The 72,089-nt window shown below is 42.9% G+C and overlaps 2 protein-coding genes and 1 long non-coding RNA gene across 3 annotated transcripts; 2 read left to right on the top strand and 1 right to left on the bottom strand.

Moving 5' to 3' along the window:
• The first annotated feature begins 51,976 nt into the window (after positions 1–51,976).
• On the top strand, positions 51,977–54,390 carry LOC145423018 (uncharacterized). Its single transcript, XM_080295100.1, has 2 exons — positions 51,977–52,076; positions 52,319–54,390. The coding sequence occupies exon 2, from the start codon at positions 52,753–52,755 to the stop codon at positions 54,388–54,390; it is 1,638 nt and encodes a 545-aa protein (XP_080151226.1). The 5' UTR covers positions 51,977–52,076; positions 52,319–52,752.
• Positions 54,391–54,452: 62 nt separating this feature from the next.
• Positions 54,453–58,279, top strand: LOC145423016 (uncharacterized). Its single transcript, XM_080295090.1, has 2 exons — positions 54,453–57,811; positions 57,878–58,279. Exons 1-2 carry the CDS (start codon positions 54,638–54,640, stop codon positions 58,277–58,279), a joined length of 3,576 nt encoding a protein of 1,191 aa, XP_080151216.1. The 5' UTR covers positions 54,453–54,637.
• Positions 58,280–62,137: 3,858 nt separating this feature from the next.
• LOC145426211 (uncharacterized) lies at positions 62,138–69,081 on the bottom strand. Its single transcript, XR_013906934.1, has 2 exons — positions 65,469–69,081; positions 62,138–63,692 (listed from the first exon to the last, which is right to left on the bottom strand). It is a non-coding gene; the product is annotated as an uncharacterized LOC145426211 (long non-coding RNA).
• Positions 69,082–72,089: the final 3,008 nt, after the last annotated feature.

Here is a 72,089-nt window from a genome sequence, read left to right as displayed (position 1 = left end):
AACCAGCCTGTGCCAGCGATCTGTTTCAGCTGATCCCTGCGACCGTGCACTGAAGTCTTAGATCAAATAAACTAAGCTGAAACCATTAAATAACTAACCAGCCTGTGCCAGCGATCTGTGTCAGCTGATCCCTGCAACCGTGCACTGAAGTTTTAGATAAATTAAACTAAGCTGAAACCATTAAATAACTAACCAGCGATCTGTGTCAGCGGATCCCTGCGACCGTGCACTGAAGTTTTAGATAAACCAAGTTGAAACCATTAAATAACTAACCAGCCTGTGCCAGCGATCTGTGTCAGCTGATCCCTGCAACCGTGCACTGAAGTTTTAGATCAAATAAACTAAGCTGAAACCATTAAATAACTAACCAGCCTGTGCCAGGGATCTGTGTCAGCTGATCCCTGCAACCGTGCACTGAAGTTTTAGAGAAAATTAACTAAGTTGAAACCATTAAATAACTAACCAGCCTGTACCAGCGATCTGTGTCAGCTGATCCCTGCGACCGTGCACTGAAGTTTTAGTTAAACTAAGCTGAAACCATTAAATAACTAACCAGCCTGTGCCAGCGATCTGTGTCAGCTGATCCCTGCAACCGTGCACTGAAGTTTTAGATAAAATTAACTAAGTTGAAACCATTAAATAACTAACCAGCGTGTGTCAGGAATCTGTGTTAGCTGATCCCTGCAACCGTGCACTGAAGTTTTAGAGAAAATAAACTAACTTAAAACCATTAAATAACTAACCAGCCTGTACCAGCGATCTGTGTCAGCTGATCCCTGCGACCGTGCACTGAAGTTTTAGAGAAAATAAACTAAGCTGAAACCATTAAATAACTAACCAGCCTGTGCCAGCGATCTGTGTCAGCTGATCCCTGCAACCGTGCACTGAAGTTTTAGATCAAATAAACTAAGCTGAAACCATTAAATAACTAACCAGCCTGTGCAAGGGATCTGTGTCAGCTGATCCCTGCAACCGTGCACTGAAGTTTTAGATAAATTAAACTAAGCTGAAACCATTAAATAACTAACCAACGATCTGTGTCAGCGGATCCCTGCGACCGTGCACTGAAGTTTTAGATAAACTAAGTTGAAACCATTAAATAACTAACCAGCCTGTGCCAGCGATCTGTGTCAGCTGATCCCTGCAACCGTGCACTGAAGTTTTAGAGAAAATAAACTAAGTTAAAACCATTAAATAACTAACCAGCCTGTGCCAGGGATCTGTGTCAGCTGATCCCTGCAACCGTGCACTGAAGTTTTAGAGAAAATAAACTAAGTTAAAACCATTAAATAACTAACCAGCCTGTGCCAGGGATCTGTGTCAGCTGATCCCTGCAACCGTGCACTGAAGTTTTAGAGAAAATTAACTAAGTTGAAACCATTAAATAACTAACCAGCCTGTACCAGCGATCTGTGTCAGCTGATCCCTGCGACCGTGCACTGAAGTTTTAGATCAAATAAACTAAGCTGAAACCATTAAATAACTAACCAGCCTGTACCAGCGATCTGTGTCAGCGGATCCCTGCGACCGTGCACTGAAGTTTTAGATCAAATAAACTAAGCTGAAACCATTAAATAACTAACCAGCCTGTACCAGCGATCTGTGTCAGCTGATCCCTGCGACCGTGCACTGAAGTTTTAGATCAAATAAACTAAGTTGAAACCATTAAATAACTAACCAGCCTGTACCAGCGATCTGTGTCAGCGGATCCCTGCGACCGTGCACTGAAGTTTTAGATAAACTAAGTTGAAACCATTAAATAACTAACCAGCCTGTGCCAGCGATCTGTGTCAGCTGATCCCTGCAACCGTGCACTGAAGTTTTAGAGAAAATAAACTAAGTTAAAACCATTAAATAACTAACCAGCCTATGCCAGGGATCTGTGTCAGCTGATCCCTGCAACCGTGCACTGAAGTTTTAGATAAACTAAGCTGAAACCATTAAATAACTAACCAGCCTGTGCCAGCGATCTGTGTCAGCTGATCCCTGCAACCGTGCACTGAAGTTTTAGAGAAAATAAACTAAGTTAAAACCATTAAATAACTAACCAGCCTGTACCAGCGATCTGTGTCAGCTGATCCCTGCGACCGTGCACTGAAGTTTTAGAGAAAATAAACTAAGCTGAAACCATTAAATAACTAACCAGCCTGTGCCAGCGATCTGTTTCAGCTGATCCCTGCGACCGTGCACTGAAGTCTTAGATCAAATAAACTAAGCTGAAACCATTAAATAACTAACCAGCCTGTGCCAGCGATCTGTGTCAGCTGATCCCTGCAACCGTGCACTGAAGTTTTAGATCAAATAAACTAAGCTGAAACCATTAAATAACTAACCAGCGATCTGTGTCAGCGGATCCCTGCGACCGTGCACTGAAGTTTTAGATAAACCAAGTTGAAACCATTAAATAACTAACCAGCCTGTGCCAGCGATCTGTGTCAGCTGATCCCTGCAACCGTGCACTGAAGTTTTAGATCAAATAAACTAAGCTGAAACCATTAAATAACTAACCAGCCTGTGCCAGGGATCTGTGTCAGCTGATCCCTGCAACCGTGCACTGAAGTTTTAGAGAAAATTAACTAAGTTGAAACCATTAAATAACTAACCAGCCTGTACCAGCGATCTGTGTCAGCTGATCCCTGCGACCGTGCACTGAAGTTTTAGTTAAACTAAGCTGAAACCATTAAATAACTAACCAGCCTGTGCCAGCGATCTGTGTCAGCTGATCCCTGCAACCGTGCACTGAAGTTTTAGATAAAATTAACTAAGTTGAAACCATTAAATAACTAACCAGCGTGTGTCAGGAATCTGTGTTAGCTGATCCCTGCAACCGTGCACTGAAGTTTTAGAGAAAATAAACTAACTTAAAACCATTAAATAACTAACCAGCCTGTACCAGCGATCTGTGTCAGCTGATCCCTGCGACCGTGCACTGAAGTTTTAGAGAAAATAAACTAAGCTGAAACCATTAAATAACTAACCAGCCTGTGCCAGCGATCTGTGTCAGCTGATCCCTGCAACCGTGCACTGAAGTTTTAGATCAAATAAACTAAGCTGAAACCATTAAATAACTAACCAGCCTGTGCAAGGGATCTGTGTCAGCTGATCCCTGCGAACGTGGACTGAAGTTTTAGATCAAATAAACTAAGCTGAAACCATTAAATAACTAACCAGCCTGTGCCAGCGATCTGTTTCAGCTGATCTTTGCGAACGTGCACTGAAGTTTTAGAGAAAATAAACTAAGCTGAAACCATTAAATAACTAACCAGCCTGTGCCAGCGATCTGTTTCAGCTGATCCCTGCAACTGTGCACTGAAGTTTCAGATAAACTAAGCTGAAACAATTAAATAACTAACCAGCCTGTGCCAGCGATCTGTTTCAGCTGATCCCTGCGACCGTGCGCTGAAGTCTTAGATCAAATAAACTAAGCTGAAACCATTAAATAACTAACCAGCCTGTGCCAGCGATCTGTTTCAGCTGATCCCTGCAACTGTGCACTGAAGTTTCAGATAAACTAAGCTGAAACCATTAAATAACTAACCAGCCTGTGCCAGCGATCTGTGTCAGCTGATCCCTGCAACCGTGCACTGAAGTTTTAGATAAATTAAACTAAGCTGAAACCATTAAATAACTAACCAGCGATCTGTGTCAGCGGATCCCTGCGACCGTGCACTGAAGTTTTAGATAAACTAAGTTGAAACCATTAAATAACTAACCAGCCTGTGCCAGCGATCTGTGTCAGCTGATCCCTGCAACCGTGCACTGAAGATTTAGATAAATTAAACTAAGCTGAAACCATTAAATAACTAACCAGCGATCTGTGTCAGCGGATCCCTGCGACCGTGCACTGAAGTTTTAGATAAACTAAGTTGAAACCATTAAATAACTAACCAGCCTGTGCCAGCGATCTGTGTCAGCTGATCCCTGCAACCGTGCACTGAAGGTTTAGATAAATTAAACTAAGCTGAAACCATTAAATAACTAACCAGCCTGTGCTAGCGATCTGTGTCAGCTGATCCCTGCAACCGTGCACTGAAGTTTTAGAGAAAATAAACTAAGTTAAAACCATTAAATAACTAACCAGCCTATGCCAGGGATCTGTGTCAGCTGATCCCTGCAACCGTGCACTGAAGTTTTAGATAAACTAAGCTGAAACCATTAAATAACTAACCAGCCTGTGCCAGCGATCTGTGTCAGCTGATCCCTGCAACCGTGCACTGAAGTTTTAGAGAAAATAAACTAAGTTAAAACCATTAAATAACTAACCAGCCTGTACCAGCGATCTGTGTCAGCTGATCCCTGCGACCGTGCACTGAAGTTTTAGAGAAAATAAACTAAGCTGAAACCATTAAATAACTAACCAGCCTGTGCCAGCGATCTGTGTCAGCTGATCCCTGCAACTGTGCACTGAAGTTTCAGATAAACTAAGCTGAAACAATTAAATAACTAACCAGCCTGTGCCAGCGATCTGTTTCAGCTGATCCCTGCGACCGTGCACTGAAGTCTTAGATCAAATAAACTAAGCTGAAACCATTAAATAACTAACCAGCCTGTGCCAGCGATCTGTGTCAGCTGATCCCTGCAACCGTGCACTGAAGTTTTGGATAAATTAAACTAAGCTGAAACCATTAAATAACTAACCAGCGATCTGTGTCAGCGGATCCCTGCGACCGTGCACTGAAGTTTTAGATAAACTAAGTTGAAACCATTAAATAACTAACCAGCCTGTGCCAGCGATCTGTGTCAGCTGATCCCTGCAACCGTGCACTGAAGTTTTAGAGAAAATAAACTAAGTTAAAACCATTAAATAACTAACCAGCCTGTGCCAGGGATCTGTGTCAGCTGATCCCTGCAACCGTGCACTGAAGTTTTAGTTAAACTAAGCTGAAACCATTAAATAACTAACCAGCCTGTGCCAGGGATCTGTGTCAGCTGATCCCTGCAACCGTGCACTGAAGTTTTAGAGAAAATTAACTAAGTTGAAACCATTAAATAACTAACCAGCCTGTACCAGCGATCTGTGTCAGCTGATCCCTGCGACCGTGCACTGAAGTTTTAGTTAAACTAAGCTGAAACCATTAAATAACTAACCAGCCTGTGCCAGCGATCTGTGTCAGCTGATCCCTGCAACCGTGCACTGAAGTTTTAGATAAAATAAACTAAGCTGAAACCATTAAATAACTAACCAGCCTGTGCCAGAGATCTGTGTCAGCTGATCCCTGCGAACGTGGACTGAAGTTTTAGATCAAATAAACTAAGCTGAAACCACTAAATAACTAACCAGCCTGTGCCAGCGATCTGTGTCAGCTAATCCCTGCAACCGTGCACTGAAGTTTTAGATAAACTAAGTTGAAACCATTAAATAACTAACCAGCCTGTACCAGCGATCTGTGTCAGCTGATCCCTGCGACCGTGCACTGAAGTTTTAGTTAAACTAAGCTGAAACCATTAAATAACTAACCAGCCTGTGCCAGCGATCTGTGTCAGCTGATCCCTGCGAACGTGGACTGAAGTTTGAGATCAAATAAACTAAGCTGAAACCATTAAATAACTAACCAGCCTGTGCCAGGGATCTGTGTCAGCGGATCCCTGCGACCGTGCACTGAAGTTTTAGATAAACTGAGCTGAAACCATTAAATAACTAACCAGCCTGTGCCAGGGTTCTGTTTCAGCTGATCTTTGCGAACGTGCACTGAAGTCTTAGATCAAAATAAACTAAGCTGAAACCACGAAATAACTAACCAGCCTGTGCCAGCGATCTGTGTCAGCTGATCCCTGCAACCGTGCACTGAAGTTTTAAATAAAATAAACTAAGCTGAAACCATTAAATAACTAACCAGCCTGTGCCAGCGATCTGTGTCAGCTGATCCCTGCGAACGTGGACTGAAGTTTTAGATCAAATAAACTAAGCTGAAACCACTAAATAACTAACCAGCCTTTGCCAGCGATCTGTGTCAGCTAATCCCTGCAACCGTGCACTGAAGTTTTACAGAAAATAAACTAAGTTAAAACCATTAAATAACTAACCAGCCTGTACCAGGGATCTGTGTCAGCTGATCCCTGCAACCGTGCACTGAAGTTTTAGATAAAATTAACTAAGTTGAAACCATTAAATAACTAACCAGCGTGTGTCAGGAATCTGTGTTAGCTGATCCCTGCAACCGTGCACTGAAGTTTTAGAGAAAATAAACTAACTTAAAACCATTAAATAACTAACCAGCCTGTACCAGCGATCTGTGTCAGCTGATCCCTGCGACCGTGCACTGAAGTTTTAGAGAAAATAAACTAAGCTGAAACCATTAAATAACTAACCAGCCTGTGCCAGCGATCTGTGTCAGCTGATCCCTGCAACCGTGCACTGAAGTTTTAGATCAAATAAACTAAGCTGAAACCATTAAATAACTAACCAGCCTGTGCAAGGGATCTGTGTCAGCTGATCTTTGCGAACGTGGACTGAAGTTTTAGATCAAATAAACTAAGCTGAAACCATTAAATAACTAACCAGCCTGTGCCAGCGATCTGTTTCAGCTGATCTTTGCGAACGTGCACTGAAGTTTTAGAGAAAATAAACTAAGCTGAAACCATTAAATAACTAACCAGCCTGTGCCAGCGATCTGTTTCAGCTGATCCCTGCAACTGTGCACTGAAGTTTCAGATAAACTAAGCTGAAACAATTAAATAACTAACCAGCCTGTGCCAGCGATCTGTTTCAGCTGATCCCTGCGACCGTGCGCTGAAGTCTTAGATCAAATAAACTAAGCTGAAACCATTAAATAACTAACCAGCCTGTGCCAGCGATCTGTTTCAGCTGATCCCTGCAACTGTGCACTGAAGTTTCAGATAAACTAAGCTGAAACCATTAAATAACTAACCAGCCTGTGCCAGCGATCTGTGTCAGCTGATCCCTGCAACCGTGCACTGAAGTTTTAGATAAATTAAACTAAGCTGAAACCATTAAATAACTAACCAGCGATCTGTGTCAGCGGATCCCTGCGACCGTGCACTGAAGTTTTAGATAAACTAAGTTGAAACCATTAAATAACTAACCAGCCTGTGCCAGCGATCTGTGTCAGCTGATCCCTGCAACCGTGCACTGAAGATTTAGATAAATTAAACTAAGCTGAAACCATTAAATAACTAACCAGCGATCTGTTTCAGCGGATCCCTGCGACCGTGCACTGAAGTTTTAGATAAACTAAGTTGAAACCATTAAATAACTAACCAGCCTGTGCCAGCGATCTGTGTCAGCTGATCCCTGCAACCGTGCACTGAAGGTTTAGATAAATTAAACTAAGCTGAAACCATTAAATAACTAACCAGCCTGTGCTAGCGATCTGTGTCAGCTGATCCCTGCAACCGTGCACTGAAGTTTTAGAGAAAATAAACTAAGTTAAAACCATTAAATAACTAACCAGCCTATGCCAGGGATCTGTGTCAGCTGATCCCTGCAACCGTGCACTGAAGTTTTAGATAAACTAAGCTGAAACCATTAAATAACTAACCAGCCTGTGCCAGCGATCTGTGTCAGCTGATCCCTGCAACCGTGCACTGAAGTTTTAGAGAAAATAAACTAAGTTAAAACCATTAAATAACTAACCAGCCTGTACCAGCGATCTGTGTCAGCTGATCCCTGCGACCGTGCACTGAAGTTTTAGAGAAAATAAACTAAGCTGAAACCATTAAATAACTAACCAGCCTGTGCCAGCGATCTGTGTCAGCTGATCCCTGCAACTGTGCACTGAAGTTTCAGATAAACTAAGCTGAAACAATTAAATAACTAACCAGCCTGTGCCAGCGATCTGTTTCAGCTGATCCCTGCGACCGTGCACTGAAGTCTTAGATCAAATAAACTAAGCTGAAACCATTAAATAACTAACCAGCCTGTGCCAGCGATCTGTGTCAGCTGATCCCTGCAACCGTGCACTGAAGTTTTAGATAAATTAAACTAAGCTGAAACCATTAAATAACTAACCAGCGATCTGTGTCAGCGGATCCCTGCGACCGTGCACTGAAGTTTTAGATAAACTAAGTTGAAACCATTAAATAACTAACCAGCCTGTGCCAGCGATCTGTGTCAGCTGATCCCTGCAACCGTGCACTGAAGTTTTAGAGAAAATAAACTAAGTTAAAACCATTAAATAACTAACCAGCCTGTGCCAGGGATCTGTGTCAGCTGATCCCTGCAACCGTGCACTGAAGTTTTAGTTAAACTAAGCTGAAACCATTAAATAACTAACCAGCCTGTGCCAGGGATCTGTGTCAGCTGATCCCTGCAACCGTGCACTGAAGTTTTAGAGAAAATTAACTAAGTTGAAACCATTAAATAACTAACCAGCCTGTACCAGCGATCTGTGTCAGCTGATCCCTGCGACCGTGCACTGAAGTTTTAGTTAAACTAAGCTGAAACCATTAAATAACTAACCAGCCTGTGCCAGCGATCTGTGTCAGCTGATCCCTGCAACCGTGCACTGAAGTTTTAGATAAACTAAGATGAAACCATTAAATAACTAACCAGCCTGTGCCAGCGATCTGTGTCAGCTGATCCCTGCGAACGTGGACTGAAGTTTGAGATCAAATAAACTAAGCTGAAACCATTAAATAACTAACCAGCCTGTGCCAGGGATCTGTGTCAGCGGATCCCTGCGACCGTGCACTGAAGTTTTAGATAAACTAAGCTGAAACCATTAAATAACTAACCAGCCTGTGCCAGCGATCTGTGTCAGCTGATCCCTGCAACCGTGCACTGAAGTCTTAGATCAAATAAACTAAGCTGAAACCATTAAATAACTAACCAGCCTGTGCCAGCGATCTGTGTCAGCTGATCCCTGCGAAGGTGGACTGAAGTTTTAGATCAAATAAACAAAGTTGAAACCATTAAATAACTAACCAGCCTGTGCAAGGGATCTGTGCCAGCGATCTGTGTCAGCGGATCCCTGCGACCGTGCACTGAAGTTTTAGATAAACTAAGCTGAAACCATTAAATAACTAACCAGCCTGTGCCAGGGTTCTGTTTCAGCTGATCTTTGCGAACGTGCACTGAAGTCTTAGATCAAAATAAACTAAGCTGAAACCACGAAATAACTAACCAGCCTGTGTCAGCGATCTGTGTCAGCTGATCCCTGCAACCGTGCACTGAAGTCTTAGATCAAATAAACTAAGCTGAAACCATTAAATAACTAACCAGCCTGTGCCAGCGATCTGTGTCAGCTGATCCCTGCAACCGTGCACTGAAGTTTTAGATAAAATAAACTAAGCTGAAACCATTAAATAACTAACCAGCCTGTGCCAGCGATCTGTGTCAGCTAATCCCTGCAACCGTGCACTGAAGTTTTACAGAAAATAAACTAAGTTAAAACCATTAAATAACTAACCAGCCTGTGCCAGGGTTCTGTTTCAGCTGATCTTTGCGAACGTGCACTGAAGTCTTAGATCAAAATAAACTAAGCTGAAACCACGAAATAACTAACCAGCCTGTGTCAGCGATCTGTGTCAGCTGATCCCTGCAACCGTGCACTGAAGTCTTAGATCAAATAAACTAAGCTGAAACCATTAAATAACTAACCAGCCTGTGCCAGCGATCTGTGTCAGCTGATCCCTGCAACCGTGCACTGAAGTTTTAGATAAAATAAACTAAGCTGAAACCATTAAATAACTAACCAGCCTGTGCCAGCGATCTGTGTCAGCTGATCCCTGCAACCGTGCACTGAAGTTTTAGATAAAATAAACTAAGTTAAAACCATTAAATAACTAACCAGCCTGTACCAGGGATCTGTGTCAGCTGATCCCTGCAACCGTGCACTGAAGTTTTAGATAAAATTAACTAAGTTGAAACCATTAAATAACTAACCAGCGTGTGTCAGGAATCTGTGTTAGCTGATCCCTGCAACCGTGCACTGAAGTTTTAGAGAAAATAAACTAACTTAAAACCATTAAATAACTAACCAGCCTGTACCAGCGATCTGTGTCAGCTGATCCCTGCAACCGTGCACTGAAGTTTTAGATCAAATAAACTAAGCTGAAACCATTAAATAACTAACCAGCCTGTGCAAGGGATCTGTGTCAGCTGATCCCTGCGAACGTGGACTGAAGTTTTAGATCAAATAAACTAAGCTGAAACCATTAAATAACTAACCAGCCTGTGCCAGCGATCTGTTTCAGCTGATCTTTGCGAACGTGCACTGAAGTTTTAGAGAAAATAAACTAAGCTGAAACCATTAAATAACTAACCAGCCTGTGCCAGCGATCTGTTTCAGCTGATCCCTGCAACTGTGCACTGAAGTTTCAGATAAACTAAGCTGAAACCATTAAATAACTAACCAGCCTGTGCCAGCGATCTGTTTCAGCTGATCCCTGCGACCGTGCACTGAAGTCTTAGATCAAATAAACTAAGCTGAAACCATTAAATAACTAACCAGCCTGTGCCAGCGATCTGTGTCAGCTGATCCCTGCAACCGTGCACTGAAGTTTTAGATAAATTAAACTAAGCTGAAACCATTAAATAACTAACCAGCGATCTGTGTCAGCGGATCCCTGCGACCGTGCACTGAAGTTTTAGATAAACTAAGTTGAAACCATTAAATAACTAACCAGCCTGTGCCAGCGATCTGTGTCAGCTGATCCCTGCAACCGTGCACTGAAGATTTAGATAAATTAAACTAAGCTGAAACCATTAAATAACTAACCAGCCTGTGCCAGCGATCTGTGTCAGCTGATCCCTGCAACCGTGCACTGAAGTTTTAGATAAATTAAAATAAGCTGAAACCATTAAATAACTAACCAGCGATCTGTGTCAGCGGATCCCTGCGACCGTGCACTGAAGTTTTAGATAAACTAAGTTGAAACCATTAAATAACTAACCAGCCTGTGCCAGCGATCTGTGTCAGCTGATCCCTGCGACCGTGCACTGAAGTTTTAGATAAACTAAGTTGAAACCATTAAATAACTAACCAGCCTGTGCCAGCGATCTGTGTCAGCTGATCCCTGCGACCGTGCACTGAAGTTTTAGATCAAATAAACTAAGTTGAAACCATTAAATAACTAACCAGCCTGTACCAGCGATCTGTGTCAGCTGATCCCTGCGACCGTGCACTGAAGTTTTAGATAAACTAAGTTGAAACCATTAAATAACTAACCAGCCTGTGCCAGCGATCTGTGTCAGCTGATCCCTGCAACCGTGCACTGAAGTTTTAGAGAAAATAAACTAAGTTAAAACCATTAAATAACTAACCAGCCTATGCCAGGGATCTGTGTCAGCTGATCCCTGCAACCGTGCACTGAAGTTTTAGATAAACTAAGCTGAAACCATTAAATAACTAACCAGCCTGTGCCAGCGATCTGTGTCAGCTGATCCCTGCAACCGTGCACTGAAGTTTTAGAGAAAATAAACTAAGTTAAAACCATTAAATAACTAACCAGCCTGTACCAGCGATCTGTGTCAGCTGATCCCTGCGACCGTGCACTGAAGTTTTAGAGAAAGTAAACTAAGCTGAAACCATTAAATAACTAACCAGCCTGTGCCAGCGATCTGTGTCAGCTGATCCCTGCAACTGTGCACTGAAGTTTCAGATAAACTAAGCTGAAACAATTAAATAACTAACCAGCCTGTGCCAGCGATCTGTTTCAGCTGATCCCTGCGACCGTGCACTGAAGTCTTAGATCAAATAAACTAAGCTGAAACCATTAAATAACTAACCAGCCTGTGCCAGCGATCTGTGTCAGCTGATCCCTGCAACCGTGCACTGAAGTTTTAGATAAATTAAACTAAGCTGAAACCATTAAATAACTAACCAGCGATCTGTGTCAGCGGATCCCTGCGACCGTGCACTGAAGTTTTAGATAAACCAAGTTGAAACCATTAAATAACTAACCAGCCTGTGCCAGCGATCTGTGTCAGCTGATCTCTGCAACCGTGCACTGAAGTTTTAGTTAAACTAAGCTGAAACCATTAAATAACTAACCAGCCTGTGCCAGGGATCTGTGTCAGCTGATCCCTGCAACCGTGCACTGAAGTTTTAGAGAAAATTAACTAAGTTGAAACCATTAAATAACTAACCAGCCTGTGCCAGTGATCTGTGTCAGCTGATCCCTGCAAACGTGCACTGAATATTTAGATAAATTAAACTAAGCTGAAACCATTAAATAACTAACCAGCCTGTGCCAGCGATCTGTGTCAGCTGATCCCTGCAACCGTGCACTGAAGTTTTAGATAAATTAAACTAAGCTGAAACCATTAAATAACTAACCAGCGATCTGTGTCAGCGGATCCCTACGACCGTGCACTGAAGTTTTAGATAAACTAAGTTGAAACCATTAAATAACTAACCAGCCTGTGCCAGGGATCTGTGTCAGCTGATCCCTGCAACTGTGCACTGAAGTTTTAGAGAAAATAAACTAAGTTAAAACCATTAAATAACTAACCAGCCTGTGCCAGGGATCTGTGTCAGCTGATCCCTGCAACCGTGCACTGAAGTTTTAGAGAAAATTAACTAAGTTGAAACCATTAAATAACTAACCAGCCTGTACCAGCGATCTGTGTCAGCTGATCCCTGCGACCGTGCACTGAAGTTTTAGTTAAACTAAGCTGAAACCATTAAATAACTAACCAGCCTGTGCCAGCGATCTGTGTCAGCTGATCCCTGCAACCGTGCACTGAAGTTTTAGATAAAATAAACCAAACCGAAACCATTAAATAACTAACCAGCCTGTGCCAGCGATCTGTGTCAGCTGATTCCTGCAACCGTGCACTGAAGTTTTAGATAAACTAAGCTGAAACCATTAAATAACTAGCCAGCTTGTGCCAGCGATCTGTTTCATCTGATCCCTGCAACCGTGCACTGAAGTTTTAGATAAAATGAACCAAACCGAAACCATTAAATAACTAACCAGCCTGTGCCAGCGATCTGTGTCAGCTGATCCCTGCGAACGTGGACTGAAGTTTGAGATCAAATAAACTAAGCTGAAACCATTAAATAACTAACCAGCCTGTGCCAGGGATCTGTGTCAGCGGATCCCTGCGACCGTGCACTGAAGTTTTAGATAAACTAAGCTGAAACCATTAAATAACTAACCAGCCTGTGCCAGCGATCTGTGTCAGCTGATCCCTGCAACCGTGCACTGAAGTCTTAGATCAAATAAACTAAGCTGAAACCATTAAATAACTAACCAGCCTGTGCCAGCGATCTGTGTCAGCTGATCCCTGCGAAGGTGGACTGAAGTTTTAGATCAAATAAACAAAGTTGAAACCATTAAATAACTAACCAGCCTGTGCAAGGGATCTGTGCCAGCGATCTGTGTCAGCGGATCCCTGCGACCGTGCACTGAAGTTTTAGATAAACTAAGCTGAAACCATTAAATAACTAACCAGCCTGTGCCAGGGTTCTGTTTCAGCTGATCTTTGCGAACGTGCACTGAAGTCTTAGATCAAAATAAACTAAGCTGAAACCACGAAATAACTAACCAGCCTGTGTCAGCGATCTGTGTCAGCTGATCCCTGCAACCGTGCACTGAAGTCTTAGATCAAATAAACTAAGCTGAAACCATTAAATAACTAACCAGCCTGTGCCAGCGATCTGTGTCAGCTGATCCCTGCAACCGTGCACTGAAGTTTTAGATAAAATAAACTAAGCTGAAACCATTAAATAACTAACCAGCCTGTGCCAGCGATCTGTGTCAGCTAATCCCTGCAACCGTGCACTGGAGTTTTACAGAAAATAAACTAAGTTAAAACCATTAAATAACTAACCAGCCTGTGCCAGGGTTCTGTTTCAGCTGATCTTTGCGAACGTGCACTGAAGTCTTAGATCAAAATAAACTAAGCTGAAACCACGAAATAACTAACCAGCCTGTGTCAGCGATCTGTGTCAGCTGATCCCTGCAACCGTGCACTGAAGTCTTAGATCAAATAAACTAAGCTGAAACCATTAAATAACTAACCAGCCTGTGCCAGCGATCTGTGTCAGCTGATCCCTGCAACCGTGCACTGAAGTTTTAGATAAAATAAACTAAGCTGAAACCATTAAATAACTAACCAGCCTGTGCCAGCGATCTGTGTCAGCTAATCCCTGCAACCGTGCACTGAAGTTTTACAGAAAATAAACTAAGTTAAAACCATTAAATAACTAACCAGCCTGTACCAGGGATCTGTGTCAGCTGATCCCTGCAACCGTGCACTGAAGTTTTAGATAAAATTAACTAAGTTGAAACCATTAAATAACTAACCAGCGTGTGTCAGGAATCTGTGTTAGCTGATCCCTGCAACCGTGCACTGAAGTTTTAGAGAAAATAAACTAACTTAAAACCATTAAATAACTAACCAGCCTGTACCAGCGATCTGTGTCAGCTGATCCCTGCAACCGTGCACTGAAGTTTTAGATCAAATAAACTAAGCTGAAACCATTAAATAACTAACCAGCCTGTGCAAGGGATCTGTGTCAGCTGATCCCTGCGAACGTGGACTGAAGTTTTAGATCAAATAAACTAAGCTGAAACCATTAAATAACTAACCAGCCTGTGCCAGCGATCTGTTTCAGCTGATCCCTGCAACTGTGCACTGAAGTTTCAGATAAACTAAGCTGAAACCATTAAATAACTAACCAGCCTGTGCCAGCGATCTGTTTCAGCTGATCTTTGCGAACGTGCACTGAAGTTTTAGAGAAAATAAACTAAGCTGAAACCATTAAATAACTAACCAGCCTGTGCCAGCGATCTGTTTCAGCTGATCCCTGCAACTGTGCACTGAAGTTTCAGATAAACTAAGCTGAAACCATTAAATAACTAACCAGCCTGTGCCAGCGATCTGTTTCAGCTGATCCCTGCGACCGTGCACTGAAGTCTTAGATCAAATAAACTAAGCTGAAACCATTAAATAACTAACCAGCCTGTGCCAGCGATCTGTGTCAGCTGATCCCTGCAACCGTGCACTGAAGTTTTAGATAAATTAAACTAAGCTGAAACCATTAAATAACTAACCAGCGATCTGTGTCAGCGGATCCCTGCGACCGTGCACTGAAGTTTTAGATAAACTAAGTTGAAACCATTAAATAACTAACCAGCCTGTGCCAGCGATCTGTGTCAGCTGATCCCTGCAACCGTGCACTGAAGATTTAGATAAATTAAACTAAGCTGAAACCATTAAATAACTAACCAGCCTGTGCCAGCGATCTGTGTCAGCTGATCCCTGCAACCGTGCACTGAAGTTTTAGATAAATTAAAATAAGCTGAAACCATTAAATAACTAACCAGCGATCTGTGTCAGCGGATCCCTGCGACCGTGCACTGAAGTTTTAGATAAACTAAGTTGAAACCATTAAATAACTAACCAGCCTGTGCCAGCGATCTGTGTCAGCTGATCCCTGCGACCGTGCACTGAAGTTTTAGATAAACTAAGTTGAAACCATTAAATAACTAACCAGCCTGTGCCAGCGATCTGTGTCAGCTGATCCCTGCAACCGTGCACTGAAGTTTTAGAGAAAATAAACTAAGTTAAAACCATTAAATAACTAACCAGCCTATGCCAGGGATCTGTGTCAGCTGATCCCTGCAACCGTGCACTGAAGTTTTAGATAAACTAAGCTGAAACCATTAAATAACTAACCAGCCTGTGCCAGCGATCTGTGTCAGCTGATCCCTGCAACCGTGCACTGAAGTTTTAGAGAAAATAAACTAAGTTAAAACCATTAAATAACTAACCAGCCTGTACCAGCGATCTGTGTCAGCTGATCCCTGCGACCGTGCACTGAAGTTTTAGAGAAAGTAAACTAAGCTGAAACCATTAAATAACTAACCAGCCTGTGCCAGCGATCTGTGTCAGCTGATCCCTGCAACTGTGCACTGAAGTTTCAGATAAACTAAGCTGAAACAATTAAATAACTAACCAGCCTGTGCCAGCGATCTGTTTCAGCTGATCCCTGCGACCGTGCACTGAAGTCTTAGATCAAATAAACTAAGCTGAAACCATTAAATAACTAACCAGCCTGTGCCAGCGATCTGTGTCAGCTGATCCCTGCAACCGTGCACTGAAGTTTTAGATAAATTAAACTAAGCTGAAACCATTAAATAACTAACCAGCGATCTGTGTCAGCGGATCCCTGCGACCGTGCACTGAAGTTTTAGATAAACCAAGTTGAAACCATTAAATAACTAACCAGCCTGTGCCAGCGATCTGTGTCAGCTGATCTCTGCAACCGTGCACTGAAGTTTTAGTTAAACTAAGCTGAAACCATTAAATAACTAACCAGCCTGTGCCAGGGATCTGTGTCAGCTGATCCCTGCAACCGTGCACTGAAGTTTTAGAGAAAATTAACTAAGTTGAAACCATTAAATAACTAACCAGCCTGTGCCAGTGATCTGTGTCAGCTGATCCCTGCAAACGTGCACTGAATATTTAGATAAATTAAACTAAGCTGAAACCATTAAATAACTAACCAGCCTGTGCCAGCGATCTGTGTCAGCTGATCCCTGCAACCGTGCACTGAAGTTTTAGATAAATTAAACTAAGCTGAAACCATTAAATAACTAACCAGCGATCTGTGTCAGCGGATCCCTACGACCGTGCACTGAAGTTTTAGATAAACTAAGTTGAAACCATTAAATAACTAACCAGCCTGTGCCAGGGATCTGTGTCAGCTGATCCCTGCAACCGTGCACTGAAGTTTTAGAGAAAATAAACTAAGTTAAAACCATTAAATAACTAACCAGCCTGTGCCAGGGATCTGTGTCAGCTGATCCCTGCAACCGTGCACTGAAGTTTTAGAGAAAATTAACTAAGTTGAAACCATTAAATAACTAACCAGCCTGTACCAGCGATCTGTGTCAGCTGATCCCTGCGACCGTGCACTGAAGTTTTAGTTAAACTAAGCTGAAACCATTAAATAACTAACCAGCCTGTGCCAGCGATCTGTGTCAGCTGATCCCTGCAACCGTGCACTGAAGTTTTAGATAAAATAAACCAAACCGAAACCATTAAATAACTAACCAGCCTGTGCCAGCGATCTGTGTCAGCTGATTCCTGCGACCGTGCACTGAAGTTTTAGATAAACTAAGCTGAAACCATTAAATAACTAGCCAGCTTGTGCCAGCGATCTGTTTCATCTGATCCCTGCAACCGTGCACTGAAGTTTTAGATAAAATGAACCAAACCGAAACCATTAAATAACTAACCAGCCTGTGCCAGCGATCTGTGTCAGCTGATTCCTGCAACCGTGCACTGAAGTTTTAGATAAACTAAGCTGAAACCATTAAATAACTAACCAGCCTGTGCCAGGGATCTGTGTCAGCTGATCCCTGCAACCGTGCACTGAAGTTTTAGATCAAATAAACTAAGCTGAAACCATTAAATAACCAACCAGCCTGTGCCAGCGATCTGTGTCAGCTGATCCCTGCAACCGTGCACTGAAGTTTTAGATCAAATAAACTAACCTGAAACCATTAAATAACTAACCAGCCTGTGCGAGCGATCTGTGTCAGCTGATCCCTGCAACCGTGCACTAAAGTTTTAGATCAAATAAACTAAGCTGAAACCATTAAATAACCAACCAGGCTGTGCCAGAGATCTGTGTCAGCTGATCCCTGCGAAGGTGGACTGAAGTTGTAGATCAAATAAACTAAGCTGAAACCATTAAATAACTAACCAGCGATCTGTGTCAGCTGATCCCTGCGACCGTGCACTGAAGTTTTAGAGAAAATAAACTAAGTTGAAACCATTAAATAACTAACCAGCGTGTGTCAGGGATCTGTGTTAGCTGATCCCTGCAACTGTGCACTGAAGTTTTACAGAAAATAAAGTAAGCTGAAACCATTAAATAACTAACCAGCCTGTGCCAGGGATCTGTGTCAGCGGATCTTTGCGACCATGCACTGAAGTCTTAGATCAAATAAACTAACCTGAAACCATTTAAATAACTAACCAGCCTGTGCCAGCGATCTGTGTCAGCGGATCCCTGCGACCGTGCACTGACGTTTTAGATAAAATAAACTAAGTTGAAACCATTAAATAACTAACCAGCCTGTGCAAGGGATCTGTGTCAGCTGATCCCTGCAACCGCGCACTGAAGTTTTAGATAAACTTGGCTGAAACCATTAAATAACTAACCAGCCTGTACCAGCGATCTGTGTCAGCTGATCCCTGCGACCGTGCACTGAAGTTTTAGTTAAACTAAGCTGAAACCATTAAATAACTAACCAGCCTGTGCCAGCGATCTGTGTCAGCTGATCCCTGCAACCGTGCACTGAAGTTTTAGATAAAATAAACCAAACCGAAACCATTAAATAACTAACCAGCCTGTGCCAGCGATCTGTGTCAGCTGATTCCTGCAACCGTGCACTGAAGTTTTAGATAAACTAAGCTGAAACCATTAAATAACTAGCCAGCTTGTGCCAGCGATCTGTTTCATCTGATCCCTGCAACCGTGCACTGAAGTTTTAGATAAAATGAACCAGACCGAAACCATTAAATAACTAACCAGCCTGTGCCAGCGATCTGTGTCAGCTGATTCCTGCAACCGTGCACTGAAGTTTTAGATAAACTAAGCTGAAACCATTAAATAACTAACCAGCCTGTGCCAGGGATCTGTGTCAGCTGATCCCTGCAACCGTGCACTGAAGTTTTAGATCAAATAAACTAACCTGAAACCATTAAATAACTAACCAGCCTGTGCGAGCGATCTGTGTCAGCTGATCCCTGCAACCGTGCACTGAAGTTTTAGATCAAATAAACTAAGCTGAAACCATTAAATAACCAACCAGGCTGTGCCAGAGATCTGTGTCAGCTGATCCCTGCGAAGGTGGACTGAAGTTGTAGATCAAATAAACTAAGCTGAAACCATTAAATAACTAACCAGCGATCTGTGTCAGCTGATCCCTGCGACCGTGCACTGAAGTTTTAGAGAAAATAAACTAAGTTGAAACCATTAAATAACTAACCAGCGTGTGTCAGGGATCTGTGTTAGCTGATCCCTGCAACTGTGCACTGAAGTTTTACAGAAAATAAAGTAAGCTGAAACCATTAAATAACTAACCAGCCTGTGCCAGGGATCTGTGTCAGCTGATCTTTGCGACCATGCACTGAAGTCTTAGATCAAATAAACTAACCTGAAACCATTTAAATAACTAACCAGCCTGTGACAGCGATCTGTGTCAGCTGATCCCTGCAACCGTGCACTGAAGTTTTAGATCAAATTAACTAAGTTGAAACCATTAAATAACTAACCAGCCTGTGCAAGGGATCTGTGTCAGCTGATCCCTGCAACCGCGCACTGAAGTTTTAGATAAACTTGGCTGAAACCATTAAATAACTAACCAGCCTGTGCCAGGGATCTGTGTCAGCTGATCCCTGCAACCGTGCACTGAAGTTTTAGATAAATTAAACTAAGCTGAAACCATTAAATAACTAACCAGCGATCTGTGTCAGCGGATCCCTACGACCGTGCACTGAAGTTTTAGATAAACTAAGTTGAAACCATTAAATAACTAACCAGCCTGTGCCAGGGATCTGTGTCAGCTGATCCCTGCAACCGTGCACTGAAGTTTTAGAGAAAATAAACTAAGTTAAAACCATTAAATAACTAACCAGCCTGTGCCAGGGATCTGTGTCAGCTGATCCCTGCAACCGTGCACTGAAGTTTTAGAGAAAATTAACTAAGTTGAAACCATTAAATAACTAACCAGCCTGTACCAGCGATCTGTGTCAGCTGATCCCTGCGACCGTGCACTGAAGTTTTAGTTAAACTAAGCTGAAACCATTAAATAACTAACCAGCCTGTGCCAGCGATCTGTGTCAGCTGATCCCTGCAACCGTGCACTGAAGTTTTAGATAAAATAAACCAAACCGAAACCATTAAATAACTAACCAGCCTGTGCCAGCGATCTGTGTCAGCTGATTCCTGCAACCGTGCACTGAAGTTTTAGATAAACTAAGCTGAAACCATTAAATAACTAGCCAGCTTGTGCCAGCGATCTGTTTCATCTGATCCCTGCAACCGTGCACTGACGTTTTAGATAAAATGAACCAAACCGAAACCATTAAATAACTAACCAGCCTGTGCCAGCGATCTGTGTCAGCTGATTCCTGCAACCGTGCACTGAAGTTTTAGATAAACTAAGCTGAAACCATTAAATAACTAACCAGCCTGTGCCAGGGATCTGTGTCAGCTGATCCCTGCAACCGTGCACTGAAGTTTTAGATCAAATAAACTAAGCTGAAACCATTAAATAACCAACCAGCCTGTGCCAGCGATCTGTGTCAGCTGATCCCTGCAACCGTGCACTGAAGTTTTAGATCAAATAAACTAACCTGAAACCATTAAATAACTAACCAGCCTGTGCGAGCGATCTGTGTCAGCTGATCCCTGCAACCGTGCACTAAAGTTTTAGATCAAATAAACTAAGCTGAAACCATTAAATAACCAACCAGGCTGTGCCAGAGATCTGTGTCAGCTGATCCCTGCGAAGGTGGACTGAAGTTGTAGATCAAATAAACTAAGCTGAAACCATTAAATAACTAACCAGCGATCTGTGTCAGCTGATCCCTGCGACCGTGCACTGAAGTTTTAGAGAAAATAAACTAAGTTGAAACCATTAAATAACTAACCAGCGTGTGTCAGGGATCTGTGTTAGCTGATCCCTGCAACTGTGCACTGAAGTTTTACAGAAAATAAAGTAAGCTGAAACCATTAAATAACTAACCAGCCTGTGCCAGGGATCTGTGTCAGCGGATCTTTGCGACCATGCACTGAAGTCTTAGATCAAATAAACTAACCTGAAACCATTTAAATAACTAACCAGCCTGTGCCAGCGATCTGTGTCAGCGGATCCCTGCGACCGTGCACTGACGTTTTAGATAAAATAAACTAAGTTGAAACCATTAAATAACTAACCAGCCTGTGCAAGGGATCTGTGTCAGCTGATCCCTGCAACCGCGCACTGAAGTTTTAGATAAACTTGGCTGAAACCATTAAATAACTAACCAGCCTGTACCAGCGATCTGTGTCAGCTGATCCCTGCGACCGTGCACTGAAGTTTTAGTTAAACTAAGCTGAAACCATTAAATAACTAACCAGCCTGTGCCAGCGATCTGTGTCAGCTGATCCCTGCAACCGTGCACTGAAGTTTTAGATAAAATAAACCAAACCGAAACCATTAAATAACTAACCAGCCTGTGCCAGCGATCTGTGTCAGCTGATTCCTGCAACCGTGCACTGAAGTTTTAGATAAACTAAGCTGAAACCATTAAATAACTAGCCAGCTTGTGCCAGCGATCTGTTTCATCTGATCCCTGCAACCGTGCACTGAAGTTTTAGATAAAATGAACCAAACCGAAACCATTAAATAACTAACCAGCCTGTGCCAGCGATCTGTGTCAGCTGATTCCTGCAACCGTGCACTGAAGTTTTAGATAAACTAAGCTGAAACCATTAAATAACTAACCAGCCTGTGCCAGGGATCTGTGTCAGCTGATCCCTGCAACCGTGCACTGAAGTTTTAGATCAAATAAACTAAGCTGAAACCATTAAATAACTAACCAGCCTGTGCCAGCGATCTGTGTCAGCTGATCCCTGCAACCGTGCACTGAAGTTTTAGATCAAATAAACTAACCTGAAACCATTAAATAACTAACCAGCCTGTGCGAGCGATCTGTGTCAGCTGATCCCTGCAACCGTGCACTGAAGTTTTAGATCAAATAAACTAAGCTGAAACCATTAAATAACCAACCAGGCTGTGCCAGAGATCTGTGTCAGCTGATCCCTGCGAAGGTGGACTGAAGTTGTAGATCAAATAAACTAAGCTGAAACCATTAAATAACTAACCAGCGATCTGTGTCAGCTGATCCCTGCGACCGTGCACTGAAGTTTTAGAGAAAATAAACTAAGTTGAAACCATTAAATAACTAACCAGCGTGTGTCAGGGATCTGTGTTAGCTGATCCCTGCAACTGTGCACTGAAGTTTTACAGAAAATAAAGTAAGCTGAAACCATTAAATAACTAACCAGCCTGTGCCAGGGATCTGTGTCAGCTGATCTTTGCGACCATGCACTGAAGTCTTAGATCAAATAAACTAACCTGAAACCATTTAAATAACTAACCAGCCTGTGACAGCGATCTGTGTCAGCTGATCCCTGCAACCGTGCACTGAAGTTTTAGATCAAATTAAGTAAGTTGAAACCATTAAATAACTAACCAGCCTGTGCAAGGGATCTGTGTCAGCTGATCCCTGCAACCGCGCACTGAAGTTTTAGATAAACTTGGCTGAAACCATTAAATAACTAACCAGCCTGTACCAGCGATCTGTTTCATCTGATCCCTGCAACCGTGCACTGAAGTTTTAGATAAACTAAGCTGAAACCATTAAATAACTAACCAGCCGGTGCCAGCGATCTGTGTCAGCTGATTCCTGCAACCGTGCACTGAAGTTTTAGATAAACTAAGCTGAAACCATTAAATAACTAGCCAGCCTGTGCCAGGGATCTGTGTCAGCTGATCCCTGCAACCGTGCACTGAAGTTTTAGATAAACTTGGCAGAAACCATTAAATAACTAACCAGCCTGTACCAGCGATCTGTTTCAGCTGATCCCTGCAACCGTGCACTTAAGTTTTAGATAAACTAAGCTGAAACCATTACATAACTAACCAGCCTGTGCCAGCGATCTGTGTCAGCTGATCCCTGCAACCGTGCACTGAAGTTTTAGATAAAATAAACCAAACCGAAACCATTAAATAACTAACCAGCCTGTGCCAGCGATCTGTGTCAGCTGATTCCTGCAACCGTGCACTGAAGTTTTAGATAGACTAAGCTGAAACCATTAAATAACTAACCAGCTTGTGCCAGCGATCTGTTTCATTTGATCCCTGCAACCGTGCACTGAAGTTTTAGATAAAATAAACCAAACCGAAACCATTAAATAACTAACCAGCCTGTGCCAGCGATCTGTGTCAGCTGATTCCTGCAACCGTGCACTGAAGTTTTAGATCAAATAAACTAACCTGAAACCATTAAATAACTAACCAGCCTGTGCGAGCGATCTGTGTCAGCTGATCCCTGCAACCGTGCACTGAAGTTTTAGATCAAATAAACTAAGATGAAACCATTAAATAACCAACCAGGCTGTGCCAGAGATCTGTGTCAGCTGATCCCTGCGAAGGTGGACTGAAGTTGTAGATCAAATAAACAAAGCTGAAACCATTAAATAACTAAACAGCGATCTGTGTCAGCTGATCACTGCGACCGTGCACTGAAGTTTTAGATCAAATAAACTAAGCTGAAACCACTAAATAACTAACCAGCCTGTGCCAGCGATCTGTGTCAGCTGATCCCTGCAACCGTGCACTGAAGTTTTAGAGAAAATAAACTAAGTTGAAACCATTAAATAACTAACCAGCGTGTGTCAGGGATCTGTGTTAGCTGATCCCTGCAACCGTGCACTGAAGTTTTAGAGAAAATAAACTAAGTTGAAACCATTAAATAACTAACCAGCCTGTGCCAGGGATCTGTGTCAGCTGATCTTTGCGACCATGCACTGAAGTCTTAGATCAAATAAACTAACCTGAAACCATTTAAATAACTAACCAGCCTGTGACAGCGATCTGTGTCAGCTGATCCCTGCAAGCGTGCACTGAAGTTTTAGATCAAATAAACTAAGCTGAAACCATTAAATAACTAACCAGCCTGTGCAAGGGATCTGTGTCAGTTGATCCCTGCAACCGCGCACTGAAGTCTTAGATCAAATAAACTAAGCTGAAACCATTAAATAACTAACCAGCCTGTGCCAGCGATCTGTTTCATCTGATCCCTGCAACCGTGCATTGAAGTCTTAGATCAAATAAACTAAGCTGAAACCATTAAATAACTAACCAGCCTGTGCCAGCGATCTATGTCAGCTGATCCCTGCAACCGTGCACTGAAGTTTTAGATCAAATAAACTAAGCTTAAACCATTAAATAACTAACCAGCCTGTGCCAGCGATCTGTGTCAGCTGATCCCTGCGAACGTGGACTGAAGTTTTAGATCAAATAAACAAAGCTGAAACCATTAAATAACTAACCAGCGATCTGTGTCAGCTGATCACTGCGACCGTACACTGAAGTTTTAGATAAAATAAACTAAGTTGAAACCATTAAATAACTAACCAGCCTGTGCCAGCGATCTGTGTCAGCTGATCCCTGCGAACGTGGACTGAAGTTTTAGATCAAATAAACAAAGCTGAAACCATTAAATAACTAACCAGCGATCTGTGTCAGCTGATCCCTGCAACCGTGCACTGAAGTTTTAGATAAAATAAACTAAGCTGAAACCATTAAATAACTAACCAGCGATCTGTGTCAGCGGATCCCTGCGACCGTGCACTGAAGTTTAAGATAAAATAAACTAAGTTAAAACCATTAAATAACTAACCAGCCTGTGCCAGGGATCTGTCAGCTGATCTCTGCAACCGTGCACTGAAGTTTTAGATAAACTAAGCTGAAACCATTAAATAACTAGCCAGCCTGTGCCAGCGATCTGTTTCATCTGATCCCTGCAACCGTGCACTGAAGTCTTAGATCAAATAAACTAAACTGAAACCATTAAATAACTAACCAGCCTGTGCCAGCGATCTATGTCAGCTGATCCCTGCAACCGTGCACTGAAGTTTTAGATCAAATAAACTAAGCTTAAACCATTAAATAACTAACCAGCCTGTGCCAGCGATCTGTGTCAGCTGATCCCTGCGAACGTGGACTGAAGTTTTAGATCAAATAAACAAAGCTGAAACCATTAAATAACTAACCAGCGATCTGTGTCAGCTGATCCCTGCGACCGTGCACTGAAGTTTTAGATAAAATAAACTAAGCTGAAACCATTAAATAACTAACCAGCGATCTGTGTCAGCGGATCCCTGCGACCGTGCACTGAAGTTTAAGATAAAATAAACTAAGTTGAAACCATTAAATAACTAACCAGCCTGTGCAAGGGATCTGTGCCAGCGATCTGTTTCAGCTGATCTTTGCGAACGTGCACTGAAGTCTTAGATCAAATAAACTAACCTGAAACCATTAAATAACTAACCAGCCTGTACCAGCGATCTGTTTCAGCTGATCCCTGCAACCGTGGACTGAAGTTTTAGATAAACTTGGCTGAAACCATTAAATAACTAACCAGCCTGTACCAGCGATCTTTTTCAGCTGATCCCTGCAATCGTGCACTGAAGTTTTAGATCAAATAAACTAAGCTGAAACCATTAAATAACCAACCAGCCTGTGCCAGAGATCTGTGTCAGCTGATCCCTGCGAACGTGGACTGAAGTTTTAGAGAAAATAAACTAAGTTGAAACCATTAAATAACCAACCAGCCTGTGCCAGAGATCTGTGTCAGCTGATCCCTGCAACCGTGCACTGAAGTTTTAGATAAACTTGGCAGAAACCATTAAATAACTAACCAGCCTGTACCAGCGATCTGTTTCAGCTGATCCCTGCAACCGTGCACTTAAGTTTTAGATAAACTAAGCTGAAACCATTAAATAACTAACCAGCCTGTGCCAGCGATCTGTGTCAGCTGATTCCTGCAACCGTGCACTGAAGTTTTAGATAAACTAAGCTGAAACCATTAAATAACTAGCCAGCTTGTGCCAGGGATCTGTTTCATCTGATCCCTGCAACCGTGCACTGAAGTTTTAGATAAAATAAACCAAACCGAAACCATTAAATAACTAACCAGCCTGTGCCAGCGATCTGTGTCAGCTGATTCCTGCAACCGTGCACTGAAGTTTTAGATAAACTAAGCTGAAACCATTAAATAACTAACCAGCCTGTGCCAGCGATCTGTGTCAGCTGATCCCTGCAACCGTGCACTGAAGTTTTAGATCAAATAAACTAACCTGAAACCATTAAATAACTAACCAGCCTGTGCGAGCGATCTGTGTCAGCTGATCCCTGCAACCGTGCACTGAAGTTTTAGATCAAATTAACTAAGCTGAAACCATTAAATAACCAACCAGGCTGTGCCAGAGATCTGTGTCAGCTGATCCCTGCGAAGGTGGACTGAAGTTGTAGATCAAATAAACTAAGCTGAAACCACTAAATAACTAACCAGCCTGTGCCAGCGATCTGTGTCAGCTGATCCCTGCAACCGTGCACTGAAGTTTTAGATAAACTAAGCTGAAACCATTAAATAACTAACCAGCCTGTGCCAGGGATCTGTGTCAGCTGATCTTTGCGACCATGCACTGAAGTCTTAGATCAAATAAACTAAGCTGAAACCATTTAAATAACTAACCAGCCTGTGACAGCGATCTGTGTCAGCTGATCCCTGCAAGCGTGCACTGAAGTTTTAGATCAAATAAACTAAGCTGAAACCATTAAATAACTAACCAGCCTGTGCCAGCGATCTGTTTCAGCTGATCCCTGCAACCGCGCACTTAAGTTTTAGATAAACTTGGCTGAAACCATTAAATAACTAACCAGCCTGTACCAGCGATCTGTTTCAGCTGATCCCTGCAATCGTGCACTGAAGTTTTAGATCAAATAAACTAAGTTAAAACCATTAAATAACTAACCAGCCTGTGCCAGGGATCTGTCAGCTGATCTCTGCAACCGTGCACTGAAGTTTTATATAAACTAAGCTGAAACCATTAAATAACTAGCCAGCCTGTGCCAGCGATCTGTTTCATCTGATCCCTCTAACGTGCACTGAAGTCTTAGATCAAATAAACTAAGCTGAAACCATTAAATAACTAACCAGCCTGTGCCAGCGATCTATGTCAGCTGATCCCTGCAACCGTGCACTGAAGTTTTAGATCAAATAAACTAAGCTTAAACCATTAAATAACTAACCAGCCTGTGCCAGCGATCTGCGTCAGCTGATCCCTGCGAACGTGGACTGTAGTTTTAGATCAAATAAACAAAGCTGAAACCATTAAATAACTAACCAGCGATCTGTGTCAGCTGATCACTGCGACCGTGCACTGAAGTTTTAGATAAAATAAACTAAGTTGAAACCATTAAATAACTAACCAGCCTGTGCCAGCGATCTGTGTCAGCTGATCCCTGCGAACGTGGACTGAAGTTTTAGATCAAATAAACAAAGCTGAAACCATTAAATAACTAACCAGCGATCTGTGTCAGCTGATCCCTGCGACCGTGCACTGAAGTTTTAGATAAAATAAACTAAGCTGAAACCATTAAATAACTAACCAGCGATCTGTGTCAGCGGATCCCTGCGACCGTGCACTGAAGTTTAAGATAAAATAAACTAAGTTAAAACCATTAAATAACTAACCAGCCTGTGCAAGGGATCTGTCAGCTGATCTCTGCAACCGTGCACTGAAGTTTTAGATAAACTAAGCTGAAACCATTAAATAACTAACCAGTCTGTGCCAGCGATCTGTTTCAGCTGATCTTTGCGAACGTGCACTGAAGTCTTAGATCAAATAAACTAACCTGAAACCATTAAATAACTAATCAGCCTGTACCAGCGATCTGTTTCAGCTGATCCCTGCAACCGTGCACTGAAGTTTTGGATAAACTTGGCTGAAACCATTAAATAACTAACCAGCCTGTACCAGCGATCTGTTTCAGCTGATCCCTGCAATCGTGCACTGAAGTTTTAGATCAAATAAACTAAGCTGAAACCATTAAATAACTAACCAGCCTGTGCCAGCGATCTGTGTCAGCTGATCCCTGCAACCGTGCACTGAAGTTTTAGATAAACTAAGCTGAAACCATTAAATAACTAACCAGCCTGTGCCAGCGATCTGTGTCAGCTGATCTTTGCGACCATAAACTGAAGTTGTAGATCAAATAAACTAAGCTGAAACCATTAAATAACCAACCAGCCTGTGCCAGAGATCTGTGTCAGCTGATCCCTGCGAACGTGGACTGAAGTTGTAGATCAAATAAACTAAGCTGAAACCATTAAATAACTAACCAGCGTGTGTCAGGGATCTGTGTTAGCTGATCCCTGCAACTGTGCACTGAAGTTTTACAGAAAATAAAGTAAGCTGAAACCATTAAATAACTAACCAGCCTGTGCCAGGGATCTGTGTCAGCTGATCTTTGCGACCATGCACTGAAGTCTTAGATCAAATAAACTAACCTGAAACCATTTAAATAACTAACCAGCCTGTGACAGCGATCTGTGTCAGCTGATCCCTGCAACCGTGCACTGAAGTTTTACATCAAATAAACTAAGCTGAAACCATTAAATAACTAACCAGCGATCTGTGTCAGCTGATCACTGCGACCGTGCACTGAAGTTTTAGATAAAATAAACTAAGTTGAAACCATTAAATAACTAACCAGCCTGTGCCAGCGATCTGTGTCAGCTGATCCCTGCGAACGTGGACTGAAGTTTTAGATAAAATAAACAAAGCTGAAACCATTAAATAACTAACCAGCGATCTGTGTCAGCTGATCCCTGCGACCGTGCACTGAAGTTTTAGATAAAATAAACTAAGCTGAAACCATTAAATAACTAACCAGCGATCTGTGTCAGCGGATCCCTGCGACCGTGCACTGAAGTTTAAGATAAAATAAACTAAGTTAAAACCATTAAATAACTAACCAGCCTGTGCAAGGGATCTGTCAGCTGATCTCTGCAACCGTGCACTGAAGTTTTAGATAAACTAAGCTGAAACCATTAAATAACTAACCAGTCTGTGCCAGCGATCTGTTTCAGCTGATCTTTGCGAACGTGCACTGAAGTCTTAGATCAAATAAACTAACCTGAAACCATTAAATAACTAATCAGCCTGTACCAGCGATCTGTTTCAGCTGATCCCTGCAACCGTGCACTGAAGTTTTAGATAAACTTGGCTGAAACCATTAAATAACTAACCAGCCTGTACCAGCGATCTGTTTCAGCTGATCCCTGCAATCGTGCACTGAAGTTTTAGATCAAATAAACTAAGCTGAAACCATTAAATAACTAACCAGCCTGTGCCAGCGATCTGTGTCAGCTGATCCCTGCAACCGTGCACTGAAGTTTTAGATAAACTAAGCTGAAACCATTAAATAACTAACCAGCCTGTGCCAGCGATCTGTGTCAGCTGATCTTTGCGACCATAAACTGAAGTTGTAGATCAAATAAACTAAGCTGAAACCATTAAATAACCAACCAGCCTGTGCCAGCGATCTGTGTCAGCTGATCCCTGCGAACGTGGACTGAAGTTGTAGATCAAATAAACTAAGCTGAAACCATTAAATAACTAACCAGCGTGTGTCAGGGATCTGTGTTAGCTGATCCCTGCAACTGTGCACTGAAGTTTTACAGAAAATAAAGTAAGCTGAAACCATTAAATAACTAACCAGCCTGTGCCAGGGATCTGTGTCAGCTGATCTTTGCGACCGTGCACTGAAGTCTTAGATCAAATAAACTAACCTGAAACCATTTAAATAACTAACCAGCCTGTGACAGCGATCTGTGTCAGCTGATCCCTGCAACCGTGCACTGAAGTTTTACATCAAATAAACTAAGCTGAAACCATTAAATAACTAACCAGCCTGTGCCAGCGATCTGTGTCAGCAGATCCCTGCGACCGTGCACTGAAGTTTTAGATCAAATAAACTAAGCTGAAACCATTAAATAACTAACCAGCCTGTGCCAGCGATCTGTGTCAGCTGATCCCTGCGAACGTGGACTGAAGTTTTAGATCAAATAAACAAAGCTGAAACCATTAAATAATCAGAATCAGAATCAGAATACTTTATTGATCCCTGGGGGAAATTATTTTTTGTTACAGTGCTCCATTTTAAACCAACATTAAGACAAGACAGACAATACGCTAACTAAGAATAGTACAATATATACATATATATACATACATACATACATAAGTCACTTATAAATAAATATTTGGAAAAGAAACATGTGTAGTTGTAGCAGCAAACAGTGTGTTAAGTGGATGCATTGTACAGGGAGATGGTCACAGGCAGGAATGATTTCCTGTGTCGTTCAGTGGTGCTTTTCGGTAATCTCAGTCTCTCACTGAACGAGCTCCTGTGACTGACCAACATGTCGTGGAGTGGGTGGGAGGTGTTATCCAACATTGTCTTTATCTTGGACAGCATCCGCCTCTCCGACACCACCTTGAGGGAGTCCAGCTCCATCCCCACAACATTGCTGGCCTTACGGATCAGTTTATTAAGTCTGTTGGCATCTGCGACCCTCAGCCTGCTCCCCCAGCATGCAACAGCATAGAGGATCGCACTGGCCACAACAGACTCATAGAAAATCCTCAGCATTTTCTGACAGATGTTGAAGGACCTCAGTCGCCTCAAAAAATAGAGACGACTCTGGCCCTTCCTGTAAAGTGCTGTGGCGTTTTTAGCCCAGTCCAGTTTATTGTCAATGTGTACTCCAAGGTATTTATAGTCCTCCACAATGTCAACACTGACCCCCTGGATTGAAACAGGGGTCAAGTGTTTCCTGGTCTTCCTGAAGTCCACGATCAGTTCCTTGGTCTTTGCCACGTTGAGCTGCAGATGATTCTGCTCACACCACGTGACAAAGGAGTCGACCACAGCCCGGTACTCTGTCTCATCATCCCTGCTGATGCATCCAACCACCGCAGAGTCATCAGAAAACTTCTGAAGATGGCAGGTCTCTGTGCAGTGGCTGAAGTCTGTGGTGTAGAGGGTGAAGAGGAAGGGGGAGAGGACAGTCCCCTGTGGTGCCCCTGTGTTGCTAATCACCTTGTCAGACACACACTGTGGGAGACGTACATATTGTGGTCTTCCTGTCAGGTAATCAACAATCCAGGACACCAGAGAAGCATCCACCTGCATCGCTGCTAACTTATCACCCAGGAGGGTCGGCCTGATGGTGTTGAAAGCACTGGAAAAGTCAAAAAACATGACCCTCACAGTGCTCGCCGGCTGGTCCAGATGGGTGTAGACACGATTGAGCAGGTAGATGATGGCGTCCTCTGTTCCGAGACGAGGCTGATAAGCGAACTGAAGGGGATCCAGATGTGGTCTTACTATGGGTCGCAGCTGGTCCAGGATGAGCCTTTCCAGGGTCTTCATGATGTGGGAGGTCAGTGCCACGGGCCTGTAATCCTGGGGGCTACTGGGACGAGGCGTCTTTGGTACAGGGACGAGGCATGATGTCTTCCACATCACCGGGACCCTCTGCAGACTCAGACTCAGCATAAACAGTTTATGAAAGACTCCACACAGCTGGGGGGCACAGGCCTTGAGGACAAGGGGACTCACTCCGTCTGGTCCAGCAGACTTGCCTGAGTGAAGTCTCCTCATTTGCATCTCAACCTGGTATTGAGTGAAGGTGATGGGTGGGGGAGGGGTGTCAGGAATCTCACAGGAGGCAACATGTGAAGAGAGAGGCTGGCACAGTGGTGTGGCTCTGGATTCCAGGCTGACTGCAGGTGAGGTTGTGGGGGTAGGAGCAGACACTGTGGTGTCAAATCTATTGAAAAACAGATTCAACTCGTCGGCTCTATTCTCACCTCCCTCAGCTCCCCTGCTGTTGGTTGGCCTGAATCCAGTGATGGTCTTCATGCCCCTCCACACCTCTCTCATGCTGTTCTGCTGGAGTTTCCACTCCAGCTTCCTCCTGTAATTGTCCTTAGCCTCTCTGATCTTGTCCTTTAGTAACACCTGGACCTTCCTCACCTCCTCTTTGTTGCCCCCTCTGAAAGCCCTCTTCTTGTTGTTGAGGAGGGCTTTGATGTCCTTAGTCACCCACGGCTTGTTATTTGGGTAACAATGAACAGTCTGAGCTGGAACAATGGAGTCGGTGCAGAAAGTTATGTAGTCTGTGATACACTCAGTAAGCCCATTGATGTCCTCGGCGTGAGGCTCACAGAGTGTTTCCCAGTCGGTCACCTCGAAACAGCCCTGTAGTTCCGCTATTGCCTCCTCTGACCACCTCCTAACAGTCCTGGTGGTCACAGGTTCCCTCCTCACAATTGGCACATAGCGGGGGGTGAGGTGAATCAGGTTATGATCTGACCTACCAAGTGGGGGGAGGGAGGAGGAGCTGTATGCATCCTTGACGTTAGCATACAGTAAGTCTAAAGTTTTCTCTCCCCTGGTGGGACAGTCCACATATTGTTTGAATGTTGGTAGTGTATTGTCCAGTGATACATGGTTGAAGTCACCCGAGATCACAATAAAGGCACTCGGGTGCTGGGTCTGTAGCCGAGCTATGGCAGAGTGGATAGTGTCACATGCAGCTGTGGGGTTAGCAGAGGGGGGAACATAAACAGCCACCAAGATGACGTGAGAGAATTCCCTGGGTAAATAATACGGCCTGAGTCCAACAGCACACAGTTCAGTGTCCGGGCAACAAATCCTTTCTTTGATTGTTATGTTGGCAGGGTTACACCACCGGTTGTTAACTAAAACAGCAAGCCCACCTCCTTTACGCTTACCGCTAGCGATGCTGTCCCTGTCCGCCCGAACAGTGTGGAAGCCTTCCACGGAAGCATTCTCATCGGGAATGACCTGGTGCAGCCATGATTCGGTGAAACACATCAGGCTACACTCTCGGTATTCCCTCTGACTCCGTACCAGTGCTGAGAGCTCGTCGATTTTACTTGCCAACGATCGCACATTTCCCATCACGATAGACGGCAGACACGGTTTAAACCTCCTCCTCGCTTCGAGCCTCCGCTGTCTCACCGTCACCTTTTTTCTTCTCTTCTGTCCTTGACCTCTGCATCCCCGATGTGTTTTCCTCCAAATTTCAGCTGGTACTTCTGCGGGCCTGGCCAGCGAGCCGGCCGGCATCAGGGCGATCAGCTGATCTCTGGAGTAAACAGTCCGTGCGTGTAGGAGATGTGCCGCGGTCCCGTTCCATGATAAAAGTAACAGTTCCACGGCCACCAGAAGAACAAAAACTCTCTCAATCCACATGATTGAGTAAGAGATAGAAAACGGAGGAAAATACAAGTCAGAAAAAAAAAGAATACGTAAGAAAAAAGAGCTAAACTAAGAGAAAAGCAGGAGCGACTGTAACAGGCTGCACGCTGGTTGGCGCATGCGCACTAATTTTAAAATAACTAACCAGCCTGTGCCAGGAATCTTTGTCAACTGATCCCTGCAACCGTGCACTGAAGTTTTAGAGAAAATAAACTAAGTTGAAACCATTAAATAACTAACCAGCGTGTGTCAGGGATCTGTGTTAGCTGATCCCTGCAACCGTGCACTGAAGTTTTAGATAAACTTGGCTGAAACCATTAAATAACTAACCAGCCTGTGCCAGCGATCTGTGTCAGCTGATCCCTGCGAACGTGGACTGAAGTTTTAGATCAAATAAATTAACCTGAAACCATTAAATAACTAACCAGCCTGTGCCAGGGATCTGTGTCAGCGGATCCCTGCGACCGTGCACTGAAGTTTTAGAGAAAATAAACTAAGTTGAAACCATTAAATAACTAACCAGCCTGTGCCAGGGATCTGTGTCAGCTGATCCCTGCAACTGTGCACTGAAGTTTTAGATAAACTAAGCTGAAACAATTAAATAACTAACCAGCCTGTGCCAGCAATCTGTTTCAGCTGATCTTTGCGAACGTGCACTGAAGTCTTAGATCAAAATAAACTAAGCTGAAACCACGAAATACCTAACCAGCCTGTGCCAGCGATCTGTGTCAGCTGATCCCTGCAACCGTGCACTGAAGTTTTAGATAAACTAAGCTGAAACCATTAAATAACTAACCAGCCTGTGCCAGCGATCTGTGTCAGCGGACCCCTGCGACCGTGCACTGAAGTTTTAGAGAAAATAAACTAAGTTGAAACCATTAAATAACTAACCAGCCTGTGCCAGCGATCTGTGTCAGCTGATCCCTGCAACCGTGCACTGAAGTTTTAGATCAAATAAACTAAGCTGAAACCATTAAATAACTAACCAGCGATCTGTGTCAGCGGATCCCTGCGACCGTGCACTGAAGTTTTAGATAAAATAAACTAAGCTGAAACCATTAAATAACTAACCAGCGATCTGTGTCAGCGGATCCCTGCGACCGTGCACTGAAGTTTAAGATAAAATAAACTAAGTTGAAACCATTAAATAACCAACCAGCCTGTGCAAGGGATCTGTGCCAGCGATCTGTTTCAGCTGATCTTTGCGAACGTGCACTGAAGTCTTAGATCAAATAAACTAACCTGAAACCATTAAATAACCAACCAGTCTGTGCGAGCGATCTGTGTCAGCTGATCCCTGCAACCGTGCACTGAAGTTTTAGATCAAATAAACTAAGCTGAAACCATTAAATAACCAACCAGGCTGTGCCAGAGATCTGTGTCAGCTGATCCCTGCGAACGTGGACTGAAGCTTTAGATCAAATAAACTAAGCTGAAACCACTAAATAACTAACCAGCCTGTGCCAGGAATCTTTGTCAACTGATCCCTGCAACCGTGCACTGAATTTTTAGAGAAAATAAACTAAGTTGAAACCATTAAATAACTAACCAGCGTGTGTCAGGGATCTGTGTTAGCTGATCCCTGCAACTGTGCACTGAAGTTTTACAGAAAATAAAGTAAGCTGAAACCATTAAATAACTAACCAGCCTGTGCGAGCGATCTGTGTCAGCTGATCCCTGCAACCGTGCACTGAAGTTTTAGATAAACTAAGCTGAAACCATTAAATAACCAACCAGTGTGTGTCAGGGATCTGTGTTAGCTGATCCCTGCAACTGTGCACTGAAGTTTTAGATAAACTAAGCTGAAACCATTAAATAACCAACCAGTGTGTGTCAGGGATCTGTGTCAGCTGATCACTGCGACCGTGCACTGAAGTTTTAGATCAAATAAACTAAGCTGAAACCATTAAATAACTAACCAGCCTGTGCCAGCGATCTGTGTCAGCTGATCCCTGCAACCGTGCACTGAAGTTTTAGATAAAATAAACTAAGCTGAAACCATTAAATAACTAACCAGCGATCTGTGTCAGCGGATCCCTGCGACCGTGCAATGAAGTTTAAGATAAAATAAACTAAGTTGAAACCATTAAATAACTAACCAGCCTGTGCAAGGGATCTGTGCCAGCGATCTGTTTCAGCTGATCTTTGCGAACGTGCACTGAAGTCTTAGATCAAATAAACTAACCTGAAACCATTAAATAACCAACCAGCCTGTGCGAGCGATCTGTGTCAGCTGATCCCTGCAACCGTGCACTGAAGTTTTAGATCAAATAAACTAAGCTGAAACCATTAAATAACCAACCAGGCTGTGCCAGAGATCTGTGTCAGCTGATCCCTGCGAACGTGGACTGAAGTTTTAGATCAAATAAACTAAGCTGAAACCACTAAATAACTAACCAGCCTGTGCCAGGAATCTTTGTCAACTGATCCCTGCAACCGTGCACTGAATTTTTAGAGAAAATAAACTAAGCTGAAACAATTAAATAACTAACCAGCCTGTGCCAGGGATCTGTGTCAGCTGATCTTTGCGACCATGCACTGAAGTCTTAGATCAAATAAACTAAGCTGAAACCATTAAATAACTAACCAGCGATCTGTGTCAGCTGATCCCTGCGACCGTGCACTGAAGTTTTAGAGAAAATAAACTAAGCTGAAACCATTAAATAACTAACCAGCCTGTGCCAGCGATCTGTGTCAGCGGATCCCTGCGAACGTGGACTGAAGTTTTAGATCAAATAAACTAAGCTGAAACCATTAAATAACTAACCAGCCTGTGCCAGCGATCTGTGTCAGCTGATCCCTGCAACCGTGCACTGAAGTTTTAGATCAAATAAACTAAGCTGAAACCATTAAATAACTAACCAGCCTGTGCCAGCGATCTGTGTCAGCTAATCCCTGCAACCGTGCACTGAAGTTTTAGATAAAATTAACTAAGTTGGAACCATTAAATAACTAACCAGCGTGTGTCAGGAATCTGTGTTAGCTGATCTCTGCGACCGTGCACTGAAGTCTTAGATCAAATAAACTAAGCTGAAACCATTAAATAACTAACCAGCGATCTGTGTCAGCTGATCCCTGCGAACGTGGACTGAAGTTTTAGATCAAATAAACAAAGTTAAAACCATTAAATAACTAACCAGCCTGTGCCAGCGATCTGTGTCAGCGGATCCCTGCGACCGTGCACTGAAGTTTTAGATAAACTAAGCTGAAACCATTAAATAACTAACCAGCCTGTGTCAGCGATCTGTGTCAGCTGATCCCTGCAACCGTGCACTGAAGTCTTAGATCAAATAAACTAAGCTGAAACTATTAAATAACTAACCAGCCTGTGCCAGCGATCTGTGTCAGCTGATCCATGCGAACGTGGACTGAAGTTTTAGATCAAATAAACTAAGCTGAAACCATTAAATAACTAACCAGCGATCTGTGTCAGCGGATCCCTGCGAACGTGGACTGAAGTCTTAGATCAAATAAACTAAGCTGAAACCATTAAATAACTAACCAGCGATCTGTGTCAGCGGATCCCTGCGAACGTGGACTGGAGTCTTAGATCAAATAAACTAAGCTGAAACCACTAAATAACTAACCAGCCTGTGCCAGGGTTCTGTTTCAGCTGATCTTTGCGAACGTGCACTGAAGTCTTAGATCAAAATAAACTAAGCTGAAACCACGAAATAACTAACCAGCCTGTGTCAGCGATCTGTGTCAGCTGATCCCTGCAACCGTGCACTGAAGTTTTAGAGAAAATTAACTAAGTTGAAACCATTAAATAACTAACCAGCGTGTGTCAGGAATCTGTGTTAGCTGATCTCTGCGACCGTGCACTGAAGTTTTAGATTAAATAAACCGAACCTAAACCATTAAATAACTAACCAGCCTGTGCCATCGATCTGTGTCAGCTGATCCCTGCAACCGTGCACTGAAGTTTTAGATCAAATAAACTAAGCTGAAACCATTAAATAACTAACCAGCGTGTGTCAGGAATCTGTGTTAGCTGATCCCTGCGACCGTGCACTGAAGTTTTAGATAAACTAAGCTGAAACCATTAAATAACTAACCAGCCTGTGCCAGCGATCTTTGTCAGCTGATCCCTGCGAACGTGGACTGAAGTTTTAGATCAAATAAACAAAGCTGAAACCATTAAATAACTAACCAGCGATCTTTGTCAGCTGATCCCTGCGAACGTGGACTGAAGTTTTAGATCAAATAAACTAAGCTGAAACCATTAAATAACTAACCAGCGTGTGTCAGGAATCTGTGTTAGCTGATCCCTGCGACTGTGCACTGAAGTTTTAGATAAAATTAACTAAGTTGAAACCATTAAATAACTAACCAGCGTGTGTCAGGAATCTGTGTTAGCTGATCCCTGCAACCGTGCACTGAAGTTTTAGAGAAAATAAACTAAGTTAAAACCATTAAATAACTAACCAGCCTGTGCCAGGGATCTGTGTCAGCTGATCGCTGCAACCGTGCACTGAAGTTTTAGATAAACTAAGCTGAAACCATTAAATAACTAACCAGCCTGTGCCAGCGATCTGTGTCAGCTGATCCCTGCGAACGTGGACTGAAGTTTTAGATCAAATAAACTAAGCTGAAACCATTAAATAACTAACCAGCCTGTGCCAGCGATCTGTGTCAGCGGATCCCTGCGACCGTGCACTGAAGTTTTAGAGAAAATAAACTAAGTTGAAACCATTAAATAACTAACCAGCCTGTGCAAGGGATTTGTTTCAGCTGATCTTTGCGAACGTGCACTGAAGTCTTAGATCAAAATAAACTAAGCTGAAACTAGGGCTGGGCGATATGACCCAAAATTCATATCTCGATATTTTTTAGCTGGATGGCGATATAAGATATATATCTCGATATATTTTTTTAAAGCCATAAAGTAAGAACAAAAAGAGAGTTCTTAGTCAAAGCTGTGTCCCAGATGTCACACAGGCACTTTTATTAACATAGAGCAGATGTACATAAAATTTACTCAAAAATAAATTATGAGCATTTATTAAATAATAATGCTCCATAAATAAAAGAAAACAATGTTGTTTTTGTGCATAACAAAAAGCTCACAATTGTGCAGTCAAAATGTAAACTAAAAGATGCTGAGCACAATAACAAAGACAGATTTCACAGCTGCTCTGTTCCCAACTTGTACTGTTGACTGACAGCCTGGAGTTTGAAATCCGCTTCGCAACCGCGTCTCTTAACAGGTGCCATTTATAGTCCTTATACACAGTAGGGTAATATTACGTTGAAGCACAGTACGTATCACTCCGCGAGGCTCAGCCGTAATGCTCCGACAATCCATCAAGCGGTGCAGCTCCGTAGCTTACTAAAGTCGTACTAAAACATTTTTTGACAGATTGCTGAGCGCCGTGTTCCACATAAAATCGGTTCGCGGCCATCAAGCACAACCAGAATTCATACATAAGGCGCGCTGTCAACTTTTGAGAAAATGAAAGGATTTTAGTCCGTGCAGCCCCTCTGGGCTGCATGGGCTGGTTAGCTCGTTAGCATGGTTAGCTAGCTAACACGTTGACGCCGTCCAGCCCCACGCACGGGTCGATGCGCAGTAACTCGTTAACGGAGATTTGCCGTGTCCATCTTGTCGCTTCCTGCAGGTGAAGCGATGGGGGACGAGGAGTTGTGTTCAGTGAAGGAGAGGCGAGGCCGAGTAACATTGCGTAAAGACGAAAGTGGACGAAAGAGAGGCAAACCTGCGGCTCCACAAGTATAATTATAACGTAACATAGACTATATCGATATAAAGGATATTGTCACATCTTATATCTCGTATAAAAATATATCGATATTTTTTAAAAACTCGATATATCGCCCAGCTCTAGCTGAAACCACGAAATAACTAACCAGCTTGTGTCAGCGATCTGTGTCAGCTGATCCCTGCAACCGTGCACTGAAGTTTTAGATAAAATAAACTAAGCTGAAACCATTAAATAACTAACCAGCCTGTGCCAGCGATCTGTGTCAGCTGATCTTTGCGAACGTGCACTGAAGTCTTAGATCAAATAAACTAAGCTGAAACCACTAAATAACTAACCAGCGATCTGTGTCAGCTGATCCCTGCGACCGTGCACTGAAGTTTTAGATAAAATAAACTAAGCTGAAACCATTAAATAACTAACCAGCGATCTGTGTCAGCGGATCCCTGCGACCGTGCACTGAAGTCTTAGATCAAATAAACTAACCTGAAACCATTAAATAACCAACCAGGCTGTGCCAGCGATCTGTGTCAGCTGATCCCTGCAGCCGTGCACTGAAGTTTTAGATCAAATAAACTAAGCTGAAACCATTAAATAACTAACCAGCGATCTGTGTCAGCGGATCCCTGCGACCGTGCACTGAAGTCTTAGATCAAATAAACTAAGTTGAAACCATTAAATAACTAACCAGCGTGTGTCAGGGATCTGTGTCAGCTGATCTTTGCGACCATGCACTGAAGTCTTAGATCAAATAAACTAAGCTGAAACCATTAAATAACCAACCAGGCTGTGCCAGAGATCTGTGTCAGCTGATCCCTGCAACCGTGCACTGAAGTTTTAGATCAAATAAACTAAGCTGAAACCATTAAATAACCAACCAGCCTGTGCCAGAGATCTGTGTCAGCTGATCCCTGCAACCGTGCTCTGAAGTTTTAGATCAAATAAACTAAGCTGAAACCATTAAATAACTAACCAGCGATCTGTGTCAGCTGATCCCTGCAACCGTGCACTGAAGTTTTACAGAAAATAAAGTAAGCTGAAACAATTAAATAACTAACCAGCCTGTGCCAGGGATCTGTGTCAGCTGATCTTTGCGACCATGCACTGAAGTCTTAGATCAAATAAACTAACCTGAAACCATTTAAATAACTAACCAGCCTGTGACAGCGATCTGTGTCAGCGGATCCCTGCAACCGTGCACTGAAGTTTTAGATAAACTTGGCTGAAACCATTAAATAACTAACCAGCCTGTACCAGCGATCTGTTTCAGCTGATCCCTGCAACCGTGCACTGAAGTTTTAGATAAACTAAGCTGAAACCATTAAATAACTAACCAGCCTGTGCCAGGAATCTTTGTCAACTGATCCCTGCAACCGTGCACTGAATTTTTAGAGAAAATAAACTAAGTTGAAACCATTAAATAACTAACCAGCGTGTGTCAGGGATCTGTGTCAGCTGATCCCTGCAAATGTGCACTGAAGTTTTACAGAAAATAAAGTAAGCTGAAACAATTAAATAACTAACCAGCCTGTGCCCGGGATCTGTGTCAGCTGATCTTTGCGACCATGCACTGAAGTCTTAGATCAAATAAACTAACCTGAAACCATTAAATAACTAACCAGCCTGTGCGAGCCATCTGTGTCAGCTGATCCCTGCAACCGTGCACTGAAGTTTTAGATCAAATAAACTAACCTGAAACCATTAAATAACCAACCAGGCTGTGCCAGAGATCTGTGTCAGCTGATCCCTGCAACCGTGCACTGAAGTTTTAGCTCTAATAAACTAAGCTGAAACCATTAAATAACCAACCAGCCTGTGCCAGAGATCTGTGTCAGCTGATCCCTGCGAACGTGGACTGAAGTCTTAGAGAAAATAAACTAAGTTGAAACCATTAAATAACTAACCAGCGTGTGTCAGGGATCTGTGTCAGCTGATCCCTGCAAGTGTGCACTGAAGTTTTAGATCAAATAAACTAAGCTGAAACCATTAAATAACCAACCAGCCTGTGCCAGAGATCTGTGTCAGCTGATCCCTGCAACCGTGCACTGAAGTTTTAGATCAAATAAACTAAGCTGAAACCATTAAATAACTAACCAGCGATCTGTGTCAGCTGATCCCTGCAACCGTGCACTGAAGTTTTACAGAAAATAAAGTAAGCTGAAACAATTAAATAACTAACCAGCCTGTGCCAGGGATCTGTGTCAGCTGATCTTTGCGACCATGCACTGAAGTCTTAGATCAAATAAACTAACCTGAAACCATTTAAATAACTAACCAGCCTGTGACAGCGATCTGTGTCAGCGGATCCCTGCAACCGTGCACTGAAGTTTTAGATAAACTTGGCTGAAACCATTAAATAACTAACCAGCCTGTACCAGCGATCTGTTTCAGCTGATCCCTGCAACCGTGCACTGAAGTTTTAGATAAACTAAGCTGAAACCATTAAATAACTAAACAGCCTGTGCCAGGAATCTTTGTCAACTGATCCCTGCAACCGTGCACTGAATTTTTAGAGAAAATAAACTAAGTTGAAACCATTAAATAACTAACCAGCGTGTGTCAGGGATCTGTGTCAGCTGATCCCTGCAAATGTGCACTGAAGTTTTACAGAAAATAAAGTAAGCTGAAACAATTAAATAACTAACCAGCCTGTGCCCGGGATCTGTGTCAGCTGATCTTTGCGACCATGCACTGAAGTCTTAGATCAAATAAACTAACCTGAAACCATTAAATAACTAACCAGCCTGTGCGAGCCATCTGTGTCAGCTGATCCCTGCAACCGTGCACTGAAGTTTTAGATCAAATAAACTAAGCTGAAACCATTAAATAACCAACCAGGCTGTGCCAGAGATCTGTGTCAGCTGATCCCTGCAACCGTGCACTGAAGTTTTAGATCAAATAAACTAAGCTGAAACCATTAAATAACCAACCAGCCTGTGCCAGAGATCTGTGTCAGCTGATCCCTGCGAACGTGCACTGAAGTTTTAGAGAAAATAAACTAAGTTGAAACCATTAAATAACTAACCAGCGTGTGTCAGGGATCTGTGTCAGCTGATCCCTGCAAGTGTGCACTGAAGTTTTAGATCAAATAAACTAACCTGAAACCATTAAATAACCAACCAGGCTGTGCCAGAGATCTGTGTCAGCTGATCCCTGCAACCGTGCACTGAAGTTTTAGCTCTAATAAACTAAGCTGAAACCATTAAATAACCAACCAGCCTGTGCCAGAGATCTGTGTCAGCTGATCCCTGCGAACGTGGACTGAAGTCTTAGATCAAATAAACAAAGCTGAAACCATTAAATAACTAACCAGCCTGTGCCAGCGATCTGTGTCAGCGGATCCCTGCGACCGTGCACTGAAGTTTTAGATAAAATAAACTAAGTTGAAACCATTAAAGAACTAACCAGCCTGTGCAAGGGATCTGTGTCAGCTGATCCCTGCAACCGCGCACTGAAGTTTTAGATTAAATAAACTAAGCTGAAACCATTAAATAACTAACCAGCCTGTGCCAGCGATCTGTGTCAGCGGATCCCTGCGACCGTGCACTGAAGTTTTAGATAAAATAAACTAAGTTGAAACCATTAAATAACTAACCAGCCTGTGCCAGGGATCTGTGTCAGCTGATCCCTGCAACCGTGCACTGAAGTTTTAGATAAAATAAACCAAACCGAAACCATTAAATAACTAACCAGCCTGTGCCAGCGATCTGTGTCAGCTGATTCCTGCAACCGTGCACTGAAGTTTTAGATAAACTAAGCTGAAACCATTAAATAACTAGCCAGCCTGTGCCAGGGATCTGTGTCAGCTGATCTTTGCGAACGTGCACTGAAGTCTTAGATCAAATAAACTAAGCTGAAACCACTAAATAACTAACCAGCGATCTGTGTCAGCTGATCCCTGCGACCGTGGACTGAAGTTTTAGATAAAATAAACTAAGCTGAAACCATTAAATAACTAACCAGCGATCTGTGTCAGCGGATCCCTGCGACCGTGCACTGAAGTCTTAGATCAAATAAACTAACCTGAAACCATTAAATAACCAACCAGCCGGTGCGAGCGATCTGTGTAAGCTGATCCCTGCAGCTGTGCACTGAAGTTTTAGATCAAATAAACTAAGCTGAAACCATTAAATAACCAACCAGGCTGTGCCAGAGATCTGTGTCAGCTGATCCCTGCAACTGTGCACTGAAGTTTTACAGAAAATAAAGTAAGCTGAAACAATTAAATAACTAACCAGCCTGTGCCAGGGATCTGTGTCAGCTGATCTTTGCGACCATGCACTGAAGTTTTAGATCAAATAAACTAAGTTGAAACCATTAAATAACCAACCAGGCTGTGCCAGAGATCTGTGTCAGCTGATCACTGCGACCGTGCACTGAAGTTTTAGATCAAATAAACTAAGCTGAAACCACTAAATAACTAACCAGCCTGTGCCAGCGATCTGTGTCAGCTGATCCCTGCAACCGTGCACTGAAGTTTTAGAGAAAATAAACTAAGTTGAAACCATTAAATAACTAACCAGCGTGTGTCAGGGATCTGTGTCAGCTGATCTTTGCAACCGTGCACTGAAGTTTTAGATAAACTAAGCTGAAACCATTAAATAACTAACCAGCCTGTGCCAGCGATCTGTGTCAGCTGATCCCTGCAACCGTGCACTGAAGTTTTAGATAAAATAAACCAAACCGAAACCATTAAATAACTAACCAGCCTGTGCCAGCGATCTGTGTCAGCTGATTCCTGCAACCGTGCACTGAAGTTTTAGATAAACTAAGCTGAAACCATTAAATAACTAGCCAGCCTGTGCCAGGGATCTGTGTCAGCTGATCCCTGCAACCGTGCACTGAAGTTTTAGATAAACTAAGCTGAAACCATTAAATAACTAACCAGCCTGTACCAGCGATCTGTTTCAGCTGATCCCTGCAACCGTGCACTGAAGTTTTAGATAAACTAAGCTGAAACCATTAAATAACTAACCAGCCTGTGCCAGCGATCTGTGTCAGCTGATCCCTGCAACCGTGCACTGAAGTTTTATATAAAAAAAACCAAACCGAAACCATTAAATAACTAACCAGCCTGTACCAGCGATCTGTTTCAGCTGATCCCTGCAACCGTGCACTGAAGTTTTAGATAAACTAAGCTGAAACCATTAAATAACTAACCAGCCTGTGCCAGCGATCTGTGTCAGCTGATCCCTGCAACCGTGCACTGAAGTTTTAGATAAACTAAGTTGAAACCATTAAATAACTAACCAGCCTGTGCCAGAGATCTGTGTCAGCTGATCCCTGCGACCGTGCACTGAAGTTTAAGATAAAATAAACTAAGCTGAAACCACTAAATAACTAACCAGCCTGTGCCAGCGATCTGTGTCAGCTGATCCCTGCAACCGTGCACTGAAGTTTTAGATAAACTAAGTTGAAACCATTAAATAACTAACCAGCCTGTGCCAGCGATCTGTGTCAGCTGATCCCTGCAACCGTGCACTGAAGTTTTACAGAAAATAAACTAAGTTGAAACCATTAAATAACTAACCAGCCTGTGCCAGCGGTCTGTGTTAGCTGATCCCTGCAACTGTGCACTGAAGTTTTACAGAAAATAAACTAAGCTGAAACCATTAAATAACTAACCAGCCTGTGCCAGCGATCTGTGTCAGCTGATCCCTGCAACCGTGCACTGAAGTTTTAGAGAAAATAAACTAAGTTGAAACCATTAAATAACTAACCAGCCTGTGCCAGGGATCTGTTTCATCTGATCCCTGCAACCGTGCACTGAAGTTTTAGATAAACTAAGCTGAAACCATTAAATAACTAACCAGCCTGTGCCAGGGATCTGTGTCAGCTGATCCCTGCAACTGTGCACTGAAGTTTTAGATAAACTAAGTTGAAACCATTAAATAACTAACCAGCGTGTGCCAGGGATCTGTGTCAGCTGATCCCTGCAACTGTGCACTGAAGTTTTAGATAAAATAAACCAAACCGAAACCATTAAATAACTAACCAGCGTGTGTCAGGGATCTGTGTTAGCTGATCCCTGCGACCATGCACTGAAGTCTTAGATCAAATAAACTAACCTGAAACCATTTAAATAACTAACCAGCCTGTGACAGCGATCTGTGTAAGCTGATCCCTGCAAGCGTGCACTGAAGTTTTAGATCAAATAAACTAAGTTGAAACCATTAAATAACTAACCAGCCTGTGCCAGCGATCTGTGTCAGCGGATCCCTGCGACCGTGCACTGAAGTTTTAGATAAACTAAGCTGAAACCATTAAATAACTAACCAGCCTGTGCCAGCGATCTTTGTCAGCTGATCCCTGCGAACGTGGACTGAAGTTTTAGATCAAATAAACAAAGCTGAAACCATTAAATAACTAACCAGCGATCTTTGTCAGCTGATCCCTGCGAACGTGGACTGAAGTTTTAGATCAAATAAACTAAGCTGAAACCATTAAATAACTAACCAGCGTGTGTCAGGAATCTGTGTTAGCTGATCCCTGCGACTGTGCACTGAAGTTTTAGATAAAATTAACTAAGTTGAAACCATTAAATAACTAACCAGCGTGTGTCAGGAATCTGTGTTAGCTGATCCCTGCAACCGTGCACTGAAGTTTTAGAGAAAATAAACTAAGTTAAAACCATTAAATAACTAACCAGCCTGTGCCAGGGATCTGTGTCAGCTGATCGCTGCAACCGTGCACTGAAGTTTTAGATAAACTAAGCTGAAACCATTAAATAACTAACCAGCCTGTGCCAGCGATCTGTGTCAGCTGATCCCTGCGAACGTGGACTGAAGTTTTAGATCAAATAAACTAAGCTGAAACCATTAAATAACTAACCAGCCTGTGCCAGCGATCTGTGTCAGCGGATCCCTGCGACCGTGCACTGAAGTTTTAGATAAAATAAACTAAGTTGAAACCATTAAATAACTAACCAGGCTGTGCCAGAGATCTGTGTCAGCTGATCCCTGCGACCGTGCACTGAAGTTTTAGATAAACTAAGCTGAAACAATTAAATAACTAACCAGCCTGTACCAGCGATCTGTTTCAGCTGATCCCTGCAATCGTGCACTGAAGTTTTAGAGAAAATAAACTAAGTTGAAACCATTAAATAACTAACCAGCGTGTGTCAGGGATCTGTGTCAGCTGATCCCTGCAACCGCGCACTGAAGTTTTACAGAAAATAAAGTAAGCTGAAACAATTAAATAACTAACCAGCCTGTGCCAGGGATCTGTGTCAGCTGATCTTTGCGACCATGCACTGAAGTCTTAGATCAAATAAACTAAGCTGAAACCATTAAATAACCAACCAGGCTGTGCCAGAGATCTGTGTAAGCTGATCCCTGCAACCGTGCACTGAAGTTTTAGATCAAATAAACTAAGCTGAAACCATTAAATAACCAACCAGCCTGTGCCAGCGATCTGTGTCAGCTGATCCCTGCGAACGTGGACTGAAGTTGTAGATCAAATAAACAAAGCTGAAACCATTAAATAACTAACCAGCGATCTGTGTCAGCTGATCCCTGCAACCGTGCACTGAAGTTTTAGAGAAAATAAACTAAGTTGAAACCATTAAATAACTAACCAGCGTGTGTCAGGGATCTGTGTCAGCTGATCTTTGCGACCATGCACTGAAGTCTTAGATCAAATAAACTAACCTCAAACCATTAAATAACCAACCAGGCTGTGCCAGAGATCTGTGTCAGCTGATCCCTGCAACCGTGCACTGAAGTTTTAGATCAAATAAACTAAGCTGAAACCATTAAATAACTAACCAGCGATCTGTGTCAGCTGATCCCTGCAACCGTGCACTGAAGTTTTACAGAAAATAAAGTAAGCTGAAACAATTAAATAACTAACCAGCCTGTGCCAGGGATCTGTGTCAGCTGATCTTTGCGACCATGCACTGAAGTCTTAGATCAAATAAACTAACCTGAAACCATTTAAATAACTAACCAGCCTGTGACAGCGATCTGTGTCAGCGGATCCCTGCAACCGTGCACTGAAGTTTTAGATAAACTTGGCTGAAACCATTAAATAACTAACCAGCCTGTACCAGCGATCTGTTTCAGCTGATCCCTGCAACCGTGCACTGAAGTTTTAGATAAACTAAGCTGAAACCATTAAATAACTAACCAGCCTGTGCCAGGAATCTTTGTCAACTGATCCCTGCAACCGTGCACTGAATTTTTAGAGAAAATAAACTAAGTTGAAACCATTAAATAACTAACCAGCGTGTGTCAGGGATCTGTGTCAGCTGATCCCTGCAAATGTGCACTGAAGTTTTACAGAAAATAAAGTAAGCTGAAACAATTAAATAACTAACCAGCCTGTGCCCGGGATCTGTGTCAGCTGATCTTTGCGACCATGCACTGAAGTCTTAGATCAAATAAACTAACCTGAAACCATTAAATAACTAACCAGCCTGTGCGAGCCATCTGTATCAGCTGATCCCTGCAACCGTGCACTGAAGTTTTAGATCAAATAAACTAAGCTGAAACCATTAAATAACCAACCAGGCTGTGCCAGAGATCTGTGTCAGCTGATCCCTGCAACCGTGCACTGAAGTTTTAGATCAAATAAACTAAGCTGAAACCATTAAATAACCAACCAGCCTGTGCCAGAGATCTGTGTCAGCTGATCCCTGCGAACGTGCACTGAAGTTTTAGAGAAAATAAACTAAGTTGAAACCATTAAATAACTAACCAGCGTGTGTCAGGGATCTGTGTCAGCTGATCCCTGCAAGTGTGCACTGAAGTTTTAGATCAAATAAACTAACCTGAAACCATTAAATAACCAACCAGGCTGTGCCAGAGATCTGTGTCAGCTGATCCCTGCAACCGTGCACTGAAGTTTTAGCTCTAATAAACTAAGCTGAAACCATTAAATAACCAACCAGCCTGTGCCAGAGATCTGTGTCAGCTGATCCCTGCGAACGTGGACTGAAGTCTTAGATCAAATAAACAAAGCTGAAACCATTAAATAACTAACCAGCCTGTGCCAGCGATCTGTGTCAGCGGATCCCTGCGACCGTGCACTGAAGTTTTAGATAAGATAAACTAAGTTGAAACCATTAAAGAACTAACCAGCCTGTGCAAGGGATCTGTGTCAGCTGATCCCTGCAACCGCGCACTGAAGTTTTAGATTAAATAAACTAAGCTGAAACCATTAAATAACTAACCAGCCTGTGCCAGCGATCTGTGTCAGCGGATCCCTGCGACCGTGCACTGAAATTTTAGATAAAATAAACTAAGTTGAAACCATTAAATAACTAACCAGCCTGTGCCAGGGATCTGTGTCAGCTGATCCCTGCAACCGTGCACTGAAGTTTTAGATAAAATAAACCAAACCGAAACCATTAAATAACTAACCAGCCTGTGCCAGCGATCTGTGTCAGCTGATTCCTGCAACCGTGCACTGAAGTTTTAGATAAACTAAGCTGAAACCATTAAATAACTAGCCAGCCTGTGCCAGGGATCTGTGTCAGCTGATCTTTGCGAACGTGCACTGAAGTCTTAGATCAAATAAACTAAGCTGAAACCACTAAATAACTAACCAGCGATCTGTGTCAGCTGATCCCTGCGACCGTGGACTGAAGTTTTAGATAAAATAAACTAAGCTGAAACCATTAAATAACTAACCAGCGATCTGTGTCAGCGGATCCCTGCGACCATGCACTGAAGTCTTAGATCAAATAAACTAACCTGAAACCATTAAATAACCAACCAGCCGGTGCGAGCGATCTGTGTCAGCTGATCCCTGCAGCTGTGCACTGAAGTTTTAGATCAAATAAACTAAGCTGAAACCATTAAATAACCAACCAGGCTGTGCCAGAGATCTGTGTCAGCTGATCCCTGCAACTGTGCACTGAAGTTTTACAGAAAATAAAGTAAGCTGAAACAATTAAATAACTAACCAGCCTGTGCCAGGGATCTGTGTCAGCTGATCTTTGCGACCATGCACTGAAGTTTTAGATCAAATAAACTAAGTTGAAACCATTAAATAACCAACCAGGCTGTGCCAGAGATCTGTGTCAGCTGATCACTGCGACCGTGCACTGAAGTTTTAGATCAAATAAACTAAGCTGAAACCACTAAATAACTAACCAGCCTGTGCCAGCGATCTGTGTCAGCTGATCCCTGCAACCGTGCACTGAAGTTTTAGAGAAAATAAACTAAGTTGAAACCATTAAATAACTAACCAGCGTGTGTCAGGGATCTGTGTCAGCTGATCTTTGCAACCGTGCACTGAAGTTTTAGATAAACTAAGCTGAAACCATTAAATAACTAACCAGCCTGTGCCAGCGATCTGTGTCAGCTGATCCCTGCAACCGTGCACTGAAGTTTTAGATAAAATAAACCAAACCGAAACCATTAAATAACTAACCAGCCTGTGCCAGCGATCTGTGTCAGCTGATTCCTGCAACCGTGCACTGAAGTTTTAGATAAACTAAGTTGAAACCATTAAATAACTAACCAGCCTGTGCCAGCGATCTGTTTCAGCTGATCTTTGCGAATGTGCACTGAAGTCTTAGATCAAAATAAACTAAGCTGAAACCACGAAATAACTAACCAGCCTGTGCCAGCGATCTGTGTCAGCTGATCCCTGCAACCGTGCACTGAAGTTTTAGATCAAATAAAGTAAGCTGAAACCATTAAATAACCAACCAGCCTGTGCCAGCGATCTGTGTCAGCTGATCCCTGCGACCGTGCACTGAAGTTTAAGATAAAATAAACTAAGCTGAATCCACTAAATAACTAACCAGCCTGTGCCATCGGTCTGTGTCAGCTGATCCCTGCAACCGTTGTGGGGATGAACAAAAAGTATTTTACCAGCATAATATAATCTGCAGTATGATCATTGCTTTAACAATGTAATAGATAGCTTTAAGATGGCCTTAAGATGTTTATGATGATGCTAACTTTGTATTTCAGGTGCAGTTATAACCATTTTATACATATTGCATATCTGTGCTTATTTGAGTTGATGTTCAGGTTCTTTAAAGGTCGTAAGCCTCACTGACGTGACTGTTCAGGTGATACATGCTGAGGGAAAACTAGAACATAGAAGGAATTGCAATACATGCTTACAAAACACTTATATCAGTTTATTTTATTATCTTTTATATGTTCATATTCTTGTATTAAGGTTTTAGTAGAGGTTCTTGGTTAAAACATTTATTTAGTAGAAGACATACACATAGTCTCAGTGAGCTTCTGGTCTGGTAAAAGGTCAGAAGTGCAACAGGTGAATTGAGAAAGAGCATTTGAGGACGAGACACAGACAGTAGGTGAAGAGGTGACACAAAGAGCATGTGAGGTCAACACACACACACACACACACACACACACTTTAAATTAGATTTATTTAGAGGAGAGGTTAGTTATGTTTGGCTGTAACTGCAAAATTGTCTTGGTAAAAGAGGAACCGTTTCTTGGTGTCTCGGCAAGAAAGAGGAACAAGACAAGAACTGAAAGGTAGACAGGAAGGGCTAGCCATGAAAATAGAAGATGATTTTCTAGGTGAAAAGTCATGATGATGTTGATCTGATCTATGTATAAAATGTATCTGTGACGCATGAAGGGGCGTCAGTAAATAAACCCTGATGTTATAAAATAATTGTTTGTGCTTTAGTAAGTCGAAGATCAATTGCTGTGTTCAGTGATCTTCCCACATGTGAATTAAAATCTTCGTTTGACTTCACCCGGCCGGACCAGTGTGGTTATTTTTCGATCACCTCTTGTACCCTTTCTCAAATCTTGAATCTTAACATTTGGGGGCTTCGTCCGGTGGTTGAGTAAGGGAAAAAAGTGGAGGTGTGAGCGGTGGTCCGAGGTGGTCAGACGGGCAGACATGAATTCCAGTGGTTGAAGTGAGTGGGCATAAGCCGGCTTATCCAAAAGGTAAGGCACTACCTGTTGAATTATTTCCAAAGTGTGCCAAATTGGACATGATAAAATTTAAGTCTACTCACTGAAGTTACTGGTGGATGTCTGTTTTGATTTTGATGAAAAATCTCATGAGTTGAAGCAGTTAGAGTTCTGCTAAAAAGAATGAAGAAATGAAAGCAGTAAAGTCTGCTAAAGCAGTTAGAGTCTGCCAGGAAAAGTTTAAATACTGGGTTGAAGTCCCAAAGAAATTGAGTTAGAGTCTCAAGTAGTTGGTAGGGAATTGGTTATTGTGTTGGTTAGAGTCCAAATTTGGTCATAAGAGTGGACCTGAGCGGTCATTTTGTGAGTTGGAGTCTCCATTTGACCACTAGGTTGCACCTGCTTCAGTTATACACTTGTTTCGGGTGTTGATTGTTGTTTCAAAGTATTATAAATTATTCTAGAACGGCAGTTCGAGTCTGCTAGGAAGCGCAGTGCTCAGAGGTAACGCTTGCCAATGCAAAGGACGCTTATGCATTGTCCTCGAAGAGGGATAGTCAGTTGGTCACTGTGGAGCTTGGGGCACTCCAGAATAACTAGGAGTTAGAGTCTCCTTACCGTTTGCAACGGTATCTGCGCTTTTTTGGCCAGCAGAAGTGGACTTCGGGCGTGTAACTTTAACCTAAAACTTCAAAAAAGTTTGGGTTGGTTGACGCTTTTAAATTGAGTTAGGGATTTTAGAAATGAGGCCAGAAACAGTTAAAGTCTTGATACTGGTTAATTGATCGCAAAAAACTCAGGGAGTTTATCGGTTAAACTGTTATGTTAAATTTGTCGAAATTCGATAGGTGTTAAAAGGTTTAAAATCTGTGCAGTTGTAAATATAAGACGTCTCTGTAATAAAAAAGATCTCTGTGGGTCGAGTCAGCAATGCACTGACTGCCTGCTGCTATTCTTAGATGAAGAGTGTGTGTGCATGCAAATGAGGCAACTGATGCAGAGCGCATGAGAGGACTATGCTTTCGGTTTTGTGTGATCATTCAGCTCTATAACTATTGTTTGCAAATGTGGATAAATGTCTGCGATTAAAATACCGGCTTAGTAAATAATAACATTGTAAATATATGAATGGTGACAGCGTTTCAAAATAGAATATAAGAATTGTTTGTGTTTAAAACCAACGTTTAGGTAAGAAGATTTAAGGTGGATTTGAAGGCATAAACAAAAAATAAAAGGGTTACAGTCTGCAAGGGTTGTTAATTCATGAGCTGACTGGATGCAGAGTAAGTGGAGTGGTCATCCTGAGAGGATTGAATGATGCTCTAACTCTGTGGTCAAGTCAGACATAGGCTTTAAGCAACCATGAGCCACTAATAAGCGTGACAAATTAATGAGTATGTGTAAATTGAACTTGTTAAATAGCTTTAATAGAAGTAACTCAATGAACACGCAATAAAGTGGACTTTTTAGGGGCAGTTTATCACTGATACCATAAAAAGCAACTTAATTAGTAGTTCAATAACAAATTGTAAAGATAACCTTTGTTATTTGATAAGAGAGAGAAAATTCAGGTTACATATAGTGAATAAATAAGGAAATGTTAATCTCTGCGTCATTCCACACTGAAATTTCAATTGTAGGGGATCATTTGGAGGTGAATTGTGTAGGACACGGGGAGACAGAAGAATCTCCCCATGAGTTTTCGGTGTGCATAGAAATTGAGGAGGCTGAACTGGAAGCCTGCCTGGGTCGTTGTTTTTGTTTATTTGAGGGTCTGCTGGAAGTTTGTGAAAACGACCACCTTGATATGTGGGAGCCTTCTCGGGCAGCGATTTTTTTGTTAAACCTGTGGCAGGCTGTGCAACATGGAGAAAGCTTTGACATAATGTCATAAAGGTGATTTCTTGGTTTTAGACTTATTAGTACGGGACAAGTTGAGGGACCCTTGAGGGTGTGTTGCTGTAAAGTATATAAGGGACGCGCAGCGCCGTTAATGGGTTTAAAATAAATGAAAAAACACTAATCCGAGGAACTATTGGAGAGGTAAGTATACGGAGGTGAGCGCGTTGCGCATAAGGGTTGCTGGTGTCATATATTAACACTTTGAGGGCGAATAATTTTGATTGAGTGTCAACGCTTGAGAACGCGAGGACAGCGTCTAAAGTGCTGGGTTAAACTTTGTGTATCACCGAGCAGGGGAAGAGGAGCCAGTGGTTGCGAGAACAGCGAGACGAAGACTGAAACCGAAAGTTAAGCGTGTCTGGGTGACCTAGACCAAGAAGGTAGAGTCGACCAACGCCATTGGAAGAGGTAAGTCTGTGTTTCAGAGAATGGCTGACAGCTCGGGTGCGACACCTAGTGGGAAAAGGGGATGCAAACCTCTGAAGGATCAGCTTGAACAGCTTAAGAAAGCTATTCGTTTGGCTTCACCTGGAGCATTAAAAGCAGCAGAGAAAGAGTGCCAAGCGATGGAGGTTGAGGTAAGTAAACTTATTACATCCCAACAGAAAGGGCTGGGTGATAAAATACCTCTGAGCTTGGTGTTAAAAACTGAAGGAGAAGTGTACGGACAAATGCATGAGGCCCTACGTGCGTCCATAGAGGCATTAACGGCATTGGAGGTTATAAAGCAGAGAGTAATGCAGGGAGGGCCAGAAGAGGAGAATGAAGACCGTGCGACGTCATCAGAAGAAGAAGACGATGAGGAGGACGAAGATGGAGGAGCTGAACCTCAACCAAGTACAAGCCTAATTTTGAGGAAAAGAAGTGTGAAGAGAGACCAAGCACAGAGACGGCCCATATTTAAGAGCTCAAAGAGTAGAAAAGTGAGTTTTGAACAAGGAGCTCCTGACCCTGGTTTAAGTCTGCCTCTAATAGCAGGTCCAAAGAACGAACCAGTTTATCGCGCCTATAAGGTGAGAGATTTGGAAGCATTGGTTAAACAACTTCCACCAATAACCAAGGGAGAACATTGGGAAGGAGAAGAATTAGCGCTGGGCGACTTTCGCGCTTTGGCCGGACGTTGTATGCTGGGTGGTGGGTTAGCAGATGTAGAGCAGATAGCTCAAACAACCAGATATGCAAATGACCTGAAATATCATGAGGTGCAGAATGACTTAGCAGATGCAGTCCGGGAGAAGGACCCAACTCCTAACTCTGGAGCCATTCCAAAAATTATTTGGGATCCCAAAAACACACCCAGAGAGTGTTTAGCTAAAGCAAAGGAACAATGGTTGTTAGGAACAGGAATACATCCGGGGAAGGAGGGTGAAAGTAGAGCGTGGTTTCGTTCGGCAGTGCTGGCAGGGCTGCCCAATCAGGTTGCAGTGGATTTGGAAAAGAACCCAGATTTTGCCGTTGCAGACTCGGTGCAGTGGGACAGACATGTGACCCACAGACTTCAGCAGGAACAGGATTTGGCAAACAAACAAAAGAAAGAGTTGGAGGAAGCCCAGGCGTGGCTGGTCAAGTTGCAGCTGGCAGAAGCAAAAAACAAAGCAGGAGACAGAAAGAAAGAGGATAAAGAGAGCGCAAGGAAAATAATGGTGGCAAGGCCTCAGCCCGATCCTGTGCCTGACTGGCCAGATCAGGATCCGGGTCTCTACCCTGATGACCGTTGGCCCGCCAATGCACCAAGGCAGCGTCAACCAGTAGGGAATTGGGGGACCGGTGGACCGCAGAGAGGGCGTGGTGGATCCGTGAGGGGGGGACAAAGGGCTCGGAATCCAGGGAATCCTAACAATGTGTCTTGGACTGCCTGTTACAGCTGTGGAGCAGAAGGACACTGGTCCCGAGAATGCCCTGAATCGCAGCGAAATTATCAGAGGCGAGGCTATCAATCCCAGGCACGAGGAGGCCCAAGACAAAGAGCTGCTTACAGGGGAGCATATCAAGCTCCAAACCCGAATGCAGCACCAGCCGCCCAGTACCCAGTAGCTGACTGGGGCTGGGAGGGGGAGCAATACTGATGGAGCCCGGAGAAACTGAACAGCGTGGGGACGGCAGAACCCATGCTGTCAATGACCGTGGAAGGCACTGAATTGCCCTTCCTGGTGGATACTGGAGCAACATACTCAACATTGAAAGACACACTAGACAGTGCAACACTCTCCTGTCACACAGTTAATGTGGTAGGCTTTTCCGGGATTCCAATGACACTGCCATTGACAGATCCAGCATTGACACAGCTGGGAAAACAGACTTTGAAGCACCAATATGTGGTGTCCTCACAGGTGCCTGGAAAATCTCATGGGCAGGGACCTGCTTGTGAAACTGGGATCACCTTCAAAGACTCAATATCTAGTCCAGAACTCTGAACAACCCACTGCCGAAATCTACTGGGGGAGGCTAGTGGAAGAAGGCATTCTGAGACATTATCAGCTGTGGAAACCCTGGATAATGAGCCTGGCCGTCTATTCCCCCCCGCGAGATCCTTTCCACGTTACACTCTTTTATGATAGGGAAGATAACGATATCTATCGGGAACAGTTCCAGTCTGATCTTGAGGGACAGACGTGGAATGTGCAAACACATAACATTTATGTTGGACCAGAAGGTGTGGCCGCGGCTGTGAAATTTACTGATGAACAACTGCCTTGGTACAATGTGGGAGAGGATTCAGCCCCTCACATTACATTGGCGGTCCACGAGGGTCATGGGCCAAGAGATCTGGGACCAATGGTTAAGCGGGCGCTGGACGACGCATGCTGGCAAAGCACCCAAATTCCAAATGTCTGGTATGCACCAAAATGTAAAATATATCGCATAACTTGTTTGTCCAACGATGCAGTGATCTTAGAACATAAAGAAATCTCCAGAATACATGGCAGGGAAAGAATGGATCATCCTGATGCAGTAGCTGAGCTCTCAAAATTGCCTGGTACTTTGTGGTCCGCAGGGCCCACAGATGTAGGTCTAGCTAACTGTTCGCCTGTCCTGTTCCAGCTGAAGTCTGACATACCAATTAACAGACCACAATATAAGCACAAAACTGAAGCAGAAGAAGGTATAGCTGAAACCATTGAAGGACTGTGGAAGGCAGGAGTGCTTGAGCCCTCATGGTCATTTTGGAACACACCTATTTTGCCAGTGGAAAAACATGGGACAGGGAAGTACCGTATGGCACATGATTTGAGAGCAATAAATGCCATGCTGAGGACTGACACTGTGCCTGTACCAAATCCCTACACGGCTCTGACCGAAATTACTGGGGACCAAAAGTGGTTCACATGTATTGACCTAGCGAATGCATTCTTTTGTCTCCCACTGCACGAGTCACTCAGAGACATTTTCTCATTCACATACAGAGGCCGCAAATTTAGGTACACACGCCTACCACAAGGCTTTGCACTCTCACCAGGAATTTTTAATCAGGTGTTGAAAGAGGCATTGTCCCCATGTCAACTGCCAGGGGGCTGTACATTAATACAGTATGTTGATGATCTTCTTATTGCAGCCCCGTCAGCAGCGGCCTGTACGGCAGCATCGCTCGTGGTGTTGAACAGATTGGCGGAGTGTGGCTTCAAAGTGAGCAAAGAAAAACTGCAGTTGGTCCGGCCAGAGGTAACATTCCTGGGCCGGGTGATCGCACACAGATCAGTGGGGTTAATGAACACACACAGAGACCAAATTCTGACACATCCAAAACCAAGAACTGTGAAGGAGTTGCTTTCCTTTCTTGGCTTGACAGGTTACAGCAGGCAGTTCATTCCGAACTATGCGGGTAAAACGGCCCCTTTAAGGGACCTGATCAAGAAAGTTGGTGTTCGAAATCTGAAGGCTGAATTGCCTTGGACGCCGGACACAGAGACAGCGTTCATTTCACTAAAACAGGATTTGTCAAGAGCCACAGATCTGGCCACACCTAACTATGATGAGGCATTTTATCTTGATGTTTCAGAAACAAAGGGAGTTGTGAATGGTGTGTTGTTTCAGAAAAAAGGGGGAGGTAGGGATGTACTTATGTATGTCAGCATAAGATTAAATTCAACAGAAGCAAGGCATCCCACATGCACACAACACGCAGCAGGAGTAGCAAAGATAATTCAGAAAACAGCACACATAGTGAGGGAACACCCACTGAAAGTGCTTACCACACACAGTGTAGTGGCCTATGTGAACTCACAGGTATTCACAATGACTCCACTGACGCAACAAAGGTTGAGCAAAATTTTAGAGGCGCCAAATTTGATATTCACACATGAAGGAATAAATATGGCAGACCTAATGGGGTCAGGAGAACCACATGACTGTATTAAGAAAGCCCAGGTTGAAGGAAAAATCAGGGAAGACCTGAAGGCAGAGCCCATATACGGAGCTGAGGATTGGTTCACAGATGGATGCTGCCACAGAGATGAAGAAGGATTGAAAGCGGGCTATGCAGTAGTCTGTAGAGTAGGAACTGAGTTTCAGGTGAAAGAAGCAGGAAAAATTGAGGGACAACAGTCGGCCCAGAGAGCTGAAGTGATAGCCCTAACTCGAGCCCTGAGGTTGGCTAAAAACATGAGAGTGAACATCTACACTGACTCAGCATATGCGTTTGGAGCAGCTCATGTGGAACTGGCTCAGTGGAAGAGAGCCGGGTTCAGGACGGCCACTAATGCACCCATCTGTCACAAAAAGGAAATGGAGGAACTGGAAAAGGCCCTGGAGGACCCAGACGAGGTAAGTATTATAAAATGCAAAGGCCACTCACAAGCAGACAGTATGGTGGCAAGAGGAAATCAGAAAGCTGATGAAGCCGCAAAGGAAGCAGCGGGCTACAAAGGACAGAGACAACTGGTGCAGGTAACCCCAGAAGAGGAGGTTAGCACTAACAGCATGGAAGAAGTTAGAAAGGCTCAGGAGGAGGCATCCCCAGAGGAAAAGGGGGTGTGGGAAAACAAAGGAGCCTGGCAAGATGGCGGTTTGTGGAGGGGGCCAGATGGGCGTCCCGCTTTAACGGCCAAAATGGCGGAACAAAAGGTGAATGAGGCTCACGGGCTTGGTCACGTGGGAGTGAAACAGATGGAGAGAAATTTGTGCCGATGGTGGCATCCTGATTTGAGAAGGATGATACTGGAAAAGGCCAGAACGTGCCTAATTTGTGGGGCACACAACCCAAAGCCAGCAGTAAAACCTGAAGCTGGTAAGTTTCTCATGCCAGAAAGGCCAGGAGAAGAGGTCGTGATTGATTATACCGACATGATTGATACAGGCCCAGGTGGGGTGAGGTATTTGTTGGTGTGTGTGGATGTTCTGACTGGATGGCCCGAAGCATGGGCGACCAAATGTGAAGATGCGAAAAGTGTGATTAAGTGCTTAATCAATCATTACATTCCAAGGCATGGGTTTCCCAAGAGAATTAGATCAGACAATGGTACTCACTTCAAGAATAAAGATTTGCAAGAGGTAGAGAGGATGTTGGGAGTGCAACATAAGTTCGGGACGGTCTATCATCCTCAATCTCAAGGAAAGGTAGAGAGGATGAACCTAAATTTGAAAAACAAGTTGGCTAAAATTTGTGCGCAGACAGGGCTAAATTGGGTCGCAGCCCTGCCCATTGCTTTGATGACCATAAGATGTTCTGTTAACCAATCCACAGGTTTCACCCCTTATGAGCTGCTGACTGGGAGACAGTTTCCAGCACCCTGGACAGTGGTCCCGGTGGAGCAGCCCAGGACAAGCAACAGGTCTTATGCAGAATATTTTAATGAGTTGAAGGCTCTTGTGTCCAGCTTTACAAAACAGGTCACTTGTGAGAGACCCACGGGGAACGGAGAGGTCCCGGACGCAAAGGCAGTGGACCCTGGGGCGGTGGCCCCTATGTCCATGATGCCGATGATGGATCTGGAGGTAGCCGAGTGGACTGAGGAGTGAACAACAACCTGTGTATCGACCTCTGGTGTGCCAGAGGTCGTAAGGGGGAATTGTGGGGATGAACAAAAAGTATTTTACCAGCATAATATAATCTGCAGTATGATCATTGCTTTAACAATGTAATAGATAGCTTTAAGATGGCCTTAAGATGTTTATGATGATGCTAACTTTGTATTTCAGGTGCAGTTATAACCATTTTATACATATTGCATATCTGTGCTTATTTGAGTTGATGTTCAGGTTCTTTAAAGGTCGTAAGCCTCACTGACGTGACTGTTCAGGTGATACATGCTGAGGGAAAACTAGAACATAGAAGGAATTGCAATACATGCTTACAAAACACTTATATCAGTTTATTTTATTATCTTTTATATGTTCATATTCTTGTATTAAGGTTTTAGTAGAGGTTCTTGGTTAAAACATTTATTTAGTAGAAGACATACACATAGTCTCAGTGAGCTTCTGGTCTGGTAAAAGGTCAGAAGTGCAACAGGTGAATTGAGAAAGAGCATTTGAGGACGAGACACAGACAGTAGGTGAAGAGGTGACACAAAGAGCATGTGAGGTCAACACACACACACACACACACACACACACTTTAAATTAGATTTATTTAGAGGAGAGGTTAGTTATGTTTGGCTGTAACTGCAAAATTGTCTTGGTAAAAGAGGAACCGTTTCTTGGTGTCTCGGCAAGAAAGAGGAACAAGACAAGAACTGAAAGGTAGACAGGAAGGGCTAGCCATGAAAATAGAAGATGATTTTCTAGGTGAAAAGTCATGATGATGTTGATCTGATCTATGTATAAAATGTATCTGTGACGCATGAAGGGGCGTCAGTAAATAAACCCTGATGTTATAAAATAATTGTTTGTGCTTTAGTAAGTCGAAGATCAATTGCTGTGTTCAGTGATCTTCCCACATGTGAATTAAAATCTTCGTTTGACTTCACCCGGCCGGACCAGTGTGGTTATTTTTCGATCACCTCTTGTACCCTTTCTCAAATCTTGAATCTTAACACCGTGCACTGAAGTTTTAGATCAAATAAACTAAGCTGAAACCATTAAATAACCAACCAGCCTGTGCCAGAGATCTGTGTCAGCTGATCCCTGCGAACGTGGACTGAAGTTGTAGATCAAATAAACAAAGCTGAAACCATTAAATAACTAACCAGCGATCTGTGTCAGCTGATCACTGCGACCGTGCACTGAAGTTTTAGATCAAATAAACTAAGCTGAAACCACTAAATAACTAACCAGCCTGTGCCAGCGATCTGTGTCAGCTGATCCCTGCAACCGTGCACTGAAGTTTTAGAGAAAATAAACTAAGTTGAAACCATTAAATAACTAACCAGGCTGTGCCAGAGATCTGTGTCAGCTGATCTTTGCGACCATGCACTGAAGTCTTAGATCAAATAAACTAACCTGAAACCATTTAAATAACTAACCAGCCTGTGACAGCGATCTGTGTCAGCTGATCCCTGCAAGCGTGCACTGAAGTTTTAGATCAAATAAACTAAGCTGAAACCATTAAATAACTAACCAGCCTGTGCCAGCGATCTGTGTCAGCGGATCCCTGCGACCGCGCACTGAAGTTTTAGATAAAATAAACTAAGTTGAAACCATTAAATAACTATCCAGCCTGTACCAGCGATCTGTTTCAGCTGATCCCTGCAATCGTGCACTGAAGTTTTAGATCAAATAAACTAAGTTAAAACCATTAAATAACTAACCAGCCTGTGCCAGTGATCTGTTTCATCTGATCCCTGCAACCGTGCACTGAAGTTTTAGATAAACTAAGTTGAAACCATTAAATAACTAACCAGCCTGTGCCAGCGATCTGTGTCAGCTGATCCCTGCAACCGTGCACTGAAGTTTTAGATAAAATAAACCAAACCGAAACCATTAAATAACTAACCAGCCTGTGCCAGCGATCTGTGTCAGCTGATTCCTGCAACCGTGCACTGAAGTTTTAGATAAACTAAGCTGAAACCATTAAATAACTAACCAGCCTGTGCCAGCGATCTGTGTCAGCATATCCCTGCAACCGTGCACTGAAGTTTTAGATAAAATAAACCAAACCGAAACCATTAAATAACCAACCAGCCTGTACCAGCGATCTGTGTCAGCTGATCCCTGCGAACGTGGACTGAAGTTTTAGATCAAATAAACCAAACCTAAACCATTAAATAACTAACCAGCCTGTGCCAGCGATCTGTGTCAGCTGATCCCTGCAACCGTGCACTGAAGTTTTAGATTAAATAAACCAAACCTAAACCATTAAATAACTAACCAGCCTGTGCCAACGATCTGTGTCAGCTGATCCCTGCAACCGTGCACTGAAGTTTTAGATAAACTAAGCTGAAACAATTAAATAACTAACCAGCCTGTGCCAGCGATCTGTTTCAGCTGATCTTTGCGAATGTGCACTGAAGTCTTAGATCAAATAAACTAACCTGAAACCATTAAATAACCAACCAGCCTGTGCCAGCGATCTGTGTCAGCTGATCCCTGCAACCGTGCACTGAAGTTTTAGATCAAATAAACTAAGCTGAAACCATTAAATAACCAACCAGCCTGTGCCAGAGATCTGTGTCAGCTGATCCCTGCGACCGTGCACTGAAGTTTAAGATAAAATAAACTAAGCTGAAACCACTAAATAACTAACCAGCCTGTGCCAGGAATCTTTGTCAACTGATCCCTGCAACCGTGCACTGAATTTTTAGATAAAATAAACTAAGTTGAAACCATTAAATAACTAACCAGCCTGTGCCAGGAATCTTTGTCAACTGATCCCTGCAACCGTGCACTGAAGTTTTACAGAAAATAAACTAAGTTGAAACCATTAAATAACTAACCAGCCTGTGCCAGCGATCTGTGCCAGCTGATCCCTGCGACCGTGCACTGAAGTTTAAGATAAAATAAACTAAGCTGAAACCATTAAATAACTAACCAGCCTGTGCCAGCGATCTGTGCCAGCTGATCCCTGCAACCGTGCACTGAAGTTTTAGATAAACTAAGTTGAAACCATTAAATAACTAACCAGCGTGTGTCAGGGATCTGTGTTAGCTGATCCCTGCAACCGTGCACTGAAGTTTTAGATAAAATAAACCAAACCGAAACCATTAAATAACTAACCAGCGTGTGTCAGGGATCTGTGATAGCTGATCCCTGCGACCATGCACTGAAGTCTTAGATCAAATAAACTAACCTGAAACCATTTAAATAACTAACCAGCCTGTGCCAGCGATCTGTGTCAGCTGATCCCTGCAACCGTGCACTTACGTCTTAGATCAAATAAACTAAGTTGAAACCATTAAATAACTAACCAGCCTGTGCCAGGGATCTGTTTCATCTGATCCCTGCAACCGTGCACTGAAGTTTTAGATAAACTAAGCTGAAACCATTAAATAACTAACCAGCCTGTGCCAGCGATCTGTGTCAGCTGATCCCTGCAACCGTGCACTGAAGTTTTAGATCAAATAAACAAAGCTGAAACCATTAAATAACCAACCAGCCTGTGCCAGCGATCTGTGTCAGCTGATCCCTGCGACCGTGCACTGAAGTTTAAGATAAAATAAACTAAGCTGAAACCACTAAATAACTAACCAGCCTGTGCCAGCGGTCTGTGTCAGCTGATCCCTGCAACCGTGCACTGAAGTTTTAGATCAAATAAACTAAGCTGAAACCATTAAATAACCAACCAGGCTGTGCCAGAGATCTGTGTCAGCTGATCCCTGCGAACGTGGACTGAAGTTGTAGATCAAATAAACAAAGCTGAAACCATTAAATAACTAACCAGTGTTGGAAACACGCAGTTCTTTGAATCTTTGGGCTGAAGGAGGGACAATACTCGGTGTATCAATGCTCAATCAACAATCATTTATTTCCATACAATTTCAACAATAAGAGCATTACAACGTCCGGACGGGAGAGATGCCTGCAGAGGTTCGACAGCATGTCTCAAAATGGTGACGGGTTGCTCAGCTTTTTATAGTCTCTAGTGGCCCCCAGCTAGTCGTAAAAGCCAAAACATCACATTTTTTCTCTGTTACAGCGCCTAAGTTATGACCTCGGCAGTTGTTTCTCTGCTTTCTATAAGGTGGGGGTGTGGAATGTGGTCTATCTATCTCCCCTGTCTTTAGACACAGAGTCTCCTGCTTACAACCTTCTCTTCATGATTCAACAATTAAGCATGTCAAGAAAACAGTGTAACACATTCCCAGCAGATCAAGGATACAGAGTGATGCACATTTATCTAATGAACTAATATGTGAATATGTTCTGTTAACTCAAAAGTATAATGAGAACTAAACTACATACAGCTCACACACTCTATATTAAAGGGTATAATGTGATCTACAGCAGTATTCTAATTCAACTACTTTGATTACATATATAAGGTAACATATAATAACAGAATAATATCACAATACCCTCTTTTGATCTCTCATTAAAGAGATCACTAATAACAAGCACTTCAGCGTTGCAAGGTCCAGGTTTTCTTGATCCTGAGGCCCTCTGTCCCCTTTTAACGGGTGGACCATATGGGGGATGACCTCTGTGTTCACGCAGTTCAGATGCAAGCAAAGTTAGATTTACAACCATAACAGCAGTTACAGATGACACTCCCATCACTCCCCATTTTCCCACAGCTTTATTTTGGTGCTCCAGTTTTCCACTCCCATTTTAATGCCCCCTTATACCTTTCAAATGTACTCAGACTAGAACCTCTGTCTAAGGAGCTTTTAACCTTTATTTTATTGCTGCAGCTACCAGTGTCTTCCAGTTGGGTGATTCTCAGCTTCTTTCTTCGACCTCCGGGGTTAGGCCACCCTTTAGTCATTGCACAGTTCTGGGGTGGGATCACCGGCGTGTCCCCCTTTTTGCCAAGAGCCTCTCGAACCTCGTTGGTCTGGTGTTCCTGGTTTTCGCCAACCCCTTCATGGTTATTGCTGTGTTTGTGGGATCCATCTTCTCCAGGAGCCCAAACGTCATGACACTTGACCCCAGTTGCTGTCTCGGCAGTGCCTACATCTGTCTCTGCTGTGAAGGGTCCTCACATCTCCGGGTCCCCGTCCGGTGTCTGTTCCTTTCTCTGCAAGAGACAGAAAACCAAAACACCTCTCTCCCTAGCCTTGATAATCTAATATTGTTATCCATTGTTGTTCTAATGATTCAAATTTGGTTTAAAATATTATGTTCAGGACCTATTCTAATCATAATCTATGTGTGTGTAAAAGAAATCAAAAATTAGTGAACCCTTTCTAAGTCTAACACATTATAAGCTTAAGTTTTACCATAGCTAAATTATTAAACACAGAAATAACGTCATAAAATGTTCATAAAACCATTGTTTGATGTTCGGACTCAACTCCCCCTTTTTGACACACTCCCATGTGTCAATTCATTGGAGCTAGACAATTAAAAGAGAAGGTTAGTGACATCATATCTCAGAAAGTATCAGAAATTCTTCTCTCGAGTACCGTTGCTCCAGCCTTGTCATCCCTGAGGATCTTCGATCCCGAAAATGTCCCTTCTCCTCATGTAATAAAGTCTGTCATCCTTCCATGCCCTGGTAACTGGTCCATCCAGAGCTGTAACATTTTGAAATATACATACAACAAGCCAAACCACACCTTGGTCACACCAACCCTTTTCTGCCCCGAAGATGTCCAATGCCATCCTAGTATGGACTGTCAAAAGTGGCTTTAACGCTGACTATCCTGACAATCCATTTTATAACGTTTCCTGGTCAGATTTGCCAATCTCTGCACCAGGGTTGTAATAGTTTTGCAATTTTCATCAGTTTATATTAGTTTTTACCAATTCTTTGCTAGTTTAGTGTAGTTTTTATTTTCTGAAAATCCTTAGTTTCAATTTAGTTTTATTTGTGTTTTGCAAAAATTAAGTGTAACAAAATCCCAGTCCCATCATATCAGTCATGCTCTTCTGGTTATCCTTGGGTGTTGAGACTAATAACTATTAACTCTTGCCGCACCGTGTGGTCCTAATTTTGGTTGAAGTGAATTGATAACCTTTTGAAGGCGATTGTTTCACACCTTTATTTAGATGTCCCAGTCCTGTTGTCTCGGGATACATCACGCTGCCTTATCTGGGGTTAGCTGTTTTCTGGGGATGCGGGTTGAGTGGGTGAGCTCTTCAAGGAGGGGGAGTGTGCTCCCCCTGATGAGGTCTTCTAGGTAAGCTAGGTTAACCTTCTTCTGTGGGCTTTTCAAGTGCACTTTAAGGTTAGTGGGACTTTTAGTTTTATAAATGTCCCTCATAACCCCCTGATGACCCAGTATTTCATTTTTTGCACACTGTAGTACACATTTTAGTTTTTGCTTGTAGCTCGCATACTCTACTTGCCACTCCTCTAAGTCCTGATGTTTCTTAGAGAGGGCAACAGTACCTTTAAAATTATATCACACGTGTGGGGGTGTGGCCTTGCCAATTGTTTTGCCCACCTTTTCAAAATGGCTGGCGTGCCCACAAGCATATTTCATGGAAAAAGAAAGGTAAGCTTGATATTTACATTTAAAATGTTTTGTTAAACTCAGATTTTTATTTTATTCTTTTTTTGCAAGTACCCCTCCTCGGTGGCGAGAAACTGTTGGTGTGGTCAAGTGGGTGCTCTAGAAACAAACGCTCAGGACAGAACAGTTATCAGTCCTGTAGTTCCTACAAATTTTGCATATGTTTTATTCCATATTGATCCTCTGAGTGTAATGGTACATTTTAATTTGAATTTATCCAAACTAAACACAATATTTTCTTTATTTACTTTGCTCTTGTTCTTTTTCAGTACCACATCCTATCAAATGTCCCTGTCGATTATATTCTACATTTAATAACTTACTATTTCAAGTGAGAACCTAAATCATGTGGACCAATGTTTATTATTGCATATCTCTATTCTGAATGTGGCCAGTCATTCATAGGTATTGTTCAATTTTGGCGATTTTCCTCTATAAAATTTAATTGACTTTTTACAGTGGCCTGCTATGGTTAATAATAACATATTCCAGTCATGAGTGATATCAATAGTTATCTCCACTGTAGCATTTGGCATTCCCAATAATATAACATGATACCTTAATCAAAACACAGCTACTATAGCACAGTTTTCTTAATGCAAACATCAGTAACTCAAAATCAGCAACCACAGTGTTAAGTCTGCAGTTCATACTTATGTGAAGCTAGAGTCTCCTCCTCCAGTCTCTCTTATCCTCCTGCTCCTGAAAAAACAAAACAAAACAAAGCGAAGCATCCACCCTTCTCTTGTCGGCTGGGTGAATTGTTTATGAATTGTTTATTGGCATTTACTAATCCTAAAGTGGGTGCAGTCATTGTCTCAGTATCAAGTCAGTCCAAACTTTTAGTTGTCAGTCCATCACAGTCCATTCACATGCATACCTCCATACACATTCATACCAGATGTTGCTGATAATGGAGTCTCCCGCGCAACCTATTCGAGCCTCCATCACCAGCAAGATGACGTCATCATTTTAAAGGAAAACAATTCCTTGGTTTTTTTTTTTTTTTTTTTTTTTTTTTTTTTTTTTGGGCCGGATTGACTCGGTGCAATCCTTTTAGATCAGTGTTCCCTATAAGTGAATTTCTCCCAAGCCAATTACAATCATGGAGAAGCACACTTTGCAACTGTTTACAGTAATAATATTTTATAGCGCTTTAAATTTCAATCTTTCAGGCCTTGTTTAAAGAGCTGATTGTTAAATCATGAACTCACAAAATCTCAACATATCACCACCGGTGGATCACACCTCTCAGATGTTTTTTCTCCAGTGCACTGTAACAAAAACGAAAACAGACATAACCAACAAAATACTACTAAAATAACACAAACTAGGGCCCGTTGCAGACATGTCCAAGCATAAAACTATCCCTCTCTCGCTTACGAGAAAGAACACAAGCCAAAGCTTACTGATAAAATCAAGCTAGCGCTAAACAAAACCAAACAATCAACCAGAAATTCACAGGAACATTTTGCTTCCTGCCGGGACAATATTGTGTGGGAATGAGAACCTCAGGTGCCGTAACACCTTTTGTTCCTCCTTGAATTAAAACTCAATCACAGAAAATGCCGTACTCCAACCTAACCTTACACTATTAATTCATCAATTTCACTCTGTGCCACTGTTCCTCATCAGGGCTGTGTGAAGCACAGCAAAGAATTCAGTCAAGGCCTTGAGCCATAAACAGACATCACGCACAGACATTGTTTTCATAACCAAACTTTTTTAGACCTTATTAACTCTACATAAATGCCTTCTAGGTGACATATAACACATTCTAAGTATTTAATGGTAATCAATGGCTCCTCATAAAAATTATGCATTGGGATGTTTGTGTGCAGCATTTTGCATATCAGCATAAGCAAAGCATTCTTCATTGCATCAGCGTGTATGTGTGTGTGCGTGTGGATCACTCTTCATTGCACAAGCGTGTGCATGTGTATGTGTGTGCATCACTTCTCAGTGAATCAACATTCCCGTGTGTGTGTGTGTGTGTGTGTGTCATTTCTCACTCACTCAACGAGTGCACGTGTTCATGTGTGTATTTCACTTCATTCTGAATCTGTGTGTTTGGAGACGTGTGTGTGTGTGTGTGTGTGTGTGTGTGTGTGTGTGTGTGTTTCTCTTCATTCTGAGTCAGTGCATGTAGATGTGTGTGTGTGTGTGTGTGTGTGTGTGTGTGTGTGTGTTCATCACTTTCCTGTTCTGGTGTTCTGGGTAAACCACGGCCTGAAGCGTGCCCTGGGGTCCTGCCCCCCCTCCTTTTTCAGTTTGTTTGCGACCATTGCTGCTGCTGCTGCTCAAAATTCAGTCCGTCCTGGTTCTGACCCCAATTGGGGCAGTCCTTTCTCCAGTGTCGATGTTCACCGCAGGTGAAACCTGCATCTTCTTCTGTGTTTTTGTCCATTCTGAGGTGCCTTCTGACCTCAGTTACTCCTCTTGTCTCGGTCACGCCCTTTTTCGCCACCCGATCATCCGTGTTGGTCCATCACTGTCCTGCACAGTGTGAATGCAAAGTTATCAAGGTCAGCATTCTTTCGCTCGGCCTTACTTTTCATTCGGGCTTGGCGGGCGTCTCGTCACAGCTCTGTCAGCTGACGCAGTCTGGGAATTTTCCCCCGTGTAGTGAAACGGGCCTTAGGTTTAGTGCTCTCCGTCTCGGCTGCATGAGATCACATTCCTGCAGGTCTGTTGACATTCTCAGGTCGTTGTTGTGGGTCCAGCTGTTGCAGCATTTGGTCAGTGTCACGTATGGGGGAGAGCAGGAGTCCAGTCAGCCTCGGCTTTCAGGGCCGGCAAAGCAACCTGTAATTAAATATGTATAGAAAAAACAAAAACAAAACAAAACAAAAACAAACAAAAAACAAAAACAAACGAACAGGAAAATGTTGTTGTGTTGGCTGTGTTATTCAGAGGGGAGGCAATGGGGCCAGGCCCTGTGTCAGCCTTCTCTCCCCCTTTTTTTGTTTTTTGTCTCCCGATATAAGCAACTCCTAACCTACCAAGTTGACAGGACAACACCGGTATATGTTAAAATTCTTAAGATCATGTTTAAAAGCCCAAAAAGGAACTTTCTTTCATTCAGTAATCACTTTTATTAATCAATCAACAGAAAACATGTCACAATTTGAATCTTTTAACCACTAAATTTGTTGTGTCTTGCCTGGTTGGTTAGACCAGTGTTCCTTCTTTTTTTTTTTTGTTAAATTGTTGTCCTGCAACCCAGAGGGTTTCTTTGTCAGTAATGTATAGACTTCATCATTTAAGTATGTTAATTTTTCTTTAACCTTGCTGGAAAATCTTCACGTGTTCATGAGTGTAAGCTGTTTCTTCATTGCGTGTATGTGCATTTGTATAAAAGCAGGTTAATTTTATCTTTTCTCAAACTAGGCGTTACCTTAAAAGGAGCCTTTCTCTCAGATTTCTCTGCTTGTGTGTGTTTTTGTTTCACCTTTTTGTTGTGATGCTCCGGACGCCTTCCCAACCTCCACAAGTCCGTTGGCCCCAATTTTATGTGTTAAAACTTCTCTTAATTTCTCCTCTAATTCTCTCCTCGCTGCTGTCTGTTTCACAGCTGCTGATTCGTGCTGGGTGTGGTTCCCATTACCTATAATTTTGCTTCGGCCGCTGTGCTTGTGGGGGCAGTTGGTCCAGGTCCGCAGCTTCCTGTATTAACACACTAAGAGATTTATTTTAATTTCATTTTCATCACTGTTAAACAGATAAGCAGGCAACACGCCTACCTTGACAGCGTAAACTGTACGCCAGTCTCCCAACACATTCCTCTCTCTACTCCTCCATAATTCTCCACTGCACACCTCTTACTATCTCTCCCTTTTATTTTTATTACACCACAGAGTAATACACCCAATTATGCCCGTCTATCTCTATGTGGCTCCAAATTCCCTCTTTATTTTAATTTCACACTCGTCAGGGGACAGGCACACAACAATTTCAACCACTGAAACGAGGAATTCAACCTTTTTATATTTCTTTACTAAATCTAGACTCAACGTTTGTTCGCAAAATGTGTCTTGTTCTAGTCCGGAAATAAATGTGAACCCGTGATTACACGGTCGTTCCAGTGTTATTTCCGTGGCTATGCGGGGGCCCTCACCTCCCCAAGTCACCACCTCAGCACCCGGACGCCGCCGGTCCTGGCCAAGCGTCCCTGGACAGGAGGGTCGCTACTCCATAGGCAAAGTTCCACAGGTACACTAGGCATCAACCTTTGATCCTAAAATGTGTATTTGCTCTAATGTCCTCCTAATCAAACACATTAACCGTCACTGTCACTGTGCTCACGCTTCACACTCCACACAAAACACACTCAGAGCGCGCCTCAGTCACATTCTCCCTCAGTGCGCGCTTCACCCACAAGACAGCACCCAGAGCGCGCCTCGCAGCTTCACACACACTCTCTCACCCAGAGCGCGCTTTGACACTCACACACAACACTTTTCCTCAGCGGGAATTTTACACAGAAACCTCTGAGCTCAACTATTAGATCTTCTTAAAGCACACTGCACCATAGACCAAAATACCCTTTTCTCTGCGCTTATGACCGCCACAACGGAGCAAAGTCGCATCATAAAAGTGATGCTTGCATCCCCGAAGTTATACCAGACATCATAAACCAGGTTTTGCTCTATGTACTTCTTGGCAAGTAAAATTTTACTTTGTTTTATGACCGCAGCCCTTAAAAAAAAACTCGACTGACGCCACAAACCACCGTCAAACCTCTGTTCAATGTACTAAAATTAGCACCAACCACTACTGCACTTCACAGCCGCACCACCGGAACACGCCGTATCATAAACCAAACCTACGGACGTGTTTCGCTCTCGCGTTGCCAGTGTTTAACCGCACCGTGAAGCCAGCATCTGCTTTTCCTTAAATCAACTTCTATTTCATAGCCGGCAAGAGCCAGGACGTAACCGACACCATAAACAAACTTCAAACCTCGACTTCAATGTACTGAACTAATGGCCGCGTCTTCAGAATAAATTCTAATGTATTATTGCTACAGAAGCCAGTATTAGACAAAATTAAATGTGGAAGGTAAAGTGGCTGCAACTAGCTCAACGTAGTATCTTATTAGTTTCTCGGTAGAAGCAGTTTACTGCAACTAGCTCAACGTAGTGTCTTATTAGTTTCTCGGTAGAAGCAGTTTATTTAACACACTGGAATTCAGCCTCAACTTATGTTGTTAGTATCTTGCGCCAAAAACCAGACACCGACAAATTTACTGTGAAAATACATGTGACTCAGTGAACAGATTAATTTGGAAAGCCCAATATGCACATTTGGTATTTATAATACAACAGGCTGTGCTTACCTTTTTATTTTTGGACCGGTCCTCTGTTCACCTCGCCTCACGATCTCACCAAAGGTCAAATCTACACCTCCTCAGCACACCAAAGATCCGGGTCACACGGCACCAAGTTGTTGGAAACACGCAGTTCTTTGAATCTTTGGGCTGAAGGAGGGACAATACTCGGTGTATCAATGCTCAATCAACAATCATTTATTTCCATACAATTTCAACAATAAGAGCATTACAACGTCCGGACGGGAGAGATGCCTGCAGAGGTTCGACAGCATGTCTCAAAATGGTGACGGGTTGCTCAGCTTTTTATAGTCTCTAGTGGCCCCCAGCTAGTCGTAAAAGCCAAAACATCACATTTTTTCTCTGTTACAGCGCCTAAGTTATGACCTCGGCAGTTGTTTCTCTGCTTTCTATAAGGTGGGGGTGTGGAATGTGGTCTATCTATCTCCCCTGTCTTTAGACACAGAGTCTCCTGCTTACAACCTTCTCTTCATGATTCAACAATTAAGCATGTCAAGAAAACAGTGTAACACATTCCCAGCAGATCAAGGATACAGAGTGATGCACATTTATCTAATGAACTAATATGTGAATATGTTCTGTTAACTCAAAAGTATAATGAGAACTAAACTACATACAGCTCACACACTCTATATTAAAGGGTATAATGTGATCTACAGCAGTATTCTAATTCAACTACTTTGATTACATATATAAGGTAACATATAATAACAGAATAATATCACACCAGCGATCTGTGTCAGCTGATCACTGCGACCGTGCACTGAAGTTTTAGATCAAATAAACTAAGCTGAAACCACTAAATAACTAACCAGCCTGTGCCAGCGATCTGTGTCAGCTGATCCCTGCAACCGTGCACTGAAGTTTTAGAGAAAATAAACTAAGTTGAAACCATTAAATAACTAACCAGCCTGTGCAAGGGATCTGTGTCAGCTGATCTTTGCGACCATGCACTGAAGTCTTAGATCAAATAAACTAACCTGAAACCATTTAAATAACTAACCAGCCTGTGACAGCGATCTGTGTCAGCTGATCCCTGCAAGCGTGCACTGAAGTTTTAGATCAAATAAACTAAGCTGAAACCATTAAATAACTAACCAGCCTGTGCCAGCGATCTGTGTCAGCGGATCCATGCGACCGCGCACTGAAGTTTTAGATAAAATAAACTAAGTTGAAACCATTAAATAACTAACCAGCCTGTACCAGCGATCTGTTTCAGCTGATCCCTGCAATCGTGCACTGAAGTTTTAGATCAAATAAACTAAGTTAAAACCATTAAATAACTAGCCAGCCTGTGCCAGTGATCTGTTTCATCTGATCCCTGCAACCGTGCACTGAAGTTTTAGATAAACTAAGTTGAAACCATTAAATAACCAACCAGCCTGTACCAGCGATCTGTGTCAGCTGATCCCTGCGAACGTGGACTGAAGTTTTAGATCAAATAAACCAAACCTAAACCATTAAATAACTAACCAGCCTGTGCCAGCGATCTGTGTCAGCTGATCCCTGCAACCGTGCACTGAAGTTTTAGATTAAATAAACCAAACCTAAACCATTAAATAACTAACCAGCCTGTGCCAACGATCTGTGTCAGCTGATCCCTGCAACCGTGCACTGAAGTTTTAGATAAACTAAGCTGAAACAATTAAATAACTAACCAGCCTGTGCCAGCGATCTGTGTCAGCTGATCCCTGCAACCGTGCACTGAAGTTTTAGATCAAATAAACTAAGCTGAAACCATTAAATAACCAACCAGCCTGTGCCAGAGATCTGTGTCAGCTGATCCCTGCGACCGTGCACTGAAGTTTAAGATAAAATAAACTAAGCTGAAACCACTAAATAACTAACCAGCCTGTGCCAGCGGTCTGTGTCAGCTGATCCCTGCGACCGTGCACTGAAGTTTTAGATAAAATAAACTAAGTTG

This window comes from Astatotilapia calliptera, chromosome 3, assembly GCF_964374335.1.
Source record: "Astatotilapia calliptera chromosome 3, fAstCal68.1, whole genome shotgun sequence".
NCBI lineage: Eukaryota > Metazoa > Chordata > Actinopteri > Cichliformes > Cichlidae > Astatotilapia > Astatotilapia calliptera.
This window is presented reverse-complemented; position numbering and strand designations above follow the sequence as displayed.

Excerpts from the sequence above, each read along its gene's own strand:
- LOC145423016 (XM_080295090.1), top strand. The coding sequence starts at position 54,638 with ATGTGGTGTCCTCACAGGTGCCTGGAAAATCTCATGGGCAGGGACCTG. Across the intron at positions 57,812-57,877 it reads AGAATAAAGATTTGCAAGAG|GTAGAGAGGATGAACCTAAA; the intron begins GTAGAGAGGATG and ends TCTCAAGGAAAG.
- LOC145423018 (XM_080295100.1), top strand. The coding sequence starts at position 52,753 with ATGGCTGACAGCTCGGGTGCGACACCTAGTGGGAAAAGGGGATGCAAA.